We start from the raw sequence: 72,089 nt of genomic DNA on the forward strand, positions 1-72,089 counted from the left end.
AGCCCGGCCTACTCGGAAGGCGGCACACGAAAATATGGGAATCGGGCGGAATTCTAGTTTTTTGGCCAGAAAAAGCAAAACAACGAAGAATGGACATGGTGGGGCATTGGCTATGGTTCCTTAGGTTGTATTTGATGGTCCAAAAATTTTTAATTCTAGTCGGGTTCGGCCGACTCGTGCCCACTCAGAAGGCGTGGGCTAGAGCACACGAAAATATGAGAATCGGGCGGAATTCTAGTTTCTTGGCTGTAAAATGCAAAACAAACGAGGAACGGACATTGAGGGGCGGTGAATATGGTTCCTTATGTCGTATTTGATGGCCCAAAACTTAGAAAGCATGGGCTATAGCACACGAAAATATGGGAATCGGGCTGAATTCGTGTTTTTTGGCCATAAAAGGCAAAACAATGAGGAACGGTCATGGAAGGGCGGTGGCTATGATTCCTCAGGTCGTATTTGATGGCCCATAAAAATTTATGGCTATTCATGTCCGGGCGGCCCAGTCCCACTCAGAAGGCGTGGGATATAGCATACAAAAATATGGGAATCGGGTGGAATTCTAGTTTCTTGGCCGTAAAATGCAAAAATATGAGGAACGGTCATGGCAGAGCGGTAAACTATGGTTCCTTAGATCGTATTTCATGTCCCAAAAACTCTTTAGGCGATCGAGGTCCGGGGCCCCCCGCCCACTTGGAAGGCGTGGTCATAGCACACGAAAATATGGGAATCAGGCAGAATTCTAGTTTTTTGTTGGAAAACGCAAAAACATGAGAAACGATCATGGCGGGGGAGGTGACTATTGTTCATTAGGTCGTATTTGAAGGCCCAGAAAAATTATAGGCGATCCGGTTCTGGGGGACCTGTGCCCACTCGGAAGGCATGGGCTATAGACAACGAAAATATGAGAATCGGGCGAAATTCTAATTTTTTGGCCATAAAACGCAAATAAACGAGGAACGGTCATGGAGGGGCGGTGACTATGGTTCCTTAGGTCGTATTTGATGTCCTGGAAAAATTTAAGGTGATCCGGATCTGGAGGGTCCCGACCCACTAGGAAGGCGGCACACGAAAATATGGTAATCGGGCTGAATTCTAGTTTTTTGGCCGTAAAACGCAAAAACTTGAGGAACGGTCATGGTGGGGCGGTGACTATGGTTCTTTAGATCATATTTGATGGCCTGGAAAATTTTAGGCGGTAGGGGTCCGAGGGGCCCGGGCCCACTCGGATGGCGTGGGCTATATAGCACACGATAATATGGGAATCGGGCTGAATTCTAGTTTTTTGGCCGTAAAATGCAAAACAATGAGGAACGGTCATGGCATGGTGGTGACTTTTGTTCCTTGTATCGTATTTGATGGCCCAAAAATATTGTAAGAGATTCGGTTCTACGGGGCCTTTGCCCACTCGGAAGGCGTGGGCTATAACACACGAAAATACGGGAATAGGGCGGAATTCTAGTTTTTTGGCCGTAAAATGCAAAACAACGAGGAACGGTCATGGTGGGGTTGTGGCAATGGTTCCTTAGGTCATATTTGATTGTCCATAAAAATTTAAGGTTATTCGGGGCCGGGCGGCCCAGGCCCACTCAGAAGGCGTGGGATATAGCACACGAAAATATGGGAATTCGGTGGAATTCTTGTTTCTTTGCCGTAAAATGCAAAATAAATGAGGAACGGTCATGGCGGAGCGGTAAACTATGGTTCCTTAGCTCGAATTTCATGGCCCTGAAAAGTTTTAGTCGATCGGGATCCGGGGGCCCCCGCCCACTCGGAACGCGTGGGCATAGCACACGAAAATATGGGAATCGGGCAGAATTCTAGTTTTTTATCGGAAAATGCAAAAACATAAGGAAGGGTCATGGCGGGGCGGTGAATATGGTTCGTTAGGTCGTATTTGATGCCTGGAAAATTTTTAGGCTGTAGGGGTCCGTGGGGCCCAGACCCACTCGGAAGGCATGGGCTATAGCACACGAAAATATGAGAATCGGGTGGAATTCTAGTTTTTTGACCATAAAATGCCAAAAAACCAAGAACGGTCATGGCAGAGCGGTGATCATGGTTCCTTAGGTCATATTTGATGGCCTAGAAAAATTTAAGGCGATCCGGATCTGGAGGGGCCCGACCCACTCGGAAGGCGGCACAAGAAAATATGGTAATCGGGGCTGAATTCTAATGTTTTGGTCGTAAAACGCAAAAACATGAGGAACGATTCCATAGGTTGTATTTGATGCCTGGAAAAATTTTAGGCGGTAGGGGTCCGAGAGGCCTGGGCCCACTCGGAAGGCGTGGGCTATAGCACTCGAAAATATGGGAATCGGGCAGAATTCTAGTTTTTTGGCCGTAAAATGCAAAGAATTGAGGAATGGTCATGGCAAGGCGGTGACTATGGTTCTTTAGGTCATATTTGATGTTTCGAAAAATTTTTAGGCGATTCGAGTCCGGGCGGCCCGGACCCACTCGGAAGGCATGGGCTACGGCACACGAAAATATGAGAATCGGGCGGAATTCTAGTTTCTTGGCCGTAACAGGCAAAACAACGAGGAACGCTCATGGAGGGGCAGTGACTATGGTTCCTTAGATCGAATTTGATGGCCCGAAAATATTTTAGGCGATCAAGGGCCCGGGCCCACTCGGAAGGGGTGTTTTATAGCAAACGAAAATATGGGAATAAGGCGGAATTCTAGTTTTTTGGCTGTAAAATGCAAAAATAATGAGGAACGGTCATGGCAAGGAGGTGACTATGGTTCTTTAGGTCGTATTTGACTGCTCAAAAAAATTTTAGGCGATCCGAGTCCGGGGGGCCCAACCCACTAGGATGACGTGGGCTATAGCATACGAAAATATGGTAATCGGGCTGAATTCTAGTTATTTGGCCGTAAAACGCAAAAGCATGAGGAACAGTCATGGTGGGGCGGTGACTATAGTTCCATAGGTCGTATTTAATGCCTGGAAAAATTTTAGGCGGTAGGGGTCCGAGGGGCCCGGGCCCACTCGGAAGGCGTGGGCAATTGCACACGAAAATATGGGAATCGGGTAGTATTCTAGTTTTTTGGCCGTAAAACGCAAAAAAATGAGGAATGGTCATGGCAAGGCAGTGACTATGGTTCTTTAGGTCACATTTGATGGTCCAAAAAATTTTTAGGCGATCCGAGTCCGGGCGGCCCGGATGCACTCGGAAGGCATGGGCTATGGCACACGAAAATATGGGAATCCGATGGAATTCTAGTTTCTTAGTCGTAACACGCAAAACAACGAGGAATGCTCATGGCGGGGTGGTGACTATGGTTCCTTAGATCGAATTTGATGGCCCGAAAACATTTTAGGCGATCGGGGTCAGGCAGCCCGGGCCCACTCGGAAGGGGTGGGCTATAGCACACGAAAATATGGGAATAAGGCAGAATTCTAGTTTTTTGGCTGTAAAACGCAAAAACAATGAGGAAGGGTCATGGAGAGGTGGTGACTATGGTTCTTATGGTCGTATTTGACATCCCAAAAAAAATTTAGGCGATCTGAGTACGGGGCCCCAGCCCACTTGGAAGACGTGGCCTATAGAACACGAAAATATGGGAATCGGGCGGAATTCTAGTTTTTTGGCCGTAAAACGCAAAAAAAAATGAGGAACGATCATGGCGAGGCGGTGACTATGGTTCTTTAGGTCGTATTTGATGGCCGAAATGTTTTTTAGGAAATCAGAGTCCGGGGGGCCCTGACCCACTCGGAAGGCTTCGGCTATAACACACGAAAATATGCGAATCACGCGAAATTCTAGTCCCTTGGCCATAACATGCAAAACAACGAGAATCGGTTATGGCGGGGCGGTGACTATAGTTCCTTAGGTTGAATTTGATGGCCTGGAAAAAGTTTAGGCGATCGGGGTCAGGGGGCCCGGGCCCACTCGGAAGGCGTGGGCTATAGCACACGAAAATATGGGAATTAGGCGGAATTCTAGTTTTTTGGCCATAAAACGCAAAAATAATGAGGAACGGTCATGGAGAGGTGGTGACTATGGTTCTTTAGGTCGTATTTGACGGCCTGGAAAATTTTTAGGCGATCCGGGTCCGGGGGCCTTGCCCACTCGAAAGGCGTGGGCTATAGCATACAAACATATACAAATCGAGCGGAATTCTAGTATTTTGGCCGCAAAACGCAAAATAAATGAGGAATGTTGATGCCGAGGCAGTGACTATAGTTCTTTAGGTCGTATCTGATGGCTTGAAATTTTTTTAGGCGATCCGAGTCCGGGGCCCCAGCCCACTCGGAAGGCGTGGGCTATAGCACACGAAAATATGAGAATCGGGGGGGATTCTAGTTTTTTGGCTGTAAAGTGCAAAAAATGAGGAACGGTCATGTTGGGGCAGTGGCTATGGTTCCTTAGGTCGTATTTGATGGCTCGGAAAAATTTAAGGCGATCCGGGTCTGGAGAGGCCCAACCCACTCGGAAGGCGGCACACGAAAATATGGTAATCGGGCTAAATTTTAGTTTTTTGGCCGTAAAACGCAAAAAAATGAGGAACGGTGGCTATGGTTCCTTAGGTCGTATTTGAAGGCCTGGAAAAATGTTAGGCGAAAATATGGGAATCAAGTGGAATTCTAGTTTTTTGGCCATAAAACACAAAACAATGAGGAATGGTCATGGCAAGGAGGTGACTATGGTTCTTTAGGTCATATTTGATGGCCAAAAACATTTTTGACGATCGGAGTCAGTGGGCCCGGGACCACTCGGAAGGCGTTGGCTATATCACACGAAAATATGGGAATAAGGTGGAATTCTAGTTTTTTGGCCATAAAACGCAAAAACAATGAGGAACAGTCATGGCGAGGTGGTGACTATGGTTCTTTAGGTCATATTTGACGGCCCAAAAATATTTTAGGCGATCCGAGTCCGGGGCCCCAGCCCACTCGGAAGGCATGGGCTTTAGGACATGCAAATATGAGAATTGGGCGAAATTCTAGTTTTTTGGCTGTAAAATGCAAAAAATGAGGAACGGTCATGGCGAGGAGGTGACTATAGTTCCTTAGGTAGTATTTCATGGCCTGGAAAAATTTTAGGCTATCCGGGTCCGGGGGGCCCTGCCCACTCGAAAATTCTAATTTTTTGGCAGTAAAACGTAAAAAAAGATGAACGGCCATGGCGGGGCAGTGAATATTGTTCCTTAGGTCATATTTGATGGCCCGGGAAAATTGTAGGCGATCCGGTTCCGGGAAGCGTGGGCTAGCTCACCAAAATATGAGAATCGGGCGGAATTCTAGTTTTTTGGCAGTTAAACACAAAACAAACAAGGAACGGTCATGGCGAGGTGGTGACTATGGTGTTTTAGATCGTATTTGATGGCCCAAAAAAATTTTAGGCAATCCGAGTCCAGGGGGCCCGACCCACTCAAAAGGCGTGGGCTATATAGCACACGAAAATATGGGAATCGGGCGGAATTCTAGTTTTTTGGCCGTAAAACGCAAAACAACAAGGAACGGTCATTGGGAGGCGGTCACTATGGTTCTTTTGGTCGTATTTGATGGCCCAAATATTTTTTAGGCGATCAGAGTCCGGGGGGCCCTGACCCACTCGGAAGGCATGGGTTATAACACACGAAAATATGGGAATCAGGCGAAATTCTAGTTTCTTGGCCATAACATGCAAAACAACGAGGATCGGTCATGGTGTGGTGGTGACTATGGTTCCTTAGGTCGAATTTGATGGCCCGTAAAAGGTTTAGGCGATCGGGGTCACGGGGCCCGGGCCCACTCGGAAGGCATGGGCTGTAACACACGAAAATATGGGAATCAGGCAGAATTCTAGTTTTTTGGCCATAAAACGCAAAAATAATAGGGAACGGTCATGGCGAGGTGCTGACTATGGTTTTTTAGGTCGTATTTGACTGCCCGAAAAAATTTAGGCAATCCGAGTCCTGGTGCCCACCACACTCGAAAGACGTGGGCTATAGCACACGAAAATATGAGAATCGGGCGGAATTCTAGTTTTTTGTCTGTAAAACGCAAAAAATAAGGAACGGTCATGGCGGGGCAGTGGCTATGGTTCCTTAGATCGTATTTGATGGCCTAGAAAAATTAAAGGCAATCCGGGTCTGGAGGGGGCCAACCCACTCGGAAGGCGGCACACGAAAATATGGTAATCGGGCTAAATTCTAGTTTTTTGGCCGTAAAACGCAAAAAAAATGAAGAACGGTGACTATGGTTCCTTAGGTCGTATTTGAAAGCCTGGAAATATTTTAGGCGATATAGGTCCGAGGGGCCCGGGCCCACTCGAAAAGCGTGGGCTATAGCACACGAAAATATGGGAATCAAGCGGAATTCTAGTTTTTTGGCCGTAAAACACAAAACAAATGACGAATGTTCATGGCAAGGAGGTGACTATGGTTCTTTAGGTCATATTTGATGGCCCAAAAATATTTTAGGCGATCGGGGTCAGGGCGCCCTGGCCCACTCGGAAGGTGTGGGCTATAGCACACGAAAATATGGGAATAAGGCGGAATTCTAGATTTTTGACTTTAAAACGCAAAAACAATGAGGAACGGTCATGGAGAGGTGATTACTATGGTTATTTAGTTCGTATTTGATGGCCCGAAAAAACTTTAGGCGATTCGAGTCCGGGGGGCCCAGCCCACTTGGAAGGCATGGGCTATAGCACACAAAAATATGGGAATCGGGCGAAATTCTAGTTTTTTGGCTGTAAAACGCAAAAAGTGAGGAACGGTCATGGTGAGGCAGTGACTATATTTCCTTAGGTCGTATTTCATGGCTTGAAAATTTTTTAGGCGATCCGGGTCCAGGGGGCCCTGCCCACTCGGAAGGCGTGGGCTATAACACACGAACATATGGGAATCGGGCGGAATTCTAATTTTTTGGTTGTAAAACGCAAAATAAATGAGGAACTTTGATGGCGAGGCGGTGACTATAGTTCTTTAGGTCGTATCTGATGGCCCGAAAATGTTTTAGGCGATCCGAGTTTGGGGGCCCTGCCCACTTGAAAGGCGTGGGCTATACCACATAAAAATATGGAAATCGGGCGGAATTCTAATTATTTTTGCCGTAAAACGTAATAAAAGAGGAATGGTTATGGCGGGGCAGTGACTATTGTTCCTTAGGTCATATTTGTTGGCCGGAAAAAATTGTAGGCGATCCGGTTCCGGGGGGCCCGTGCCCACTCGGAAGGCGTGGGCTATAGCACACGAAAATATGGGAATCAGGCGAAATTCTAGCTTTTTGGCTGTAAAACACAAAAAATGAGGAACGGTCATGGCGAGGCGGTGACAATGGTTCCATAGGTCATATTTCGTGGTCTGGAAAACTTTTAGGCGATCCGGGTCCGGGGGGCCCTGCCCATTCGGAAGGCGTGGGCTATAGCACACGAAAATATGGGAATAAGGCGAAATTCTAGTTTTTTGGCCGTAAAATGCAAAATAAATAAGGAACGGTGATGGAGAGGCAGTGACTTATGGTTCTTTAGGTCGTATTTGATGGTCCGAAAACTTTTTAGGCGATCCGAGTCCGGGGGGCCCGGCAAACGCGAAAGGCGTGGGCTATAGCACACGAAAATATGGGAATCAGGCGAAATTCTTGTTTTCCCATATTTTCGTGTGCTATAGCCCACTCCTTCCGAGTGGGCCCGGGGCCCCCGGACCATGATCTCCTAAAAAATTTTCGGGCATTCAAATACGACATAATGAACCACAGTCAACGCCCCTCCATGACCGTTCCTCGTTGTTTTACGTTTTACGGCTAAAAAACTACGATTTCGCCCGATTCCCCTACTTTCGTGTGCTATAGCCCACGCCTTCTGAATGGGCACGCCCCCCCGGAACCGGAACACCTACAATTTTTTCGGGCCATCAAATACGACCTAAGGAACAATAGTAACCTCCCCGCCATGACCGTTCCTCGTTTTGTTTTGTGTTTTCCGGCAAAAAAATTAGAATTCCGCCCGATTCCCATGCCTTCTGAGTGGGCGCGGGCCCCCGGACCTTGATCGCCTAAAATTTATCGGGCCATGAAATATGATCTATGGAACCATAGTTACCGCTCCGCCATGATCGTTCCACATTCTTTGCGTTTTACGACCAAAAAACTTGAATTCCGCCTAATTCCAAGGTCAACCCCCCCGGACTCAGATCGCCTAAATTTTTTTCGGGAAATCAAATACGATCTAAAGAACCATAGTTACCGACTCTACATGACCCTTCCTGGTTTTTTGCGTTTCACGGCGAAAAAACTAGAATTCCGCGCTATTCCCATATTTTCGTGTGATATAGCCCACGCCTTCCCAGTGGGCAGGGCCCCTCGAACCCGGATCGCCTAAATATTTTACGGGCCATCCAATATGACCTAAGGAACCATAGTCACTTCCCCGCCACGACCTCTCCTCTTGTTTTGCGTTTTACGGCCAAAAAACTAGAATTTCGCCCAATTCCTATATTTTCATGTGCTATAGCTAAAACCATCCCAGTGGGCAGGGCCCCCCGAACCCGGATTGCCTAAAAATTTTCCGGGCCATCAAATATGACCTACGGAACCATAGTCACTGCCCCGCCATGAATTCTCCTCTTTTTTGCGTTTTACGGCCAAAAAACTAGAATTCCGCCCGATTCTCATATTTTCGTGTGTTATAGCCCACAACTTTTGAGTGGGTATGGACCCCCAGGAACCGAATCCCCTAAAATTTTTCCGCCCCATCAAATAATAACTAAGAAAACATAGTCACCTCCCCGCCATGATTGTTCCTAGTTCTTTTACTTTTTCCGGCCAAAAAACTTGAATTCGGCTTGATTCCCCTATTTTCCGAGTAGTTCAGGCCCCTCTGAACCCGGATTGCCTTAAATTTTTCAGGGCCATCAAATACGACCTAAGGAACCATAGTCACCATTCCACCATGACCTTTCCCCATTTTTTTGTGTTTTACGGCCAAGAAACTAGAATTCCGCCCGATTCCCATATTTTCGTGTGCTATAGCCCATGCCTTCCGAGTGGGTCCGGGCCGCCCGGACTCGGATCGCCTAATTTTTTCGGGGCATCAAATATGACCTAAAGAACCATAGTCAATGCCGTTCCATGACCGTTCCTCATTCTTTTGCGTTTTACGGCAAAACACATAGAATTCCGCCTGATTCCCATATTTTCATGTGCCATAGCCCACGCCTTCCGAGTGGGCCCGGGCCCCCGTACCCCGATCACCTAAAATGTTTCTAGGCCATCATATACTACCTAAGGAACCATGACCGTTCCTCATTGTTTTGCATTTTACGGCCAAAAAAATAGAATTCACCCCGATTACCATATTTTCATGTGCCGCCTTTTGAGTCGGCCGGGCCCGTCAAGATTCGGATTGCCTTAAATTTTTCCGGGCCATAAAACACAACCTAAAGAACCATAGTCACCGTCTTTCAATGACCGTTCCTCGTTTATTTGCATTTTACGGCCAAAAAACTAGAATTCCACTTGATTCCCATATTTTCATGTGATATAGCCCACACCTTCCCATTGGGCAGGGCCCCCCGAAACCGGATCGCCTAAAAATATTTTGGGCCATCAAATACGATCTAAAGAACCATAGTCACCGCCTCGCCATGACCATTTCTCGTTTTGTTTTGCGTTTTACGGACAAAAAACTTGAATTCCGCCTCATTCCCATATTTTCGTGTGATATAGCCAACGCCTTCCCACTGGGCAGGCCCCCCCGAACCCGGATAGCCTAAAAATTTTTCGGGCCATCAAATTTGACCTAAAGAATGATATTCACTGCACCGCCTTGAACTCTCCTCATTTTTTTGCATTTTACGGCCAAAAAACTAGAATTCCGCCCGATTCCCATATTTTCGTGTGCTATAGCCCACGCCTTCCGAGTGGGCCCGGGGCCCCCGGACCATGATCACCTAAAAAAATTTCGAGCCATCAAATATGACATAAGGAACCACAGTCACCGCCCTGCCATTAACGTTCCTCGTTGTTTTGCGTTTTACGGCAAAATAACTCCAATTCCTCCCGATTCCACTATTTTTGTGTGCTATAGCCCACGCCTTCTGAGTGGGCACGGCCCCCCTCGGAACCGGATCGCCTATAATTTTTCTGGGCTATCAAATACGACTTAAGGAACAATAGTAACCGCCCCGCCATGACCATTCCTCGTTTTGTTTTGCGTTTTCCGGCCAAAAAACTAGAATTTTGCCCGATTCACATATTTTCATGTTCTATGCCCACACCTTCTGAGTGGGCGCGTGCCCGGACCCAGATCGCCTAAAAATTTGCCGGGCCATGAAATACGATCTAAGGAACCATAGTTACTGCTCCGCCATGATCGTTCCTCATTCTTTGCGTTTTACAGCCAAAAAATTTGAATTCCGCCTGATTCCCATATTTTTGTGTGCTATAGCCCACGCCTTTCCGAGTGCCCCCCCCCCCGGACTCGGATCGCCTAAAATTTTTTTGGGAAATCAAATACGATCTAAATAACCATAGTCACTGCCTCTCCATGACCGTTCCTAGTTTTTTGCATTTTACGGCCAAAAAACTAGAATTCCACGCGATTCCCATATTTTCGTGTGATATAGCCCACGCCTTCCCAGTGGGCAAGGCCCCCCGAACCCAGATCGCCTAAAATTTTTCCGAGCCATCAAATATGACCTAAGGAACCAAAGTCACTGGCCCGCCATGACCTCTCCTTTACTTTTGGCATTTTACGGCAAAAAAAATAGAATTTCGCCAGATTCCTATATTTTCGTGTTCTATAGCCCACGCCTTCTGAGTGGTCCCGGGGCCCCCGGACCCCTATCGCCTAAATTTTTTCTGGGCTATCAAATACGACATAAGGAGCCGTAGTCACGGCCCCGCCATTACCGTACCTCGTTGGTTTCCGTTTTACGGCCAAAAAACTAGAATTCAGCCCGATTACCATATTTTCGTGTGCCGCGTTTCGAGTGGGTCGGCCCCCTCCAGACTTGGATTGCCTTAAAATTTTTGGTCCATCAAATACGACATAAGGAACCATAGTCACCGCCCCTCCATGACCGTTCCTTGTTTTGTTTGCTTTTTTCGGCCATAAAACTAGAATTATACCCGATTCCCATATTCTCGTGTGCCCACGCCTTCCGAGTGGGCACGGTCCCCCAGGAACCGGATCCCCTAGAAATTTCCGCACCATCAAATACGACCTAAGGAACAATAGTCACCTCCCTACCATGATCGTTCCTAGTTCTTTTGATTTTTCCGGCCAAAAAATTAGAATTATGCCCGATTCCCATATTTTCGTGTGCCGCCTTCCGAGTAGGCTGGGCCCCTCCGAACCCGGATCGCCTTAACTTTTTCCGGGCCATCAAATACGACCTAAGGAACCATAGTCACCATTCCACCATGACTTTTCCCCTTTTTTTTATGGTTTACGGCCAAGAAACTAGAATTCTGCCCGATTCCCATATTTTCGTGTGCTATAGTCCATGCCTTTCGAGTGGGTCCGGGCCGCCCGGACTCGGATCGCCTAAAATTTTTTCGGGCCATCAAATATGACCTAAAGAGCCATAATCACCGCCTTGCCATGACTGTTCCTCATTCTTTTGCGTTTTACGGCAAAACACATAGAATTTTGCTTGATTCCCATATTTTCATGTGCTATAGCCCACGCCTTCAGAGTGGGCCCGGGCCCCCAGGACCCCGATCGCCTAAAATGTTTCTAGGCCATCAAATACGACCTATGGAACCATGATTGTTCCTCATTTTTTGCGTTTTACAACCAAAGAACTAGAATTCAGCCCGATTACCATCTTTTCGTGTGCCGCCTTCTGAGTGGGCCGGTCCCCTCAAGAGCCGGATTGCCTTAAATTTTTTCGGGCCATAAAAGACAACCTAAAGAACCATAGTCACCGTCTTGCCATGACCGTTCCTCGTTCTTTTGCGTTTTACGGCCAAAAAACTAGAATTCCGCCTGATTCCCATATTTTCATGTGATATAGCCCATACCTTCCCAGTGGGTAGGGCCCCCCGAACCCGGATCGCCTAAAATTATTTCGGGCCATCAAATACGATCTAAATAACCATATTCACCACCTCGCCATGATTGTTTCTCGTTATTTTGCGTTTTACGGTCAAAAAACTGGAATTCCACCCGATTCCCATATTTTCGTGTGATATAGCCCACGCCTTCCCAGTTGGAATGGCCCCCCGAGCCCGGATAGCCTAAAATTTTTCTGGGCCGTCAAATATGACCTAAGGAACGATAGTCACTGCCCCGCCATGACCTCTCCTCGTTTCTTTATTTTTTACGGCCAAAAAACTAGAATTTCGCCCGATTCCCATATTTTCGTGTGCTATAGCCCATGCCTTCCGAGTGGGCCCGGGGCCCCCAGACCATGATCGCCTAAAACTTTTCCGGGCCATCAAATAGGACATAAGGAACCACAGTCACCACCCCGCCATGACCGTTCCTCGTTGTTTAGCATTTTACGGCAAAAAAACTACAGTTCCGCCCGATTCCACTATTTTCGTGTGTTATAACCCACGCCTTCTGAGTGGGCACGGACCCCCCAGAACCAGATATCCTACAATTTTTCCGGGCCATCAAATATGACCTAAGGAGCAATAGTAACCGCCTCGCCATGACCGTTCCTCATTTTGTTTTGCGTTTTCCGGCCAAAAAACTAGAATTCCGCCCGATTCCCATATTTTCGTGTGCTATGGCCACGCCTTCAGAGTGGGCGCGGGACCTTAGACCCCGATCGCCTAAAAATTGTCAAGCCATGAAATACGATCTAAGGAACCATAGTTACTACTCTGCCATGATCGTTCCTCATTCTTTGCGTTTTACGGGCAAAAAACTCGAATTCCGCCTGATTCCTATATTTTCGTGTGCTATAGCCCACGCCTTTCGAGTGGGCCCAGGGCCCCCTAACCCCGATCGCCTAAAATTTTTTCGGGCCATCAAATACGACATAAGGAACCTTAGTCACCGCCCCACCATGACCTTACCTCGTTGTTTTGCATTTTATGGCCAAAAAACTAGAATTCAGCCCGATTACCATATTTTCGTGTGCCGCGTTCCGAGTGGGTCGGGCCCCTCTAGACCAAGATCGCCTAAAAAATTTTCGGGCCATCAAATATGACATAAGGAACCATAGTCACCGCCCCTCCATGACCGTTCCTCGTTTTCTTTTGCTTTTTCCGACCAAAAAACTAGAATTGCACTTGATTCCCATATTTTCGTGTGCTATAGCCCACGCCTTCCGAGTGGGCACGGGCCCCCAGGAACCGGATCCCCTAAAATGTTTCTGCGCCATCAAATACAACCTAAGGAACCATAGACACCGCCCTGCCATGATCGTTCCTAGTTCTTTTGCATTTATGGCCAAAAAACTAGAATTTCGTTCGATTCCCATATTTCCGTGTGCCACCTTCCGAGTAGGCCTGGTCCCTCCGAACCCAGATCGCCTTAATTTTTTTGGGCCATCAAATACAACCTTAGGAACCATAGTCACTATTCAACCATGTCCTTTCCTTGTTGTTTTGCATTTTACGGCCAAGAAACTAAAATTCTGCCTGATTCCCATATTTTCGTGTGCTATAGCCCATGCCTTCTGAGTGGGTCTGGTCTGCCCGGACTGGGATCGCCTAAAAGATTTTCGGGCCATTAAATATGACCTAAAGAACCATAGTCACCGCCTTGCCATGACCGTTCCTCATTCTTCTGCGTTTTACGGCAAAACACATAGAATTCCGCCCGATTCCCACATTTTCGCGTGCTATAGCCCACGCCTTCCGAGTGGGCCCTGGGCCCCTGGACCCCGATCTCCTAAAATGTTTTTAGGCCATCAAATACAACCTAAGGAACCATGACCGTTCCTCAGTTTTTTGCGTTATACGGCCAAAAAGCTAGAATTCACCCCGATTACCATATTTTCGAGTGCCGCCTTCTGAGTGGGTCGGGCCCCTCAAGACCTGGATTGCCTTAAATTTTTTCGGGCTATAAAATAAAACCTAAAGAACCATAGTCACCATCTTTCCATGACCGTTCCTCGTATTTTTGCATTTTACGGCCAAAAAACTAGAATTGCGCCTGATTCCCATATTTTCATGTGATATAGCCCACGCCTTCCCAGTGGGCAGGGGCCCCTGAACTCGGATCACCTAAAAAATTTTTGGGCAATCATATACGATCTAAATAACCATAGTCACTACCTCGCCATGACCATTTCTCGTTTTGTTTCATTTTAAGGCCAAAAAACTAGAATTCCGCTCGATTCCCATATTTTCATGTGATATAGCCCATGCCTTCCCAGCGGGCAGGGCCCCCCGAACCCGGATCGCCTAAAAATATTTTGGGCTATCAAATATGATCTATGGAACGATAGTCACTGCCCCGCCATGACCTCTCCTCGTTGTTTTGCATTTTACGGCCAAAAAACTAGAATTCCGCCCTATTCCCATATTTTCGTGTGCTATGCCCACGCCTTACGAGTGGCCCAGGTCCCTCGGACAATAATCGCCTAAAAATTTTCCGGGCCATCAAATACGACATAAGGAACCATAGTCACCGCCCCGCCATGACCGTTAGTTGTTGTTTTGCGTTTTACGGCAAAAAAACTAGAATTCTGCCCGATTTCCATATTTTCGTGTGCTATACCACGCCTTCTGAGTGGGCACAGGGCCCCCGGTACCGGATTGCCTAAAAATTTTCCGGGCCATCAAATACGACCTAAGGAACAATAATAACCGTCGTGCCATGACCGTTCCTCATTTTGTTTTATGTTTTGCGGCCAAAAAATTGGAATTACGCCCGATTCCCATATTTTCGTGTGATATATCCACGTCTTTCGAGTGGGCGCGGCCCCCCTGACCCCGATCACCTAAATATTTTTCGGGGCATGAAATACGATCTAAGGAACCATAGTTTCCACTCCGCCATGATCGTTCCTCATTCTTTGCGTTTTACGGCAAAAATATTTGAATTCCGCCTGATTCCCAAATTTTCGTGTGATATAACCCATGCTTTTCGAGTGGGCCGGCCCCACCGGACTTGGATCGCCTAAAAAAATTTTCGGCAATCAAATACGATTGAAAGAACCATAGTCACCGCCTCGCCATGACTGTTACTAGTTTGTTTTGCTTTTTACGGCAAAAAAACTAGAATTCCGCGCGATTCCCATATTTTCGTGGGATATAGCCCACGCCATTCTAGTGGGTAGGGCCCCCCGAACCCGGATAGCCTAAAAATTTTCCAGGCCATCAAATATAACCTAAGGAACCATAGTCACTGCCACGCTACGAGCTCTCCTCTTTGTTTTTACGTTTTACGGCCAAAAAACTAGTATTCCGCCCGATTCTCATATTTTTGTATGCTATAGCCCACGCCTTCCAAGTGGGCCCGAGGCCCAGGACCCCGATCGCCTTAATTTTTTTTGGGCCATCAAATATGACATAAGGAGCCGTAGTCACCACCCCACCATGACCGTACCTCGTTGTTTTGCGTTTTACGACCAAAAAATAGAATTAAGCCCGATTACCATATTTTTGTGTGCCGCGTTCCGAATGGGTCGGGCCCCTCCAGACCTGGATCACCTAAAAAAATTTCGGTCCATCAAATACGACATAAGGAACCATAGTTACCGCCCCTCCGCCCGATTCCCATAGTTTTGTGAGCTATAGCCCACGCCTTCCGAGTGGGCCCGAGGCCCCCGGACCCCGATCGCCTAAAATTTTTCCCGTCCATCAAATACAACATAAGGAACCGTAGTCACCGTCCCACCATGACCGTACCTTTTTTGTGTTTTACGGCCAAAAAACTAGAATTTTGCCCGATTCCCATATTTTCGTGTGCTATAGCCCACTCCTTCCGAGTGGGCCCGAGGCCCCCGGACCATGATCTCCTAAAATTTTTTCGGGACATCAAATACGACATAATGAACCACAGTCAACGCCCCTCCATGACCGTTCCTCGTTGTTTTACGTTTTACGGCTAAAAAACTACGATTTCGCCCGATTCCACTATTTTCGTGTGCTATAGCCCACGCCTTCCGAGTGGTCACGGGCCCCCACGAACCGGATCCCCTAAAATTTTTCAGCGCGATCAAATACGACCTAAGGAACCATAGTCACTGCCCCGCCATGATCATTCCTAGTTCTTTTGCATTTTCCGGCCAAAAAACTAGAATTCCGCCTGATTCCCATATTTTTGTGTGTCGCCTTCCGAGTAGGCCGGGCCCCTCCGAACTCGGATCGCCTTAAATATTTTCGGGCCATCAAATACGACCTAAGGAACCATAGTCACCGTTCCACCATGACCTTTCCTCCTTTTTTTGCGTTGTACGGCCAAAAAACTAGAATTTCGCCCGATTCCCATATTTTCGTGTGCTATAGCCCAGGGCATCCGAGTGGGTCCGGGCCACCCGGATTTGGATCGCCTAAAATTTTTTTGGGACATCAAATATGACCTAAAGAACCATAGTCACCGCCTTGCCATGACCGTTCCTCATTCTTTTGCGTTTTACGGCAAAACACATAGAATTCCACCCGATTCCCTCATTTTCGTGTGCTATAGCCCACGCCTTCCGAGTGGGCCCGGGGCCCCCGGACCCCGATCGCCTAAAATACTTCTAGGCCATCAAATACGACCTAAGGAACCATGACTGTTCCTCATTGTTTTGCGTTTTACGACCAAAAAACTAGAATTCACCCTGATTACCTTATTTTCGTGTGCCGCCTTCTGAGTGGGTCAGGCCCCTCAAGACCCGGATTGCCTAAAACAATTTCCAGGCCATAAAATAAAACCTAAAGAACCATACTCACCGTCTTGCCATGACCGTTCTTCATATTTTAGCATTTTACGGCCAAAGAAACTAGAATACCGCCCCATTCTCATATTTTAATGTGCTATAGTCCATACCTTCCGAGTGGGTCCGGGCCGCCCGGACTTGAAGCACCTAAAAAATTTTCGGGCCATCAAATATGACCTAAAGAACCATAGTCACTGCCTTGCCATGACCATTCCTCATTTGTTTGTGTTTTACGGCCAAAAAACTAGAATTCCGCCCGATTCCCATATTTTGGTGTGCCTCCTAGTGGGCCCGGGCACCTCGGACCCTGATCGCCTAAAATTTTTTCGGAATTCTAGTTTTTTGGCCGAAAAATGCAAAAAATGCCCCACCATGACCTCTCCTCGTTTTATTGCGTTTTACGGCCAAAGAACTAGAATTCTGCCTGATTCCCATATTTTCGTGTGCTATAGCCCACGCCTTCCGAGTGAGCCTGGGGCTCCCGGACCATGATCGCCAAAATATTTTTCGGGCCATCAAATACGACATAAGGAACCACAGTCACTGCCCTGCCATGACCGTTCCTCGTTGTTTTGCATTTTACGGCCAAAAAATTGGAAGTTCGTGCGATTCCCATATTTTCGTGTGCTATGCTCATGTCTTCCGAGTGGGCGCGGGCACCCGGACCCTGATCGCCTAAAAATTTTTCGGGCCATGAAATACGATCTAAGGAACCATAGTTACCACTCCGCCATGATCGTTCCTCATTCTTTGCGTTTTACGGCCAAAAAACTTGAATTCTGCCTGATTCCCATATTTTCGTGTGCTATAACTGACGCCTTTCGAGTGGGCCGGCCCCCCGGACTCGGATCGCCTAAAATATTTTTGGGCAATCAAATACTATCTAAAGAAGCATAGTCACCGCCTCACCATGACCGTTCCTGGTTGTTTTGCGTTTTACGGCAAAAAAACTAGAATTATGTGCGATTCCTATATTTTCATGTGATATAGCCCACGCCTTCCCAGTGGGCAGGTCCCCCCGAACCCGGATCGCCTAAAATTTTTCCGGGCCATCAAATATGACCTAAGGAACCATAGTCACAGTCCCTCCACGACCTCTCCTCTTTTTTTGCGTTTTACGGCCAAAAAATTGGAATTCCGCCCGATTCCCATATTTTTGTGTAATATAGCCCACGCCTTCCGAGTGGGCCCGAGGCCCCCGGACCCCGATCGCCTAAAATATTTCCAGGCCATCAAATACGACATAAGAAACCGTAGTCACAGCCCAGCCATGACCGTACCTCATTGGTTTGCGTTTTACGGCCAAAAAACTAGAATTCAACCCGATTACCATATTTTCGTGTGCCGCGCCCACGCGTTCCGAGTGGGCTCGGGCCCCCGGACCCCTTTTGCCTAAAATATTTTCGAGCCATTAAATACGACCTAAGGTACAATAGTCACCGCTCCGCCATGACCGTTCCTCGTTTTTTGTGTTTTACGGCCAAAAAACTAGAATTCCGCCCGATTCCCATATTTTCGTGTGCTATAGCCCACGCCTTCCGAGTGGGCTCGGGCCCCTTGGACCCATATCGCCTAAAAGTTTTCCGGACCATCAAATATGACCTATGGAACCATAGTCACCGCCCAGCCATGCCCATTACTCGTTGTTTTGCATTTTACGGCCAAAAAACTAGAATTTCTCCTGATTCCCATTTTTCCGTGTGCTATAACCCACGCCTTCCAAGTGGTCCCGGGCCCCCTAGAACCCTATCGCCCAAAATTTTTCTGGGCCATCCAATACGATCTCAGGAACCATAGTCACTGCCCTGCCATGACAGTTCCTCAATATTTTGTGTTTTACGGCAAAAAACAAGAATTCCGCCCGATTCCCATATTTTCATGTGTTATAACCCACGCCTTCCAAGTGGTCCCGGGAACCTCGGACCCCGATCGCCTAAAATTTTTCCGGGCCATCAAATACGACCCAAGGAACCATAATAACCGCCCCGCCATGATCATTCCCCATTTTTGCATTTTTTGGCTAAAAAACTAGAATTCCGCGTGATTCCCATATTTTCGTGTGCTAAATAGCCCACGTCTTCCGAGTGGGCCGGGCCTTCCGGACTCGGATCGCCTAAAAATTTTTCGGGCTGTCAAATACGACCTAAGGAACCATAGTCACCGCCCCACAATGATCGTTCCTCATTTTTGCATTTTTCGGCCAAAAAAACTAGAATTCCGCCCGATTCCCATATTTTCGTGTGCTATAGTCCAAGTCTTCCGAGTGGGCCCGGGCCCTCCGGACCCGGATCACCTAAAATTTTTCTGGGCCATCAAATAGGACCTAAGGAACTACAGTCACCGCCCCGCCATGACTGTTCCTCGTTTTCTTGCGTTTTACGGCCAAAAAACTAGAATTCCGCCTGATTCCCATATTTTCGTGTGCTATAGTCCAAGCCTTCCGAGTAGGTCGGGCCCCTCCGGACCTGTATCACTTTAAATTTTTCCGGGCCATCAAATATGACCTAAAGAATCATATTCACTGCCCCTCCATGACCGTTATTCATTTGTTTGCGTTTTACGGCCAAAAAACTAGAATTCCGCCCGATTCCCTTATTTTCGTGTGCTATAGCCCACGCCTTCCTAGTGGACCCTGGCCCCTCCGGACCCGGATTGCCTAAAACTTTTTCGGGCCATCAAATAGGACCTAAGGAACCATAGTCACCGCCCTGCCATGACCGTTCCACATTGTTTGCGTATTACGGCCAAAAAACTAAACTTTCGCACGATTCACATATTTTTGAGTGCTATAGCCCACGCCTTCTGAGTGGGTCTGGCCCCCTAGACCACGACCGCCTAAAAAATTTCCGAGCAATGAAATACGACCTAAGGAACCATAGTTATCACCATGCCTTGACCATTCCTCGTTTATTTTCGTTTTACGGCCAAAAACTATAATTCCGCCCAATTCCCATATTTTCGTGTGCTATATAGCCCACGCCTTCCGAGTGGTCCCGGGCCCCCGAACCCGGATCGCCTAAAATATTATAGGACAATAGAATACAACCTAAGGAACCATAGTGACCGCCCCATCATGACAGTTCCTCATTGTTTTGCGTTTTACGGCAAAAAAACTTAAATTCCGCCCGATTACCATATTTTCATGTGCTATAGCCCACGCCTTCCGAGTGAGCCCGGCCCCCCAAACCCGGATCGCCTAAAAAACTTTTGGGCCATCAAATACGACCTAATGAACCGTAGTCATCGCCCCGCCATGATTGTTCCTCGTTTTGTTTTGTTTTACAGCCAAAAAACTATAATTCTGCCCGATTAGCATATTTTCGTGTGCCTCATTCTGAGTGGGCCCGGCCCCTCCAGACCCGGATCGCCTTAAATTTTTTTGGGCTATCAAATACTACCTAAGGAAACATAGTCACCACCCCGACATGACCGTTCCTCGCTTGTTTGCGATTTACGGCAAAAAAACTAGAATTCCGCCCGATTCCCTTATTTTCGTGTGCTATAGCCCACGCCTTCCTAGTGGACAGAGCCCCCTGTACCCCGATCGCCTGAAAATTTTCCAGGGCCACCAAATACAACCTAAGAAACCATAGTCACTGCCTCGCCATGAACATTCCTTGTTTATTTGCGTTTACGGCCAAAAAACTCGAATTCCGCCCGATTCCCATATTTTTGTGTGCTACAGCCCACGCCTTCCTTGTGGGCTGGGCCCCCCGGACTCGGATCGCCTAAAATTTTTTTGGGCCATAAAATACAACCTAAAGAACCATAGTCACCACCTCGCCATGACCGTTCCTCATTTTTTGCATTTTACAGCCAAAAACTAGAATTTCGCCCGAATCTCATATTTTTGTATGCTATAGCCCATGCCTTCCGAGTGGGCTAGGCCCCCTGGACTCGGATAGCCTAAATTTTTTTCGAGCCGTCAAATACAACCTAAATAACTATAGTCACCACCTAGCCATGATCGTTCCTCATTTTGTTGCGTTTTACGGCCAAAAAACTAGAATTCAGCCCGATTACCATATTTTCGTGTGCCACCTTCCGAGTGGGTCGGGCCCCTCTAGACCCGAATCGCATTAAATTTTTTCTGGCCATCAAATATGATCTAAGGAACCATAGTCACCACCCCTCTATGACCTTTCCTTGACTTTTTGCATTTTACGACCAAGAAACTAGAATTTTGCCAGATTCCCTTATTTTCGTGTGCTATATCCCACACCTTCTGAGTGGGCCCGGACCGCCCGGACCCGAATATCCTTAAATTTTTATGGGCCATCAAATACGACCTAAGGAACCATATTTATCACCCTGCCATGACCGTTCCTTGTTGTTTAGCCTTTTACGGCCAAAAAACTAGAATTCCGCCCGATTCCCATATTTTCATGTGCTATAGCCCACGCCTTCTGAGTGGACACGGACCCCCCGGAACCGGATCGCCTACAATTTTTCCGGGACATCAAATACAACCTAAGGAACAATTTTCACCGCCCTGCCATGACCGTTCCTCTTGTTTTGCATATTACGGCCAAAAAACTAGAATTTCGCTCGATTCCCATATTTTCGGGTGCAATAGCCCACGCCTTTCGAGTGGGCCGGCCCCCCGGACTCGTATCGCCTAAAACATTTTTGGGCCATCAAATAAAACCTAAAAACCATAGTTACTGCCTCACCATGACCGTTCCTCGTTTGTTTTGCATTTTACGGCCAAAAAACTAGAATTTCGTCCGATTCTCATATTTTCGTGTGCTATAGCCCACGCCTTGCGAGTGGGCAGGGCCCCCAGGACCCGGATCGCCTAAAATTTTTCCAGGCCACGAAATACGACTTAAGGAACCATAGACACCGCCTCGCCATGACCGTTCCTCATTTTTGCGTTTTACAGCCAAAAAACTAGAATTCCGCCCTATTCCCATATTTTCGTGTGCTACCCATGCCTTCCGAGTGGGCTGGGCAACCCGGACTCGGATCACCTAAAATTTTTTTGGGCCGTCAAATACGACCTAAAGAACCATAGTCACCACCTAACCATGACCGTTCCTCATTGTTTTTGCGTTTTACAGCCAAAAAACTAGAATTCTGCCTTATTCCCATATTTTCGTATGCTATAGCCCACCCCTTCCGAGTGGGCCCGGGCCCCTTGACCCTGATCGCCTAAAATGTTTTTGGGCCATCAAATTCAATCTAAGGAACCAGAGTCATCGCCCCGCCATGAGCGTTCCTAATTGTTTTGTGTGTTACGGCCAAGAAACTAGAATTCCGCCCGATTCCCATATTTTCGTGTTCTATAGCCCACGTCTTTCGAGTGGGCCCATGCCCCTCGGACCCCTACCGCCTAAAATTTTTCCAGGCCATCAAATACGACCTAAGGAACCATAGTCACTACACCACCATGACCGTCCCTCATATTTTTGCATTTTACGACCAAAAAACTAGAATTCAGTCCGATTACCATATTTTCGTGTGCCGCCTTCCAATTGGATCGGGCCCCTCCAGACCCGGATCGCTTTTAATTTTTCCAAGCTATCAAATACGAGATAAAGAACCATGGTCACCGCCCCGTCATGACCGTTTCTCGTTTTTTTGCGTTTTATAGCCAAAAAACTAGAATTCCGCCCGATTCTCATATTTTTCGTGTGCTATAGCCCACGCCTTCCGAGTGGGCACGGGCCCCCCGGAACCGGATTGCCTATAATTTTTCCAGTCCATCAAATTCAACCTAAGGAACAATTGTCACCGCCCCGCCATGATCGTTCCTCATGTTTTTGCATTTTCCGACAAAAAACTAAAATTCCGCCTGATTCCCATATTTTCATGTGCTATAGCCCACGCCTTCCGAGTTGGGTGGGCCCCCGGACTCGGATCGCCTAAAAATTTTTCGGGCAGTCAAATACGACCTAATGAACCATAGTCACCACCTCACCATGACCGTTCCTCATTGTTTTTGCGTTTTACAGCCAAAAAACTAAAATTCCGGCTTATTACCATATTTTCGAGTGCTCCCCTTCCGAATGGGCCCGGGCCCCATGACCCCGATCGCCTAAAAAGTTTTCGGGCCATGAAATTAAATCTAAGGAACCATAGTCACCTCCCCGCCATGACCTTTCCTCGTTGTTTTGCATGTTACAGCCAAGAAACTAGAATTTCTCCCGATTCCCATATTTTCGTGTGCTATATCCCACGCCTTCTGAGTGGGCCTGGGCTGCCCGGACCCGAATAGCCTTAAATTTTTATGGGCCGTCAAATACGACCTAAGGAACCATAGCCACCTCCCCGCCATGACCGTTCCTCGTTGTTTTGCCGTTTACGGCCAAAAAACCAGAATTCCGCCCGATTCCCATATTTTCGTGTGCTATAGCCCACGCCTTCCCTGTGGGCTGGATCGCCTAAAAAAGTTTCGGGCCCTCAAATACGACTTAAAGAACCATAGTCACCACTTCGCCATGACCGTTCCTCATTTTTTGCATTTTACACCCAAAAACATAGAATTTCACCCGATTTTCATATTTTTGTATGCTATAGCCCATGCCTTCCGAGTGGGCTAGGCCCCCCGGACTCGGATAGCCTAAATTTTTTTCGAGCCGTCAAATACAACCTAAAGAACTATAGTCACCACCTAGCCATGATCGTTCCTCATTTTGTTGCATTTTACGGCCAAAAAACTAGAATTCAGCCCGATTACCATATTTTCGTGTGCCACCTTCCGAGTGGGTCGGGCCCCTCCAGACCCAGATCGCCTTAAATTTTTTTTCGGGCCATCATATATGATCTAAGGAACCGTAGTCACCACCCCTCCATGACCTTTCCTCGTCGTTTTGCATTTTACGACCAAGAAACTAGAATTCCGCCAAATTCCCTTATTTTCGTGTGCTATATCCCACACCTTCTGAGTGGGCCCGGACCGCCTGGACCCGAATCGCCTACAATTGTTCCGGGCCATCAAATACAACCTAAGGAACAATAGTCACCACCCCGCCATGACCGTTCCTCTTGTTTTGTGTATTACGGTCAAAAACTAGAATTTCGCCCCATTCCCATATTTTCGTGTGCTATAGCCCACGCCTTTCGAGTGGGCTGAGCCCCCAGACTCGGATCACCTAAAAATAATTCGGGCCATCAAATGCAACCTAAAGAGCCATAGTTACTGCCTCACCATGACCGTTCCTCGTTTGTTTTGCGTTTTATAGTAAAAAAACAAAAATTCTGCCCTTTTCCCATATGTTCGTGTGCTATAGCCCATGTCTTTCGAGTGGGTAGCCCCCCCCCCCCACCGGACCCGGATCGCCTAAAAATTTTAAAGTCCATGAAATATGATCTAAGGAACCATAGTCACTGCCTCACCATGGCCGTTCCTCATTTTTTGCATTTTACAGCCAAAAAACTAGAATTCCGCCCGATTCCCATATTTTCGTGTGCTATAGCCCACGCCTCCGAGTGGGCTGGGCCCCCGGACTCGGATCACCTAAAAAAATTTTGGTCCATCAAATACGACCTAAAGAACCATAGTCACCACCTCGCCATGACCGTTCCTCATTGTTTTTGCATTTTACAGCCAAAAAACTAGAATTCCGGCTTATTCCCATATTTTCGTGTGCTACATCCCACGCCTTCCAAGTGGGCACGGCCCCTGACCCCGATCGCCTAAACTTTTTCCGGGCCATCAAATTCGACCTAAGAAACCATAGTCACTGCCCCGCCATGACCGTTCCTCATTTTTTTGCATGTTACGGCCAAGAAACTAGAATTCCGCCGGATTCCCATATTTCGTGTGTTATAGCCCATGCCTTCCGAGTGGATCATGGCCGACCAGACTCTGATCGCCTAAAATTTTTTTGGTCTATCAAATACGACCTAAAGAACCGTAGTCACGGCCTTGCAATGACCGTTCCTCTTTTTTTGCGTTTTATGGCCAAAAAACTAGAATTCCGCCCGATTCCCATATTTTTGTGTGCTAGCCCACGCCTTTCGAGTGGGCCGGGCCCCCCGGACTCGGATACGACCTAAAGAACCATAGTCACCGCCTCGCCATGACCGTTCCTAATTTGTTTTGCATTTTACGGCCAAAAAACTAGAATTCCGTCTGATTCTCATATTTTCGTGTGCTATAGCCCACCCCTTCCGAGTGGGCCCGGGCAGCCTGATCCCGATCGCCTAAAATGTTTTCGGGACATCAAATTCAATCTAAGGAACCATAGTCACTGCTCCGCCATGAGAGTTCCTCGTTGTTTTGTGTGTTACGGCCAAGAAACTAGAATTCCGCCCGATTCCCATATTTTCGTGTGCTATAGCCCACGCCTTCCGAGTGGGCCCGTGCCCCTCCGACCCGTACCGCCTAAAATTTTTCCAGGCCATCAAATACGACCTAAGGAACCATAGTAACTGCCCCACAATGACCTTTCCTCATGTTTTTTGCGTTTTATGACCAAAAAACTAGAATTCAGCCCGATTACCATATTTTGGTGTGCCGCCTTCCGATTGGGTCGTGCCCCTCCAGACCCGGATTGCCTTTAATTATTCCAGGCCATCAAATATGACCTAAAGAACCATGGTCACCGCCCCATCATGATCGTTTCTCATTTTTTTTGCGTTTTTAGCGAAAAAACTAGAATTCCGCACGTTTCTCATATTTTCGTGTGCTATAGCCCACGCCTTCCGAGTGGGCACGGGCCCCCCGGAACCGGATCGCCTATTATTTTTCGGACCATCAAATACGACCTAAGGAACAATAGTCACAGCCCCTCCATGATCGTTCCTCATGTTTTTGCATTTTCCAACAAAAAACTAGAATTCCGCACAATTCCCATATTTTCATGTGCTATAGCCCACGCCTTCCGAGTGGGGTGGGCCCCCGGACTCGGATCGCCTAAAAAATTTTCGGGCATTCAAATACGACCTAAAGAACCATAGTCACCACCTCACCATGATTGTTCCTCATTGTTTTTGCGTTTTTGTCACGCCCCGAACCTAGGAGCGAGACAAGCACCCGGTGCCTCACCTAACCTGGCGTACCAAATTGTGACTAAGGGACTCTGAACACATAATGTCATACTTTGGCCATGGGGCCACCTTGCAAGACAATTTGCGAAGCAAAATATAAAACTGAATGGAAACTAGCGCTAACTAAACATCAATATAAAGCTAGGCTGAAAAGGCCGTCATAGCTACTACAGCTGACAAACCACCAAATTATACATACCAGGCCTACAAACCCAACATACTGCACTAACCAACAGGATATGTCTACGAGCCTCTACTGATAGATGTACTATGATCGGAACAGGGCCCCGACCTACCCATAACATATATACAGATATACATAAGATGTACACAACACTCTAGACCTTGCAACTCCGAAAGACGTGGAGCTTACCGATCAGGCTGAACTCGGGAAACACCTAATGAGGAGATCTACTCGTCTGTCTATCTGAACCTGCATGCATGAAATGCAGCGTCCCCGGAAAAGGGACGTCAGTACGAAATAATGTACCGAGTATGTAAGGCAATAACATAACTGAAAATCGAAACTGAACTGATAATATAATAACTGGAAGTAACTGGGAGTCAAAGATGATCTGGAGATATACTTACCTGCTGATACTGACTCAACTCCTTCAATATAGTAAGTAAAATAATTGTACGGCCTTATAAGTCTCGGTATATATAACTGCTCTGCCATAGTAGGCTCGCTCATAGGCGCTCGGCCATACTAGGCTATGTATCTCGACCATGCTGGGCTCGCTCATAGGCGCTCGGCCGCAGTAGGCTCGGTATATAACTTTCCATCTGATCAGAGGTTGCCCAATAGGGGCCTGCCCATCGATTATAGCTCGATGGTAATGAAAATACTGTAATACTGTATATATAGGCTTGCTGCTCTCTTGACTGGAAGAAGACAATACTAAAATTGAATATAGAGTCTCGATAAGGAATAATATTGTAACTTATGAGACTAGAATAGTGTGAATAAATTCATGAATATGAACTTCTCTTTTTGTCTCATTACTAACACATGTAGCTACGAGATCATGCCAAAATGAAGGAAGGCTTAGCCTTAACATACCTTATCACAATCTTTCCAATCACCAAGTTGAACTCACCTCTTTGCACCTTAATCTACAAGAACGATAATAATACTATCGTTAAGTTACGAAAGGTACAACTATCGCACAACGAACGACAAACTTATTTTGTATTAAAACGGGCAGCATCTCCCCTATAATCCTTACTTCCTCCAAATTCAAGATAACACCAACAATACAAGAACAGAACAATAACAACATATATACATCATTTTCTAGCCCTATATACACTATCAAATACTACAAAATAGCCCAACACACCCCAATCTCTTCGTACACAAAACGACCACCGTAGTAGTGTCAAATGACCCGAAAATGTTATGACGAATGACCAGCCAACCACCCTACATTTATATGGTGTTTATAAACCCCCTTCCTCCTCCAAAACTCCACAAAATAGTAGTAAAACACGCAGCCCAACAGCAACACAAAATAGTCCACAAAACAGTCCGCTACAAGTGAATAACTCGAACTCACGGCTTCCGATCACCATCCCGTGAGTTCTTACAAGTATAGAATGACTTACCATGATTTTACAGAAGAAAAATTGGATGAAAGAGAGCAGTAAACTCACCTTATTTGTTGGATAACTCAGCTCTTATCTTGGTTCTTCAAACTCTAGGTTTTACCTCCAATTAGAACTTGAAAGGGAGAGAAAATCAATTAGGGTTTGTGGGAAATTTTTGGGAGGATTCTTTGCAGAGCTTATGTATGGTTATTATGCTCTATTTTAAGTATAATATATGAAGAAAATAGGCCCTTAAAAGGCCTCTTTGGACGACCCGAAATGGCCCATTTTTGGGCTTTCATTTAAGCAAGTAGGTGACACACCTACTTGTCACCTAGCAGCTTGCGCAGTATCGCACAAATGCCCATATCTTTCTACTCCAATGTCGTATTGACAAACAGTTTAATACGTTAGAAAATAGACTCATAGATATTTAATTTGATGGGTGGAACACCCCATAACTCTAAGTATATTGGGAGAAAATCGCAGTTATATTTGACCCAAAGTTTCAGTAAAACTTATGAATGTAACTTGTGATGACTTTCATCGACTTTTGTTCCACAACTCTCTTGACTTCAAAACATAACACATGGATGTCATACAACTAATATAAATCATAACATAATCTCCTTATCATGTTAAGCACCCTAGTCTCACCCCAAAGGTATATGTTATAACATTCCCAACTTGTCGACTTTCGCCGAAACATTATTTTCTTCAATTGCTTTATCTTCTGAACCGTCCAACCCTCTTTGTACTTGTTGTTCATGATCTTCAATATTTGTAACCTCAGAGGTAACATGATTAAATTAATTTATATACTTTTAAATATTATCTCATTTTTGGTCCTACATTAGTTTGCTTACGATGCATTTTTATGTACGAAAATATAGGGTGTAACATCATTCCCCCCTTGGAAACATTCGTCCTCGAATGTTTACTCTTAGAGACTTTGGAAACTTTTGCCAGAGTATCCTTCGTACACTAGGTTAAAACCAACTTGTACGTAGCCAGAAAACATACTATGCATGCCACACATGGCCAATGTTTATAAATAGCAACACTTTGCCTCACCAACCGTAAATCATAAATACTAAAAGTGAAAAATAAAAGCTTACCTGCTGACCTGCTAGCCTGAATAGGGCTGTGTTGTAGCATCCCATCTCGAGCCATATCTTCAGTTTGAAATAGGTGGGGTTATTTAGACTTCATTTCTTCCTCCGATTCCCACGTCATCTCTTCTACATTCTTGCTCCTCCATAAAACCTTTACGGAAGCTACCTCCTTATTTCGTAGATTGCGGATTTGTCGGTCTAGGATGGCAACTGGAATTTCCTCGTATGACAAGTCCTCTGTAATCTGTACATCATCCGTGGGCACCACTCGGGTAGGATCGCCAATGCACTTCCGTAGCATAGATACGTGAAAAAACGGATGGACAGACTCCAATTCTGAGGGCAACTCTAACTCATAAGCTACTTGGCCCACTCTCCGAATGATCCTATAAGGCCCAATATACCGTGGGCTAAGCTTGCCTTTCTTGACAAACCTCATCACGCCCTTCATAGGTGATACCTTTAAGAATACCCAGTCATTAATCCTGAACTCTAAGTCTCGTCGCCGCACGTCAGAATATGACTTCTGACGACTCTGAGCTGTCAACAGTCGCTCCCGGATAAGCTTTACTTTCTCTATGGCCTGCTGAACCAGGTCTGGCCCATGTAACCCAGATTCTCCAACATCAAACCACCCTATAGGAGATCTGCACTTACGCCCATACAAAGCCTCGTACGGAGACATCTGAATACTGGAGTAGTAACTGTTATTATATGCAAACTCGATAAGAGGTAGATGTTCATCCCAACTTCTTTTAAAATCCAACACACATACTCGTAACATATCCTCGAGCGTCTGAATTATGCGCTCGGCTTGTCCATCAGTCTGTGGATGAAAAGTTGTGCTGAGATTCACCTGAGTCCCTAGACCTCTCTGAAATGACCTCCAAAAATGTGCTGTAAACTGAGCCCCACGGTCAGATATAATAGAAACTGGTACTCGGTGTAGCCGCACTATCTCCTTAATATATAACTTTGCATAATCTTCTGCTATATATATAGATCTGACCGGTAGGAAGTGAGCTGATTTCGTGAGCCTATCGACTATCACCCATATGGAATCGAACTTACGATTAGAACGAGGTAAACCCGTGATAAAGTCCATGTTTATCGCCTCCTATTTCCATGTCGGGATCTCTATAGTCTGCATTATCCCTCCAGGCTTCTGGTGCTCTACCTTCACTTGCTGGCAACTAGTACACTGGGCGACAAACTCAGCAATGTTCTTCTTCATATCGTTCCGCCAGTACACATCCTTAATGTCATGATACATCTTCGTCGACCCACGATGGATGGAATACCATGAATAATGTGCCTCTGACATAATCCTGTCTCGTAGCCCTGATACATCTGGAACACACAAACGACCCCTATATCTGAGAACCCCATCTCCCTTTAGCTCTAACAGTGGCTTCTTCTGCTACGGAACTCGCTCTCTCAGCTCGACCAACTCTGGGTCCTCGTACTGCCTTTCCTTGACTTCCGCTATGAGGGATGATTTTGTAGTGTTTTGGAGTACAACTCCACCATCCTCAGAATCTACTAACCGAACCCCCAACGAAGATAATTGATGAATCTCTCTAGCTAATTGTCTTTTCTTGGGCTCTACATGTGCTAAGCTACCCATAGATCGGCGACTTAAGGCATCTGCTACAACATTAGCTTTCCCTGGATGGTAGAGAATGTTAACATCGTAATATTTCAATAACTCAAGCCATCGCCTCTGTCGCAAATTCAACTCTTTCTGCTTGAAGATATATTGTAGGCTTTTATGATCAGTAAATACATCAACATGAACACCATATAAATAATGCCGCCATATCTTAAGTGCATGGACAACCGCAGCTAACTCGAGGTCGTGGGTCGGATAATTCCTCTCGTGCTTCCTCAACTGCCTTGAAGCATACGCAATTACCTTCCCATGTTGCATCAGGACATATCCTAACCCGACACCTGATGCATCACAATACACGGCATAACCCTCTAGACCCTCTAGAAGTGTTAGAACTGGAGCTGAGGTCAACCTGTTCTTAAGCTCTTGGAAACTACGCTCGCAAGCCTCTGTCCATTGAAACTTAGTTTCTTTCTGTGTCAACTTCGTCAATGGTGCCGAAAGGGAAGAAAAACCCTCTACGAACCTCCGATAGTATCCTGCTAAGCCTAGAAAGCTACGAACCTCTGTCGGAGTGGTAGGTCTAGGCCAAGATTTCACGGCCTCAATCTTCTGAGTGTCCACCTTTATCCCTTCATCTGATACAATATGCCCCAAGAATGCTACAGACTTCAACCAGAACTCACATTTAGAAAACTTAGCATACAACTTACGATCACGGAGGGTTTGGAGTACTTCTCGTAGGTGGTCCGCATGCTCATCCTCTGAACGGGAATAAACCAGAATATCATCAATAAATACTATCATGAACAGATCTAAAAATGGCCGGAATAGGCTATTCATCAAGTCCATAAATACAGCGGGTGCATTAGTCAACCTGAAGGACATGACAAGGAACTCGAAGTGGCCATATCGGGTCCTGAAGGCTGTCTTCGGAATAACTTTTTCCCGAACTCTGACCTGGTGGTACCCCGACCTCAAATCTATCTTTGAAAAGCATCTAGCCCCCTGCAACTGATCAAACAAGTCATCGATCCTTGGAAGTGGATACTTATTCTTAATAGTTACCTTGTTCAGCTGCCTATAATCGATACACATCCTCAGCGAGCCGTCTTTCTTCCGCACAAATAGTACTGGTGCACCCCAAGGTGAGGTACTGGGCCTGATGTAACCTTTCTGCAGCAAATCTTTTAATTGCTCCTTCAACTCCTTCAATTCGCCAGGTACCATTCTATACGGAGGGACGGATATTGGTTGAGTTCCTGGAAGCAAATCAATGCTAAAATCAATCTCTCACTCTGGAGGAATACCTGGAAGCTCATCTGGAAACACATCTGCATACTCTTTGACTACGGGAATAGACTGAAGTGTAGGTATCTCAGCATCTGCATCTCTAACTAGCACAATATGATAAATGCACCCTTTTGCGATCATTTTCCTCGCCTTCAGATAGGAAATAAACCTACCTCTGGGTGTTGGTGTATTACCTACCCATTCAAGGACTGGCTCACCCGGAAAATGAAATCTGGCTGCCTTTGCTCGGCAATCAACTGTGGCATAGCAAGCTGCCGACCAGTCCATGCCCATGATAGCATCAAAATCCATCATCTCTAGCTCAACTAGGTCAGCTGAGGTCTGACGACTACAAATTGTCACCGTACAACCTCGGTAAACCCGTCTAGCAATAATCGATTCTCCGACCGGTGTAGATACCGCAAAAGGATCACTTAGTATTTCAGGCACTATACCAAACTTCCTTGCGACAAATGGGGTAATATACAATAAAGTAGATCCTGGGTCTATCAAAGCATAAGCATCGTGAGAGCAAATGGTTAATATACCTGTCACAACGTCTGGTGAAGACTCCTGGTCCTGTCGACCCGCTAAAGCATAGATACGGTTCTGATTACCACTTGAACTGGAACCTCTACCTCTGCCCTGACCTCTACCAGCCGAAGACTGAGACTCGCGCCCTGAAGGATGCACGGACATAGATGATCCTGTTGCTGAACTCGCTAGTTGTGCCATTCCCCCCGAATCTCTATTTGGGCAATCTCGCATCATATGCCCTGGACGCCCACATGTATAACAAGCATCAGAACCTACTCGGCATTGGCCCAAGTGTCCTCTACCACATATGTCACACCGTGGAGGAAATGACCATGTCTGCGTAGATCCTCGTTGTCGCTGCAAACCCGATGCCCGTGAGCTCTCACCTGGTCCCGACTGATTATAGCGGTCATACCTGTAATCCTGTAACTGAGGTGGCGGAGGCCTAGGTGGCCGTCCGAAGTACTGGGTCCTATAACTACCCTGATATTGCTCCTGAGACCTGGGAAATCTCATCCTCTTACGTTGCCCTTGCTCAGCCCTCTCTGTACCCTGCTGCCGACGCCTACCCCTTTCTATATTCTGGGCGAATGCCTGAATCCGGGAGATATCCATACTATCTTGCAATGCAGCGGTGGCACATGCCTCGGTTAACTCTGGGGCTAACCCTGCTATAAACCTATGAATCCTGTCCCGCATAGTAGCAACTATGGATGGTGCATATCTGGCCAATGAGTCAAAACGGAGACTATACTCTCGAACACTCATATTACCCTGCTTGAGGGCTAGAAACTGATCGACTCGAGCCTGTCGGATCTCCCGTGGTAAGTACTGGTCAAGGAAGGCATCTAAAAAATTCTCCCAAATAGCTGGAGGTGCATCACGTCCCCTGGACCTCTCCCATCCCTCATACTAAAGGATGGCTATATCTCAGAGTCAAAAAGCTGCTAGCTCAACTGCCTCTTTCTCCGTGGCATGCATAACACGAAAGATCCTGTGAAGCTGATCTATGAAATCCTGCGGGTCCTCCCTCTGATCTATCCCCGTGAACTCTGGGGGACTCAAAGCAATAAACTCTCGGACCCTTGAACTCCCAGACCCCTCAGAAGTTCCTGCACTAGCTGATGCCCTAGCCTGTTGCTGGGTAGCTACCAACTGTGTCAACAAATGCACCGCACTCCTTAAGTCCTGATCTGATGGAAGTGGAGGGAGAACTGGATGTGCGGTTTCCCTAGGAATTTCCGTAGTTGGTGGAGGAGCCGGTAATGGCTGAGTAGGGGTCTCACCTTGAGCCTCAGACTAGGCCCCATCTACTGGGGGTACCCTGCTGGTCCCCTCACCTACTGCTGTATCTCTCCTCTGGCTAGCCGTAGTCTTCCTAGTCACCGTCATCTGTGCATGCAAACACCAACACATAAGTTTAATTCAAATTTCCTATAACTCAGTTATGTAGCACGATTTAGATTTCAAAGAAGGGTAACCAACTCCTAAATGCCCTGTAGTGCCCTGCTTATATAATGTGGTGCACAACACATCTATAAACAAGACTCTACTAGACACGGCTTGTAGACTCCCTAGGATAGAACTGCTCTGATACCAAGTTTGTCACGCCCCGAACCTAGGAGCGAGACAAGCACCCGGTGCCTCACCTAACCTGGCGTACCAAATTGTGACTAAGGGACTTTGAACACATAATGTCATACTTTGGCCATGGGGCCACCTTGCAAGACAATTTGCGAAGCAAAATATAAAACTGAATGGAAACTAGCGCTAACTAAACATCAATATAAAGCTAGGCTGAAAAGGCCGTCATAGCTACTACAGCTGACAAACCACCAAATTATACATACCAGGCCTACAAACCCAACATACTGCACTAACCAACAGGATATGTCTACGAGCCTCTACTGATAGATGTACTATGATCGGAACAGGGCCCTGACCTACCCATAACATATATACAGATATACATAAGATGTACACAATACTCTAGACCTGGCAACTCCGAAAGACGTGGAGCTTACCGATCAGGCTGAACTCGAAAAACACCTAATGAGGAGATCTACTCGTCTGTCTATCTGAACCTGCATGCATGAAATGCAGCGTCCCCGGAAAAGGGACGTCAGTACGAAATAATGTACCGAGTATGTAAGGCAATAACATAACTGAAAATCGAAACTGAACTGATAATATAATAACTGGAAGTAACTGGGAGTCAAAGATGATCTGGAGATATACTTACCTGCTGATACTGACTCAACTCCTTCAATATAGTAAGTAAAATAATTGTACGGCCTTATAAGGCTCGGTATATATAACTGCTCTGCCATAGTAGGCTCGCTCATAGGCGCTCGGCCATACTAGGCTATGTATCTCCACCATGCTGGGCTCGCTCATAGGCGCTCGGCAGCAGTAGGCTCGGTATATAACTTTCCATCTGATCAGAGGTTTCCCAATAGGGGCCTGCCCATCGATTATAGCTCGATGGTAATGAAAATACTGTAATACTGTATATATAGGCTTGCTGCTCTCTTGACTGGAAGAAGACAATACTAAAATTGAATATAGAGTCTCGATAAGGAATAATATTGTAACTTATGAGACTAGAATAGTGTGAATAAATTCATGAATATGAACTTCTCTTTTTGTCTCATTATTAACACATGTAGCTACGAGATCATGCCAAAATGAAGGAAGGCTTAGCCTTAACATACCTTATCACAATCTTTCCAATCACCAAGTTGAACTCACCTCTTTGCACCTTAATCTACAAGAACGATAATAATACTATCGTTAAGTTACGAAAGGTACAACTATCGCACAACGAACGACAAACTTATTTTGTATTAAAACGGGCAGCATCTCCCCTATAATCCTTACTTCCTCCAAATTCAAGATAACACCAAAAATACAAGAACAGAACAATAACAACATATATACATCATTTTCCAGCCCTATATACACTATCAAATACTACAAAACAGCCCAACACACCCCAATCTCTTCGTACACAAAACGACCACCGTAGTAGTGTCAAATGACCCGAAAATGTTATGACGAATGACCAGCCAACCACCCTACATTTATATGGTGTTTATAAACCCCCTTCCTCCTCCAAAACTCCACAAAATAGTAGTAAAACACGCAGCCCAACAGCAACACAAAATAGTCCACAAAACAGTCCGCTACAAGTGAATAACTCGAACTCACGGCTTCCGATCACCGTCCCGTGAGTTCTTACAAGTATAGAATGACTTACCATGATTTTACAGAAGAAAAATTGGTTGAAAGAGAGCAGTAAACTCACCTTATTTGTTGGATAACTCAGCTCTTATCTTGGTTCTTCAAACTCTAGGTTTTACCTCCAATTAGAACTTGAAAGGGAGAGAAAATCAATTAGGGTTTGTGGGAAATTTTTGGGAGGATTCTTTGCAGAGCTTATGTATGGTTATTATGCTCTATTTTAAGTATAATATATGAAGAAAATAGGCCCTTAAAAGGCCTCTTTGGACGACCCGAAATGGCCCATTTTTGGGCTTTCATTTAAGCAAGTAGGTGACACACCTACTTGTCACCTAGCAGCTTGCGCAGTATCGCACAAATGCCCATATCTTTCTACTCCAATGTCGTATTGACAAACAGTTTAATACGTTAGAAAATAGACTCATAGATATTTAATTTGATGGGTGGAACACCCCATAACTCTAAGTATATTGGGAGAAAATCACAGTTACATTTGACCCAAAGTTTCAGTAAAACTTATGAATGTAACTTGTGATGACTTTCATCGACTTTTGGTCCACAACTCTCTTGACTTCAAAACATAACACATGGATGTCATACAACTAATATAAATCATAACATAATCTCCTTATCATGTTAAGCACCCTAGTCTCACCCCAAAGGTATATGTTATAACATTCCCAACTTGTCGACTTTCGCCTAAACATTATTTTCTTCAATTGCTTTATCTTCTGAACCGTCCAACCCTCTTTGTACTTGTTGTTCATGATCTTCAATATTTGTAACCTCAGAGGTAACATGATTAAATTAATTTATATACTTTTAAATATTATCTCATTTTTGGTCCTACATTAGTTTGCTTACGATGCATTTTTATGTACGAAAATATAGGGTGTAACAGTTTTACAGCCAAAAAACTAGAATTCCGGCTTATTCCCATATTTTCGTGTGCTATAGCCCACCCCTTCCGAGTGGGCCCGGGCCCCCTGACCCTGATCGCCTAAAATGTTTTCGGGCCATCAAATTCAATCTAAGGAACCATAGTCACCGCCCCACCATGAGTGTTCCTCGTTGTTTTGCATGTTACAGCCAAGAAACTAGAATTCCTCCCGATTCCCATATTTTCGTGTGCTATATCCCACGCCTTCTGAGTGGGCCTGGGCCGCCCGGACCCGAATAACCTTAAATTTTTATGGGCCGTCAAATATGACCTAAGGAACCATAGACACCACCCCGCCATGACCGTTCCTAGTTGTTTTGCCTTTTACGGACAAAAAACCCGAATTCCGCCCGATTCCCATATTTTCGTGTGCTATAGCCCACGCCTTCCCTATAGGCTGGGCCCCCCGGACTCGGATCGCCTAAAATTTTTTCGGGCCGTCAAATATGACCTAAAGAACCATAGTCACCACCTAGCCATGATCTTTCCTCATTTTGTTGCATTTTACGGCCAAAAAACTAGAATTCAGCCTGATTACCATATTTTCGTGTGCCACCTTCCGAGTGGGTCGGGCCCCTCCAGGCCTGGATCGCCTTAAATTTTTTCGGGCCATCAAATATGATCTAAGGAACCATAGTCACCACCCCTCCATGAACGTTCCTCGTCATTTTGCATTTTACGACCAAGAAACTAGAATTCCGCCAGATTCCCTTATTTTCGTATGCTATATCCCACACCTTTTGAGTGGGCCCAGACCGCCCGGACCCGAATATCCTTAAATTTTTATGGGCCATAAAATACGACCTAAGGAACCATAGTCATCGCCCCGCCATGACCGTTCCTCGTTGTTTTGCCTTTTACGGCAAAAAACTAGAATTCCACCCGATTTCCATAATTTCGTGTGCTATAGCCCACGCCTTCCGAGTGGGCACGGGCCCCCCGGAAACGGATCTCCTATAATTTTTTCGGGCCATCAAATACGACCTAAGGAACAATAGTCACCACCCCACCATGATCGTTCCTCATGTTTTTGCATTTTCCGACCAAAAACTAGAATTCCGCCCGATTCCCATATTTTTGTGTGCTATAGCCCAAACCTTCCGAGTGGGGTGGGCCCCCGGACTCGGATCGCCTAAAACTTTTTCGGGCCATCAAATACAACCTAAAGAACCATAGTTACTGCCTCGCCATGACCGTTCCTCATTTGTTTTGCGTTTTACGGCAAAAAAACTAAATTCCGCCCTTTTCCCATATGTTCGTGTGCTATAGCCCACGTCTTTCGAGTGGGCAGGGCCCCCCGGACCCGGATCGCCTAAAAATTTTCAAGTCCATGAAATACGACTTAAGGAACCATAGTCACTGCCTCGCCATGACCGTTCCTCATTTTTTGCGTTTTACAGCCAAAAAACTAGAATTCCGCCCGATTCTCAAATTTTCGTGTGCTATAGCTCACGCCTTCCGAGTGGGCTGGGCCCCCGGACTAGGATCGCCTAAAAAATTTTCGGGCCATCAAATACGACCTAAAGAACCATAGTTACCACCTTGCCATGACCGTTCCTCATTGATTTTGCGTTTTACGACCAAAAAACTAGAATTCTGCCTTATTCCCATATTTTCGTGTGCTATAGCCCACACCTTCCGAATGGGCCCGTCCCCCCTGACCCCGATCGCCTAAACTTTTTCCGGGCCATCAAATTCGACCTAAGAAACCATAGTCACCTCCCCGCCATGACCGTTCCTCGTTGTTTTGCATCTTACGGCCAAGAAACTAGAATTTCGCCCGATTCTCATATTTTCGTGTGTTATATAGTCCATGCCTTCCGAGTGGATCCGGGCCGCCCGGACTCTGATCGCCTAAAATTTTTTGGGCTATCAAATATAACCTAATGAACCATAGTCACCGCCTCGCCATGACCGTTCCTTGTTGTTTTGCATTTTACGGCAAAAAAACTAGAATTCCGCCCGATTCCCATATTTTCGTGTGCTATCCCACACCTTTCGAGTGGGCCGGAACCCCCAGACTCAGATCGCCTAAATTTTTTTCGGGCCATAAAATACGACCTAAACAACCATAGTCATCGCCTCGCTATGACCGTTCCTCGTTTCTTTTGCATTTGACGGCCAAAAAACTAGAATTCCGTCCGATTCTCATATTTTCGTGTGCTATAGCCCACGCCTTCCGAGTAGGCAGGGCCCCCAGGACCCGGATCGCTTAAATTTTTCCAGGCTACAAAATACGACCTAAGGAAGCATAGTCACCGCCTCGCCATGACCGTTCCTCATTTTTTACGTTTTATAGCCAAAAAACTAGAATTCCGCCCTATTCCCATATTTTCGTGTGCTACCCACGCCTTCCGAGTGGGCAAGGCCCCCCGGACTCGGATCGCCTAAAATTGTTTTGGGCCGTCAATTACGCCCTAAAGAAGCATAGTCACCACCTTACCATGACCGTTCCTCATTTTGTTTGCGTTTTACAGCCAAAAAACTAGAATTCCGCCTTATTCCCATATTTTCGTTTGCTATAGCCCACCCCTTCCAAGTAGGCCCGGGCCCCCTGACCCAGATCGCCTAAAATGTTTTCGGGACATCAAATTCAATCTAAGGAACCATAGACACCGCCCCGCCATGAGCGTTCCTCGTTGTTTTTTGTGTTACGGATAAGAAACTAGAATTCCGCCCGATTCCCATATTTTCGTGTGCTATACCCCATGCCTTCCGAGTGGGCCTGTGCCCCTCGGACCCCTACCGCCTAAAAATTTTCCAGGCCATCAAATACGACCTAAGGAACCATAGTCACTGCCCCACCATGACCGTTCCTCATGTTTTTGCGTTTTACGACCAAACAACTAGAATTCAGCCCGATTACCATATTTTTGTGTGCCGCCTTCCGATTGGGTCGGGCCCCTCCAGACCCGGATCGCCTTTAATTTTTCCGGGCCATCAAATACGACCTAAGGAACCATGGTCACCGCCCCGTCATGACTGTTTCTAGTTATTTTGCATTTTATATCCAAAAAACTAGAATTCCGCCCGATTCTCATATTTTCGTGTGCTATAGCCCACGCCTTCCGAGTGGGCACCGGCCCCCCGGAACCGGATCGCCTATAATTTTTTCGGGCCGTCAAATATGACCTAAAGAACCATAGTCACCGCCTCGCCATCACCATTCCTCATTTTTTGCATTTTACAACCAAAAACATAGAATTTCGCCTGATTCTCATATTTTTGTATGCAATACCCCATGCCTACCGAGTGGGCTAGGCCCCCGGACTCGGATAGCCTAAAATATTTTCGGGCCATCAAATACAACCTAAAGAACTATAGTCACCACCTAGCCATGATCGTTCCTCATTTTGTTGCATTTTACGGCCAAAAAACTAGAATTCAGCCTGATTACCATATTTTCGTGTGCCACCTTCCGAGTGGGTCGGGCCCCTCCAGGCCTGGATCGCCTTAAATTTTTTCGGGCCATCAAATATGATCTAAGGAACCATAGTCACCACCCCTCCATGAACGTTCCTCGTCATTTTGCATTTTACGACCAAGAAACTAGAATTCCGCCAGATTCCCTTATTTTCGTATGCTATATCCCAGACCTTTTGAGTGGGCCCAGACCGCCCGGACCCGAATATCCTTAAATTTTTATGGGCCATAAAATACGAACTAAGGAACCATAGCCACCACTCCGCCATGACCGTTACTCATGTTTTTGCGTTTTACGGCCAAAAAACTACAATTTCGCCCGATTACCATATTTTCGTGTGTCGCCTTCCGATTTGGTCGGGCCCCTCCAGACCCGGATCGCCTTTAATTTTACAGGCCATCCAATACGACCTAAGGAACCATGGTCACTACCCCGTCATGACCGTTTCTCATTTTTTTGCGTTTTATAGCTAAAACACTAGAATTCCGCCCGATTCTCATATTTTCGTGTGCTATAGCCCACGCCTTACGAGTGGGCACGGGACCCCAGGAACCGGGTCGCCTATAATTTTTCCGGGCCATGATTTATGGCCTAAAGAACAATAGTCATCGCCCCGCCATGATCGTTCCTCATGTTTTTGCGTTTTCCGACAAAAAACTAGAATTCCGCTCGATTCCCATATTTTCGTGTGCTAGCCCACGCCTTCCGAGTGGGGTGGGCCCCCGGACTCGGATCACCTAAAAAATTTTCGGGCAATCAAATACAACATAAAGAACCATAGTCACCACCTCGCCATGACCGTTCCTCATTGTTTTTGCGTTTTACAGCTAAAAAACTAGAATTCCAACTTATTCCTGTATTTTCGTGTGTTATACCACCCCTTCCGAGTGGGCCCGGCCCCCTGACCCCGATCGCCTAAAATGTTTTCGGGCTATCAAATTCAATCTAAGGAACCATATTCACTGCCCTGCCATGAGCGTTCGTCGTTGTTTTGCGTGTTACGGCCAAGAAACTAGAATTCCGCTCGATTCCTATATTTTCGTGTGCTATAGCCCACGCCTTCCGAGTGGGCACGTGCCCCTCGGACCCCTACCGCCTAAAATTTTTCCAGGCCATCAAATACGAACTAAGGAACCATAGTCACTGCCCCACCATGACCGTTCCTCATGTTTTTGCGTTTTACGACCAAAAAACTAGAATTCAGCCCGATTACCATATTTTCGTGTGCCGCCTTCCGATTGGGTTGGGCCCCTCCAGACCCAGATCGCCTTTAATTTTTCCAGGCCATCAAATACGACCTAAGGAACCATGGTCACCTCCCCATCATGACCATTTCTCGTTTTTGTGCGTTTTATAGCCAAAAAACTAGAATTTTGCCTGATTCTCATATTTTCGTGTGCTATAGCCCACGCCTTCCGAGTGGGCACGGGCCCCCCGGAAACGGATCTCCTATAATTTTTTCGGGCCATCAAATACGACCTAAGGAACAATAGTCACCGCCCCACCATGATCGTTCCTCATGTTTTTGCATTTTCCGACCAAAAACTAGAATTCCGCCCGATTCCCATATTTTCGTGTGCTATAGCCCAAACCTTCCGAGTGGGGTGGGCCCCCGGACTCGGATCGCCTAAAATTTTTTCGGGTAGTCAAATACAACCTAAAGAACCATAGTCACCACCTTACCATGACCGTTCCTCATTTTGTTTGCGTTTTACAGCCAAAAAACTAGAATTCCGCCTTATTCCCATATTTTCGTTTGCTATAGCCCACCCCTTCCAAGTAGGCCCGGGCCCCCTGACCCAGATCGCCTAAAATGTTTTCGGGCCATCAAATTCAATCTAAGGAACCATAGTCACCGCCCCGCCATGAGCGTTCCTCGTTGTTTTTTGTGTTACGGCTAAGAAACTAGAATTCCGCTAGATTCTTATATTTTCGTGTGCTATAGCCCACGCCTTCCGAGTGGGCCCGTGCCCCTCGGACCCCTACCGCCTAAAAATTTTTCAGGCCATCAAATACGACATAAGGAACCATATTCACTGCCCCACCATGACCGTTCCTCATGTTTTTGCGTTTTACGACCAAACAACTAGAATTCAGCCCGATTACCATATTTTCGTGTGCCGCCTTCCGATTGGGTCGGGCCCCTCCAGACCCGGATCGCCTTTAATTTTTCCAGGCCATCCAATACGACCTAAGGAACCATGGTCACTACCCCGTCATGACCGTTTCTCATTTTTTTGCGTTTTATAGCTAAAACACTAGAATTCCGCCCGATTCTCATATTTTCGTGTGCTATAGCCCACGCCTTACGAGTGGGCACGGGCCCCCCGGAACCGGATCGCCTATAATTTTTCCGGGCCATGATTTATGGCCTAAAGAACAATAGTCATCGCCCCGCCATGATCGTTCCTCATGTTTTTGCATTTTCCGACAAAAAACTAGAATTCCGCTCGATTCCCATATTTTCGTGTGCTAGCCCACGCCTTCCGAGTGGGGTGGGCCCCCGGACTCGGATCGCCTAAAAATTTTTCAGGCAATCAAATACAACCTAAAGAACCATAGTCACCACCTCACCATGACCGGACCTCATTGTTTTTGTGTTTTACAGCCAAAAAACTAGAATTCCAACTTATTCCTGTATTTTCGTGTGTTATACCACCCCTTCCGAGTGGGCCCGGCCCCCTGACCCCGATCGCCTAAAATGTTTTCGGGCTATCAAATTCAATCTAAGGAACCATATTCACTGCCCTGCCATGAGCATTCCTCGTTGTTTTGCGTGTTACGGCCAAGAAACTAGAATTCCGCTCGATTCCTATATTTTCGTGTGCTATAGCCCACGCCTTCCGAGTGGGCCCGTGCCCCTCGGACCATCAAATACGACCTAAGGAACCATATTCACTGCCCCACCATGACCGTTCCTCATGTTTTTGCATTTTACGGCCAAAAAACTAGAATTCAGCCCGATTGCCATATTTTCGTGTGCCGCCTTCCGATTGGGTCGGGCCCCTCTAGACGCGGATCGCCTTTAATTTTTACAGGCCATCAAATACGACCTAAGGAACCATGGTCACCGCCCTGTCATGACCGTATCTCGTTTTTTTGTGTTTTATAGCCAAAAAACTAGAATTCTGTCCGATTCTCATATTTTCGTGTGCTAACCCACGCCTTCCGAGTGGGGTGGGCCCCCGGACTCGGATCGCCTAAAAACTTTTCCGGCAGTCAAATACGACCTAAAGAACCATAGTCACCACCTCACCATGACCGTTCCTCATTGTTTTTATGTTTTACAGCCAAAAAACTAGAATGCCTGCTTATTCCCATATTTTCGTGTGCTATAGCCCACCCTTTCTGAGTGACTCGGGCCCCCTGACCCCGATCGCCTAAAATATTTTCGGGCCATCAAATTCAATATAAGGAACCATAGTCACTGCCCCGCCATGAGCGTTCCTTGTTGTTTTGCGTGTTACAGCCAAGAAACTAGAATTCCGCCTGATTTCCATATTTTTGTGTGCTATATAGCCCACGCCTTCCGAGTGGGCCCGTGCCCCTCGGACCCCTCGTGCCCCTTTCGTGTGCCGCCTTCCAATTGGGTCGGTCCACTCCAGACCCGGATTGCCTTTAATTTTTCCAGGCCATCAAATACGACCTAAGGAACCATGGCCATCGCCCTGTCATGACCGTTTCTCGCTTTTTTGCATTTTATAGCCAAAGAACTAGAATTCCGCCCGATTCTCATATTTTCATGTGCTATAGCCAACGCCTTCCGAGTGGGGCACGGGCCCCCTGGAACTGGATCGCCTATAATTTTTGCAGGCCATCAAATACGACCTAAGTAACAATAGTCACCGCCCCGCCATGATCGTTTCTCATGTTTTTGCGTTTTCCGACAAAAAACTAGAATTCCGCCCGATTCCCATATTTTCATGTGCTATAGACCACGCCTTCCGAGTGGGGTGGGCCCCCGGACTCGGATCGCCTAAAAATTTTTCGGGCAGTCAAATACGACCTAAAGAACCATAGTCACCACTTTACCATGACCGTTCCTCATTGTTTTTGCGTTTTACAGTCAAAAAACTAGAATTCCGGCTTATTCCCATATTTTCGTGTGCTATAGCCCACCCCTTCCGAGTGGGCCCGGGCCCCCTGACCCCGATCGCCTAAAATATTTTCAGGCCATCAAATTCAATCTAAGGAACCATAGTCACCGCCCCGCCATGAGCGTTCCTCGTTGTTTTGCGTGTTACTGCCAAGAAACTAGAATTCCGCCTGATTCCCATATTTTCGTGTGCTGTAGCCCACGCCTTCCGAGTGGGCCTGTGTCCCTCGGACCCCTACCGCCTAAAAATTTTCCAGGCCATCAAATACGACCTATGTAACCATAGTCACTGCCCCACCATGACCGTTCCTCATGTTTTTGCGCTTTACGGCCAAAAAACTAGAATTCAACCCGATTACCATATTTTCGTGTGCCGCCTTCCGATTGGGTCGGGGCCCTCCAGACCCGGATCGCATTTAATTTTACAGGCCATCAAATACGATCTAAGGAACCATGGTCACCGCCGCGTCATGACCGTTTCTCCTTTTTTTGCATTTTATAGCCAAAGAACTAGAATTCCGCCCGATTCTCATATTTTCGTGTGCTATAGCCAGCGCCTTCCGAGTGGGCACGGTCCCCCGGAACCGGATCACCTATAATTTTTCCGGGCCATCAAATACGACCTAAGGAACAATAGTCACCACCCCGCCATGACCGTTCCTCATGTTTTTGCGTTTTCCGACAAAAAACTAGAATTCCGCCCGATTCCCATATTTTCGTGTGCTATGCCAACGCCTTCCGAGTGCGCCAAGGCCCCCGGACCCCGATCCCCTAAAACTTTTCAGGGCAATGAAATACGATCTAAGGATCCATAGTTTACCGCTCCGCCATTACCGTTCTTCATATTTTTGCGTTTTACGGCCGAGAAACTAGAATTCCACCCGATTCCCATATTTTCGTGTGCTATATTGCACGCCATCTGAGTGGGCCTGGGCCGCCTGGACCCGAATAGCCTTAAATTGTTATGGGCCATCAACTACGACCAAAGGAACCATAGCCACTGCCCCTCCATGACTCTTCCTCGTTGTTTTGCCATTTACGACCAAAAAACTAGAATTCCGCCTGATTCCCATATTTTCGTGTCCTATAGCCCACGCCTTCCGAATGGGCAAGGGCCCCCCGAAACCGGATCACCTACAATTTTTTCGGGCCATCAAATATGACATAAGGAACAATAGTCACCGCCTTGCCATGGGCGTTCCTCATTTTTCTAGTTTTACGGCCGAAAAACTAGAATTCCGCCCGATTCCCATATTTTCGTGTGCTATGGCTTACGCCTTTCGAGTGGGCTGGGCCCCCGAACTCGGATCGCCTAAAAAAATTTCGGGCCATCAAATACGACCTAAAGAACCATAGTCACCGCCTCGCCATCACCGTTCCTCATTTATTTTGCGTTTTACGGCCAAAAAACTAGAATTCTGCCCGTTTCCCATATTTTCGTGTGCTATAGCCCACAACTTTCAAGTGGGCCCGGCCCCCCGGACTCGGATCACCAAAATTATTTTTGGCCATCAAATACGACCTAAAGAACTATAGTCACCGGATCTCCATCACCATTTCTCATTTATATTGCGTTTTACGGCAAAAAAACCAGAAGTCCGCCCAATTCCCATATGTTCGTGTGCTATAGCCCACGCCTTCCGAGTGGGCAGGGCCCCCGGACCCGGATCGCCTAAAATTTTTCCAGGCCATGAAATACGACCTATGGAACTATAGTCACCACCTTGCCATGACCGTTCCTCATTTTTTGTGTTTTACAGCCAAAAAACTAGAATTCCGCCTGATTCCCATATTTTCGTGTGCTATAGCCCACGCCTTCCTAGTGGGCTGGGCCCCCCAGACTCGGATCGCCTAAAAAATTTTCGGGCCGTCAAATACGACCTAAAAAACCATAGTCACCACCTCGCCATGATAGTTCCTCATTTTTTGCGTTTTACAGCCAAAAAACTAGAATTCCGCCCGATTCCCATATTTTCGTGTGCTATAGCCCACACCTACCGAGTGGGTTGGGCCCCCCGGACTCGGATCGCCTAAAAATTTTTCGGGCCGACAAATATGACCTAAAGAACCATAGTCACCACCTCGACATGACCGTTCCTAATTATTTTGCGTTTTACGGCCAAAAAACTAGAATTCAGCCCGATTACCATATTTTCGTGTGCCACCTTCTGAGTGGGTCGGGCACTCGGATCGCCTTAAATTTTTTCAGGCCATCAAATATGAACTAAGGAACCATAGTCACCATCCCACCATGATCGTTCCTTGTTTTTTTGCATTTTACGACCAAGAAACTAAAATTCTGCCTGATTCCCATATTTTCGTGTGCTACATCCCACACCTTCTGAGTGGGCCCGGGCCGCCCGGACCCGAATAGCCTTAAATTTTTATGGGCCATAAAATACGACCTAAGGAACCATAGAGACCGCCCCCGCCATGACCGTTCCTCATTGTTTTGCATTTTACGGCCAAAAACTAGAATTCTGCCCGATTCCCATATTTTCACGTGCTATAAGCCCACGCCTTCCCAGTGGGCCAGGGCCTCTCGGACCCCTACCGCCTAAAAATTTTCCAGGCCATCAAATATGACCTAAGGAACCATAGTCACCGTCCCACCGTGACCGTTCCTCATGTTTTTTCGTTTTACGGCCAAAAAACTAGAATTCAACCCGATTACCATATTTGCGTGTGCCGCCTTCCGAGTGGGTCGGGCCCCTCCAGACCCGGATCGCCTTAAATTGTTATGGGCCATCAACTACGACCTGGGCCTGTGCCCCTCGGACCCCTACCACCTAAAAATTTTCCAGGCCATCAAATACGACCTAAGGAACCATAGTCACTGCCCCACCATGACCGTTCCTCATGTTTTTGCGTTTTACGACCAAACAACTAGAATTCAGCCCGATTACCATATTTTTGTGTGCCGCCTTCCCGAGTGGGTCGGGCCCCTCCGGACCCCTACCGCCTAAAAATTTTCCAGGCCATCAAATACGATCTAAGGAACCATAGTCACTGCCCCTCTATGACCGTTCCTCGTTGTTTTGCATTTTATGGCCAAAAAACTAGAATTCCGCCCGATTCTCATATTTTCGTGTGCTATGGCCCACGCCTTCCGAGTGGGCACGGGCCCCCCGGAACTGGATCGCCTATAATTTGTCCGGGACATCAAATACAACCTAAGAAATAATAGTCACTTCCCCGCCATGATCGTTCCTCATATTTTTGCGTTTTCCGACAAAAAACTAGAATTTCGCCCGATTCTCATATTTTCGTGTGTTATGCCCACGCCTTCCGAGTAGGCGGGGCCCCCCGGATCCCGATCGCCTAAAAAAATTTTGGGCCATGAAATACGATCTAAGGAACCATATTTTACCACTCTGCCATGATTGTTCCTCATTTTCTTGCGTTTTACGCCCAAGAAACTAGAATTCCACCCGATTCCCATATTTGCGTGTGCTATATCCCATGCCTTCTGAGTGGGCCTGGGCCGCCCGGACCCGAATAGCCTTAAATTTTTATGGGCCATCAAATACAACCTAAGGAATCATATCCACCGCCCCGCCATGACCGTTCCTCGTTGTTTTTCCTTTTACGGCGAAAAAACTAGAATTCCGCCTGATTCCCATATTTTCATGTGCTATAGCCCACGCCATCTGAGTGGGCAAGGGCCCCCCAGAACCGGATCGCCTACAATTTTTTCGGGCCATCAAATACGACGTAAGGAACAATAGTCACCACCATGGCATGACCGTTCCTCAATTTTGCGTTTTACGGCCTAAAAACTAGAATTCGCCCAATTCCCATATTTTCGTGTGCTATAGCCCACGCCTTTCGAGTGGGCCGGGCCCCCGGACTCGGATCGCCTAAAAACTTTTCGGGCCATTAAATACAACCTAAAGAACCATAGTCACCGCCTCGCCATTACCATTCCTCGTTTGTTTTGCGTTTTACGGCCAAAAAACTAGAATTCCGTCCGATTCTCATATGTTCATGTGCTATAGCCCAAGCCTTCCGAGTGGGCAGGGCCCCCCAGACCCGGATCGCCTAAAATTTTTCCAGGCCATGAAATACGACCTAAGGATCTATAGTCACCGCCTTGCCATGGGCATTCCTCATTTTTTGCGTTTTACAACCAAAAAACTAGAATTTCGCCCGATTCTTATATTTTCGTGTGCTATAGCCCACGCCTTCCGAGTGGGCTGGTGCCCCCGGACTCGGATCGCCTAAATTTTTTCGGGCCGTCAAATACGACCTAAAGAACCATAGTCACCGCCCTGCCATGGCTGTTCCTCATTGTTTTGCGTTTTACAGCCAAAAAACTAGAATTCCGCCTGATTCCCATATTTTCGTGTGCTACACGCCTTCCGAGTGTACCCGGGCCGCCCGGAACCGGAATGCCTAAAATTTTTTTTGGCCATCAAATATGACCTAAAGAACCATAGTCACCACCTAGCCATGACCGTTCCTTATTATTTTGCGTTTTACGGCCAAAAAACTAGAATTCAGCCCGATTACCATATTTTCGTGTGCCACCTTCCGAGTGGGTCGGGCCCCTCCAGACCCGCATCGCCTTAAAATATTTTTGGGCAATCAAATACTAACTAAGGAACCATAGTCACCACCCCGCCATGACCGTTCCTCATTGTTTTGCATTTTACGGCCAAAAAACTAGAATTCTGCCCGATTCCCATATTTTTGTGTGCTATATAGCCCACTCCTTCCGAGTGGGCCCAGGCCCCCCGGACCCCGATAGCCTAAAAAATTTTCGGGACATGAAATATGACCTAAGGAACCATAGTTATCACCCCGCCATGACGGTTCCTCATTTTATTTGCGTTTTACGGCCAAAAACTAGAATTCTGCCCGATTCCCATATTTTCGTGTGCTATAGCCCACGCCTTCTGAGTGGGCCCGGGCCCCCAGGACCCCGATCGCCTAAAAATTTTTGGGCCATGAAATACGACCTAAGGAACCATAGTTACCACCCTGCCATGACCGTTCCAAGTTGTTTTGCATTTTACGGCCAAAAAACTAGAATTCGGCCAAAAAACTAGAATTTCGCTCGATTCCGAGTGGACATGCCCCCCCGGAACCGGATCGCCTACAATTTTTCCGGGACATCAAATACGACCTAAAGAACAATAGTTACCACTCCTCCATGACCGTTCCTCATTTTTTTGTGTTTTACGGCCAAGAAACTAGAATTCCGCCCGATTCCCATATTTTCGTGTGCTATATCCCATGCCTTCTGAGTGGGCCCGGGCCGCCCGGACCCGTATAGCCTTAAATTTTTATGAGCCATCCACTACGACCTAAGGAACCATAGCCACTGCCCCACCATGAGCGTTCCTCGTTGTTTTGCGTTTTTCGGCCAAAAAACTAGAATTCCGCCTGATTCCCATATTTTCGTGTGCTATAGCCCACGCCTTCCGAGTGGGCACGGGCCCCCCGGAACCGGATCGCCTACAATTTTTCGGGCCATCAAATACGACCTAAGGAACAATAGTCACCGCCCCGCAATGACCGTTCCTCATTTTTTTGCGTTTTCCCGCCAAAAAACTAGAATTCCGCCCGATTCCCATATTTTCGTGTGTTATGCCCACGCCTTCCGAGTGGGCGTGGGCCCCGGACCCCGATCGCCTAAATATTTTCCAGGCCATGAAATACGATCTAAGGAACCATAGTCACCCCCTCGCCATGACCGTTCCTCATTTTTTGCGTTTTACAGCCAAAAAACTAGAATTCCGCCCGATTCCCATATTTTCGTGTGCTACAGCCCACGCCTTCAGAGTGGGCCCGGGCTGCCCAAACCCGGATAGTCTAAAATATTTATGGGGCATCAAATACGACCTAAGTAACCATAGTCACCGCCCCGCCATGATTGTTCCTCATTTGTTTGCGTTTTGCGGCCAAAAAACTAGAATTCCGCACAATTCCCATATTTTCGTGTGTTAAAGCCCACGCCGTCCGGTGGGCAAGGTCCCCGGACTCGAATTGCCTAAAATATTTTCGGGCCATCAAATACGACCTAAAGAACCATAGTCACCGCCTCGCCATGACCGTTCCTTCTTTGTTTTGCGTTTTAAGGCAAAAAACATAGAATTCCACCCTATTCCCATATGTTCGTGTGCTATAACCCACGCCTACCGAGTGGGCATGGCCCCTTGGACCCGGATCGCCAAACATTTCTCCAGGCCATGAAATACGACCTAAGGAACCATAGTCACCACCTCGTCATGACTGTTCCTCATTTTTTGCGTTTTACAACAAAAACACTAGAATTCCACCTGATTCCCATATATTCATGTGCTATAGCCCATACCTTCCGAGCGGGCCGACCTCTCGGGACTCGGATGGCCTAAATTTTTTTTGGGCCGTCAAATACGACCTGAAGAACCATAGTCACCGCCTCGCCATGACCGTTCCTCATTGTTTTTGCGTTTTACGGCCAAAAAACTAGAATTCTACCTGTTTCCCATATGTTCGTGTGTTATAGCCCATGCCTTCCCAGTGGGCAGTGCCCCTGGACCCGGATCACCTAAAAAAATTTCGGGCCATCAAATACGACCTAAAGAACCATAGTCACTACCTCGCCATGACCGTTCCTTGTTTGTTTTGCGTTTTACGGCCAAAAACCTAGAATTCCGCCCGATTCCCATATGTTCGTGTGCTATAGCCCATGCCTTCCTAGTGGGCAGTGCCCCCGGACCGGGATCACCTAAAATTGTTCCAGGCTATCAAATACGACCTATGGAACCATAATCACCGCCCCGCCATGACCGTTCCTCATTTTTTGCGTTTTACAGCCAAAAAACTAGAATTCCGCCCGATTCCCATTTATTCGTGTGCGCACACGCCATTCGAGTGGGCCCTAGCCCCCGGACCCCGATCGCCTAAAATTTTTCGAGCCATCCAATACGACCTAAGGAACCATAGTCACCGCCCCGCCATGACCGTTCCTCGTTTATTTGCGTTTTACGGCCAAACAACTAGAATTTAGCCCGATTACCATATTTGCTTGTGCCGCCTTCCGAGTGGGCCGGGACCCTCCGGACCCGGATCGCCTTAAATTTTTTCGGGTCGTCAAATACGACCTTAGGAACCAAAGTAACTACCCCGCCATGACCATTCCTCATTTGTTTTTGCGTTTTCGTGTGCTATAGCCCACGCCTTCCAAGTGGGCCTAGGCCCCCGGAACTGGATCGCCTAAAATATTTCCGGGCCATCAAATATGACATAAGGAACCATAATCACCTCCTCTCCATGACCGTTCCTAGTTTTTTGAATTTTACAGCCAAATATCTAGACTTCCTCCTGATTCCCATATTTTCGTGTGCTATAGCCCACGCCTTTCGAGTGGGCCGGGCCCCCGGACTCGCTTCGCCTAAAAAAATTTTGGGCCATCAAATTCGGCCCAAGGAACCATAGTCACCACCTTGCCATGACTGTTCCTAAATTTTATGTTTTACGGCCGAAAAACTAGAATTCAACCCGATTCCCATAATTTCGTGTGCTATAGCCCACGCCTTCCGAGTTGGCCGGACCCCCCAAACTCGAATCGCCTAAAAATATTTCGGGTCGTCAAATACGACCTGAAGATCCATATTCACCACCTCGCCATGACAGTTCCTAGCCTTTTTGCGTTTTACGGCCAAAAAACTAGAATTCTGCCTCATTCCCATATTTTCGTGTGTTATAGACAACGCCTTCCGAGTGGGCCCGGGCCCCCCGAAACTGGATTACGTAAAACATTTTTGGGCAATCAAATACGACCTAAGGAACCATAGTCACCTCCCCGCCCTGACCGTTTCTCATTATTTTAGTTTTACGGCCAAAAAACTAGAATTCTGCACGATTCCCATATTTTCGTGTGCTATTGCTCACGCCTTCCGAGTGGGCCCGGGCTCCCCGAAACTTGATAGCGTAAAATTTTCTAGGAAATCAAATATGACCTAAAGAATCATAGTCACCGCCCCGCCATGACAGTTTCTCATTTTTTTTGTTTTACGGCCAAAAAGCTAGAATTCCGCCCGATTCCAATATTTTCGTGTGCTACGCATTCCGAGTGGGCCGGGCCCCTGGACTCGGATCGCCTAAATTTTTTTCGGGAGATCAAATACAACCTAAAGAACCATAGTCACTACCTCCCCAAGACCGTTCCTAGTTTCTTTTGCGTTTTACGGCCAAAAACCTAGAATTCCGCCCGTTTCCCATATGTTCGTGTGCTAAAGCCCATGTTTTCCTAGTGGACAGTTCCCCCGGACCGGGATCACCTAAAATTTTTCCAGGCCATCAAATACGACCTATGGAACCATAATCACCGCCCCGCCATGACCGTTCTTCGTTTTTTGCGTTTTACGGCCAAAAAACTAGAATTCCGCCCGATTCCTATTTTTTCGTGTGCTATAGCACACGCCTTTCGAGTGGGCCCTAGCCACCCGACCCCGATCGCCTAAAATTTTCAGGGCCATCAAATATGACCTAAGGAACCATAGTCACCGCCCCGCCATGACCGTTCCTCATTTATTTTTGTTTTACGGCCAAAAACCTAGAATTTAGCCCGATTACCATATTTGCTTGTGTCGCCTTCCGAGTGGGCCGGGCCCCTCCGGACCCGGATCACATTAAATTTTTTCGGGTCCGTCAAATACGACCTTAGGAACCAAAGTCACCAACCCTCCATGACCATTCCCCGTTTTTATTTTTGCGTTTTTGTGTGCTATAGCCCACGCCTTCCAAGTGGGCCTAGGCCCCCGGAACTGGATCGCCTAAAATATTTCCGGGCCATCAAATACGACATAAGGAACCATAATCACCGCCTTACCATGACCGTTCCTTGGCTTTTTGCATTTTACGGCAAAATAACTAGAATTCCTCCCGATTCTAATATTTTCGGGTGCTATAGCCCACGCTTTCCAAGTGGGCCCGAGCCCCCTAGAACCGGGTCGCCTAAAATATTTTCGGGCCATCATATACGACCTGAGGAACCATAGTCACCGGCCCGCCATGATCGTTCCTCATGTTTAGCGTTTTTCGGCCAAAAAACTAGAATTCCGCGCGATTCCCATATTTTCGTGTGTTATAGCCCACGCCTTCCAAGTGGGCCTGGGTCCCCCGAATCGGATCGCCTAAAATTTTTCCATTCCATAAAATACGACCTAAGGAACCATAGTAACCGCCTCTCCATGACCGTTCCTCGTTTTGTTTAGTTTTACGGCCAAACAACTTGAATTCTGCCTGATTCCAATATTTTCATGTGCTAAAGCCCACGCCTTACGAGTGGGGCTGGCCCCCCGGACTCGCATAGCCTAAAGATTTTTCGGGAAATCAAATACGACCTAAAGAACCGTATTCATCGCCTCGCCATGACCGTTCCTCGCTTTTTTGCATTTTACGGCCAAAAAACTAGATTTCTGCCAGATTCCCATATTTTCGTGTGCTATAGCCCACGCTTTCCGAGTGGGCCCGGGCCCCCCGAAACTAAAATGCGTAAAACTTAACCGGGCAATCAAATACGACCTAAGGAACCATAGTCACCTCCCTACCATGATTGTATCTCATTATTTTAGTTTTACGGATAATAAACTAGAATTCCTCCCGATCCTCATATTTTCGTGTGCTATAGCCCACGCCTACAAAGTGGGTCCATGCCCCCCAGACTCGGATCGCCTAAAAATTTTTCGGGCCATCAAATACGACCTGATGAACCATAGTCACTGCCTTGCCATGACTGTTCCTCATTTGTTTTGTGTTTTATAGCCGAAAAACTAGAATTCCGCCTGATTCCCATATTTTCGTGTGCTATAGCCACGTCTTCCAAGTGGGCCTGGGTCCCCAGAACCGGATCGCCTAAAATTTGTCCGGTCCATCAAATACGACCTAAGGAACCATAGTCACCATGTCGCCATGACCGTTCATCATTGTTTTTTGTTTTACGGCCAAACAACTTGAATTTTGCCCTATTCCAATATTTTCGTGTGCTATAGCCCACGCCTTTCCGAGTGGACCTGGCCCCCCGGACTCGGAACGCCTAACCTTTTTCGGGCCATCAAATACGACCTAAAGAACCATAGTCACCACCTCGCCACGACCGTTCCTCGCTTTTTTATGTTTTACGGCCAAAAAACTAGAATTTTGCCCGATTCCCATATTTTCGTGTGCTATATAGCCCACGCCTTCCGAGTGAGCCCGGGCCCCCCGAAAGTGGATTGCGTAAATTTTTTTCGGGCAATCAAATACGACCTAAGGAACCATAGCCACAGCCCCTCCATGACCGTTCCTCATTTTCTTTGCGTTTTACGGCAAAAAACACTATAATTCAGCCCGATTACCATAATTTCGTGTACTATAGCCCACGCCTTCTGAGTGGGCCAGGCCACCAGGACTCGGATCGCCTAAAAAGTTTTTGGGTCGTCAAATACGACCTGAAGAACCATAGTCACTGCCTCGCCATGACCGTTCCTCATTATTTTTGCGTTTTACGGCCAAAAAACTAGAATTTTGCCCGATTCCCATATGTTCGTGTGCTATAGACCACGCCTTCCCAGTGGGCATTGCCCCCGGACCTGAATCGCCTAAAAATTTTTCAGGCCATCAAATACAACCTATGGAACCTTAGTCAAAGCCCTTCCATGACTGTTCCTCGTTTTTTGTGTTTTACGGCCAAAACACTAGAATTCTGCACGATTCCCATATTTTTGTGTGTTATAGCACATGCCTCCCGAGTGGGCCCAGGCCCCCGGACCCCGATCGCCTAAAATTTTCCGATCCATCAAATACGACATAAGGAACCATCGTCACCACCCCGCCATGACCGTTCCTCATTTCCTTTGCATTTTACGGCCAAAACACTAGAATTCAGCTCGATTACCATATTTGCTTGTGCCGCTTTCCGAGTGGGCCGGGCCCCTCCGGACCCGGATCTCCTTAATTTTTTTCGGGCCATCAAATACGACCTTAGGAACCTTAGTCACCACCCTGCCATGACCATTCCTCATTTTGTTTGCATTTTACGTCCAAGAAACTAGAATTTCGCCTGATTCCCATATTTTCGTGTGCTATAGCCCACGCCTTCCAAGTGGGCCCACAAAACCGGATCGCCTAAAATTTTTCCAAGCCATCAAATATGACATAAGGAACCATAGTCACCGCGTTCAGAGTGGGCCCGCCCCCCCAAAACTGGATTGCGTAAAACTTTTTTGGGCAATCAAATACGACCTAAGGAACCATAGTCACTGCCCCACCATGAACGTTTCTCATTATTTTTGTTTTACGGCCAAAAAACTAGAATTTCGCCCGATTCCCATATTTTCGTGTGCTATAGCCCACGCCTTCCGAGTGGGCCCGGGCCGTCCGTAACCGAATAGCCTTCAATTTTTACGGGCCATCAAATATGACCTAAGGAACCCTAGCCACCACCCTGCCATGACCGTTCCTCATTGTTTTGCCTTTTACGGCCAAAAAAAATTCGGCTCGATTCCCATATTTTCTTGTGCTATAGTCCACGACTTCCGAGTGGCCATGGGCCCCCCAGAACAGGATCGCCTACAATTTTTTCGGGCCATCAAATACGACCTAAGGAATAATAGTCACTGCCACGCCATGAACGTTTCTCATTTTTTTGCATTTTCCTACCAAAAAACTAGAATTCCGCCCGATTCCCATATTTTTTGGTGCTATGCCCACGCTTTCCGAATGGGCACGGGCCCCCGGAACCTGATCGCCTAAAAATTTTCCGGGCTATGAAGTATGATATAAGGAACCATAGTTACAGCTCCGCCATGATCGTTCCTCGCTTTTTTGCGTTTTTCGGCCAAGAAACTAGAATTTCGCGAGATTCCCATATTTTCGTGTGCTATATCCCACGCCTTCTAAGTGGTCCCGGGCCGCCGGACCGGAGTAGTCTTAAAATTTTATGGGCCATCAAATACGACCTAAGGAACCATAGCCACTGACCCTCCATGACCATTCCTCGTTTGTTTTACGTTTTACGGCCAAAAACCTAGAATTCTGCCCGATTCCCATATTTTCGTGTGCTATAGCCCACGACTTCCGAGTGGGCCTGGGCCCCTCGGACTCCGATCGCCTAAAATTATTCCGGGCCATCAAATACGACCTAAGGAACCATAGTAACCGCCCCACCATGACCGTTCCTAATTTTTTGTGTTTTACGGCCAAGAAACTAGAATTTCGCCCGATTTCCAAATTTTCGTGTGCAATATCCCACGCCTTCTTAGTGGGCCCGAGCTTCCCGAACCCGAATAGCCTTAAATATTTATGGGCCATCAAATACGACCTATGGAACCATAGTCACTGCCCCGCCATGACCGTTCCTCGGTCTTTTGCGTTTTACGGCCAAAAAGCTAGAATTCCGCCCGATTCCCATATTTTCGTGTGCTATAGCCTACGCCTTCCGAGTGGGCATGGGCCCCCCGGAACCGGATCGCCTAAGATATTTTTCGGCCATCAAATATGACCTAAGGAACAATAGTCACCGCCCCTCCATGAACGTTTCTCATTTTTTTGCATTTTCCTGCCAAAAAACTAGAATTCCGCCCGATTCCCATATTTTCGTATGCTATGCCCACGCCTTTCGACTAGGCGTGGGCCCCCAGACTCCGATTGCCTAAAATATTTTCGGGCCGTCAAATACAACCTGAAGAACCATAGTCACCGCCCCGCCATGATTGTTCCTCGTGTTTTGTGTTTTACGACCAAAAAACTAGAATTTCGCCCGATTCTCATATTTTCGTGTTCTATAGCACACGCCTTGTGAGTGGGCCCGGGCCCCCGGATCCCGATCGCCTAAGATTTTTTTACGCTTTCAAATACGACTTGAAGAACCATATTCACCGCCCCACCATGACTGTTCCTCGCTTTTTGTGTTTTACGACAAAAAAACTAGAATTTCGCCTGATTCCCATATTTTTCGTGTTCTATAGCACACGCCTTTTGAGTGGGCCCGGGCCCCCGGACTCTGATCGCCTAAAATTTTTCGAGCCATCAAATACGACCTAAGGAACCATAGTCACCGCCCTTCAATGACCGTTCCTCATTTTTTTGCGTTTTACGGCCAAAAAACTAGAATTCAACCCGATTACCATATTTGCTTGTGCCGCCTTCCAAGTGGGCCGGGTCCTTCCGGACCCAGATCGCCTTAAATTTTTCCGGGCAATCAAATACGACCTTAGGAACCATAGTCACCACTCCACCATGACCATTCCTCATTTGTTTTGCGTTTTACGGCCAAGAAACTTGAATTCTGCCTGATTCCCATATTTTTGTGTGACCACACCTTCCAAGTGGGCACGGGTCCCCGGAACTGGATCGCCTAAAATTTTTCAGGGACATCAAATACGACCTAAGGAACCATAGTTACTGCCTCGCCATGACCGTTCCTTGTTTTTTGCGTTTTACGGCCAAAAATATAGAATTCCGCCTGATTCCCATATGTTCGTGTGTTATAGCCCATGCCTTCCCAGTGGGCAGTGCCCCCGGACCCGGATCGCCTAAAATTTTTCCGGGCCATCAAATACGACCTAAAGAACCATAGTCACCACCTCGCCATGACCGTTCCTCGCTTTTTTGTGTTTTACAGCCAAAAAACTAGAATTCTGCCCGATTCCTATATTTTCATGTGCTATCCCACGCCTTCCGAGGGAGATCGGGCCCCTCGAAAGTGGATTGCGTAATATTTTTTCGGGCAATCAAATATGACCTAAGGAACCATATTCAACTCCCCGCCATGATCGTTCCTCATTTTCTTTGCGTTTTACAGCCAAAACTCTAGAATTCAGCCCGATTCACATAATTTCGTGTGCTATATAGCCCACGTCTTCTGAGTGTGCCGTGCCCCCGGACTCGGATCGCCTAAAAAATTTTCGGGTCATCAAATACGACCTGAAGAACCATATTCACCGCCTCGCCATGACCGTTCCTCGCTTTTTTGCGTTTTACGGCCAAAAAACTAGAATTCTGCCACATTCCCATATTTTCGTGTGTTGTAGCCCACGCCTTCCGAGTGGGCCCGGGCCCCCCGAAACTGGATTGCGTAAAAAGATTTCGGCCAATCAAATACGACCTAAGGAACCATAGTCACCGCCCCGCCATGACCATTTCTCATTATTTTAGTTTTACGGCCAAAAAACTAGAATTCCGCCCGATTCCCATATTTTCATGTGTTATAGCCCACGCCTTCCGAGTGGGCCGGGCCCCCGGACTCGAATGGCCTAAAACAATTTCGGGCCATCAAATACGATCTGAAGAACCATAGTCACAGCCTCGCCATGACCGTTCCTCATTTGTTTTGCGTTTTACGGCCAAAAAACTAGAATTCTGCCCCATTCCCATATTTTCGAGTGCTATAGCCCACGCCTTCCAAGTGGGCCTGGGTCCCCGGAACCGGATCGCCTAAAATTTTTCCGGGCCATCAAATACGACCTAAAGAACCATAGTCAATGCCTCACCATGACCGTTCCATGACCGTTCCTCACTTTTTTGTGTTTTACAGCCAAAACTCTAGAATTCCGCACGATTCCCATATTTTTGTGTGTTATAGCACACGCCTTCCGAGTGGGCCCAGGCCCTCGGACCTCGATAGCCTAAAATTTTCCGAGCCATCAAATACGACATAAGTAACCATAGTCACCACCCTGCCATGACCGTTCCTCATTTTTTTTGCATTTTATGGCCAAGACACTAGAATTCAGCCCGATTACCATATTTGCTTGTGCCGCCTTCCGAGTGGGCCGGGCCCCTCCAGTCCCGGATCGCCTTAAATTTTTCCGGGACATCAAATACGACCTTAGGAACCTTAGTCACCACCCCGCCATGACCATTCCTTATTTTGTTTGAATTTTACATCCAGGAAACTAGAATTCCGCCTGATTCCTATATTTTCGTGTGCTATAGCCCACGCCTTCCAAGTGGGCCCGGGTCCCCAGAACCGGATCGTCTAAAATTTTTCCTAGCCATCAAGTACGACATAAGGAACCATAGTCACCGCGTTTCGAGTGCCCCCCCCCCCCAAAAAAAAACTAGATTGCGTAAAAACATTTCGGGCAATCAAATACGACCTAAGGAACCATAGTCACCGCCCCACCATGAACGTTTCTCATTTTTTTCGTTTTACGGCCAAAAAACTAGAATTCCGCCCGATTCCCAAATTTTCGTATGCTATAGCCCACACCTTCCGAGTGGGCCCGGGCCGTCCGGAACCAAATTGCCTTAAATTTTTATGGGCCATCAAATACGACCTAAGGAACCATATCCACCGCACCGCCATGACCGTTCCTCGTAGGTTTGCGTTTTACGGCCAAAAAACTAGAATTACGCTCGATTCCCATATTTTCGTGTGCTATAGCCCACGCATTCCGAGTGGGCATGGGCCCCCCGGAACAGGATCGCCTACAATTTTTCCGGGACATCAAATACGACCTAAGGAACAATAGTCACTGTCACACCATGAACGTTTCTCATTTTTTTGCGTTTTCCTCCAAAAAAACTAGAATTCCTACCGATTCCCATATTTTTTGGTGCTATGCCAACGCCTTCCGAGTGGGCGCGGGCCCCCGAAACCTGATCGCCTAAAAATTTTCCGGGCCATGAAATACGATCTAAGGAACCATAATTACTACTCCTCCATGACCGCTCCTCGTTGTTTTGCCTTTTACGGCCAAGAAACTAGAATTCCGTGAGATTCCCATATTTTCGTGTGCTATATCCCACACCTTCTAAGTGGGCCCAGGCCGCCCAGACCCGAGTAGTATTAAATTTTTATGGGCCATCAAATACGACCTAAGGAACCATAGCCACCGCCCCTCCATGAACATTCCTCGTTTGTTTTACGTTTTACGGCCAAAAAACTAGAATTCTGCTCAATTCCCATATTTTCGTGTGCTATAGCCCACGCCTTCCGAGTGGGCCTGGGCCCCTCGGACCCCGATCGCCAAAAATTATTCTGGGCCATCAAATACGACCTAAGGAACCATAGCCACTGCCCACCATGACCGTTCCTCATTGTTTTGCATTTTACAGCCAAAAAACTTGAATTCAGCACGATTACCATATTTTCGTGTGCCGCCTTCCGAGTGGGTCGGGCCCCTCCAGACCCGGATCGCTTTAAATTTTTCTGGTCCAACAAATACGACCTAAGTAACCATAGTCAATACCCCGCCATGACCATTCCTCATTTTTTGCGTTTTACGGCCAAGAAACTAGAATTCCGCCCGATTTCCATATTTTCGTGTGCAATATATCCCATGCCTTCTGAGTGGGTCCGGGCCGCCCGGACCCGAATAGCCTTAAATTTTTTGGGCCATCAAATACGACCTAAGGAACCATAGTCACTGCCCCGCCATGACCGTTCCTCAGTCTTTTACGTTTTACGGCCCACGCCTTCCGAGTGGGCATGGGCCCCCCGGAACCGGATCGCCTACAATTTTTCTGGTCCATCAAATACGACCTATGGAACAATAGTCACCACCCCGCCATGAACGTTTCTCTTTTTTTTGCATTTTCCCGCCAAAAAATTAGAATTCCGCCCGATTCCCAAATATTCGTATGCTATGCCCACGCCTTCCGAGTGGGCGCGGGGGCACCTAAAATATATTCGGGCCGTCAAATACGACCTGAAGAACCATAGTCACTGCCCCGCCATGATTGTTCCTCGTTTTTTGTGTTTTACGACCAAAAAACTAGAATTTCGCCCGATTCCCATATTTTTGTATTCTATAGCACACGCCTTGCTAGTGGGCCCGGGTCCCCGGACCGCTATCGCCTAAAATTTTTTGGGCCGTCAAATACGACTTGAAGAACCATATTCACCACCCCACCATGACTGTTCCTCATTATTTGTGTTTTACGACCAAAAAACTAGAATTTCGCCTTATTCCCATATTTTCGTGTTCTATAGCACACGCCTTCCGAGTGGGCCCAGGCCCCCGGATCGCCTAAAATTTTCTAAGCCATCAAATACGACCTAAGAAACCATAGTCACCGCCCTTTCATGACCGTTCCTCGTTTTTTTGCCTTTTACGGCCAAAACACTAGAATTCAGCCCGATTACCATATTTGCTTGTGCCGCCTTCCGAGTGGGCCGTGCCCCTCCGGATCCGGATCGCCTTAAATTTTTTCGGGCAATCAAATACGACCTTAGTAACCATATTCACCACCCCTCCATGACCATTCCTCATTTGTTTTGCATTTTACGGCCAAGAAACTTGAAATTCGACTAATTCTCATATTTTTGTGTTATATAGCCCACACCTTCCAAGTGAGCCCGGGCCCCCATAACTGGATCGCCTAAAAATTTTATGGGACATCAAATACAACCTAAGGAACCATAGTCACCGCCTCGCCATGACCGTTCCTTGTTCTTTGCGTTTTACGGCCGAAAAAATAGAATTCCGCTTGATTCCCATATTTTCGAGTGCTATAGCCCACGCCTTCCAAGTGGGCCTGGGTCCCCAGAACCGGATTGCCTAAAATTTTTCCGGGACATCAAATACGACCTAAGTAACCATAGTCACTGCCTCGCCATGACCGTTCCTTGTTTTTTTTCATTTTACGGCCAAAAAACTTGAATTCTGCCAGATTCTAATATTTTCGTGTGCTATAGCCCACGCCTTCCGAGTGTGCCTGGCCCCCGGACTCGGATAGCCTAAAATTTTTCCGGGCCATCAAATACGACCTAAAGAACCGTAGTCACCGCCTCGCCATGACCGTTCCTCGCTTTTTTGTGTTTTACGGCCAAAAAACTAGAATTCTGCCCCATTCCCATATTTTCGTGTACTATAGACCACGCCTTTCGAGTGAGCCCCCCCCCCCCCCAAAAGTGGATTGCGTAAATTTTTTCCGGGCAATCATATATGACCTAAGGAATAATAGTCACCGCCTCGCCATGAACGTTCTTCCTTTTTTGTATTTTATGGCCAAAAAACTAGAATTCCTCCTGATTCCCATATTTTCGGGTGTTATAGCCCACGCCTTCCAAGTGGGCCCGGGCCCCCGAAACCGGATCACCTAAATATTTTTTGAGACATCCAATACGACCTATGGAACCATAGTCACCGCCTCGCTATAAACGTTTCTTGATTTTTTGCGTTTTAAGGCCGAAACACTAGAATTCCGCCTGATTCCCATATAGCCCACCCCTTCCAAGTGGGCCTGGGTCCCAGGAGCCGGATCGCCAAAAAAATTTCAGGGCCATCAAATACGACCTAAGGAACCATAGTCACCGCCTCGCCATGACCGTTCCTTGTTTTTTTCGTTTTACGGCAAAAAAACTTGAATTTCGCCCGATTCCAATATTTTCGTGTGCTATATAGCCCACGCCTTCCGAGTGGGCCTAGCCCCAGGACTCGGATTGCCTAAAAATTTTCCGGGTAATTAAGTACGACCTAAGTAACCATAGTCACCGCCTCGCCATAACCGTTCCTCATTTTTTTTGTTTTACGGCAAAAAAACATGAATTCCGCCATATTCCAATATTTTCATGTGCTATAGCCCACGCCGTCCGAGTGGGCCTGGCCCCCCGGACTCGGATCGCCTAAAAAATTTTTGGGCCATCAAATACGACCTAAAGAACCATAGTCACCACCTCGCCATGACCGGTCATCGCTTTTTTGTGTTTTACGTCCAAAAAACTAAAATTCTACCTGATTCCCATATTTTCGTGTGTTATAGTCCAGGCGTTCCGAGTGCCCCCCCCCCCTTCAAACTGGATTGCGTGCAACTTTCCGGGCAATCAAATACGAACTAAGGAACAATAGTCACCGCCCCACCATGACCGTGTCTCATTTTTATGGGCCATCAAATACGACCTAAGGAACCATAGTCACCGCCCCGCCATGACCGTTCCTCGTTGTTTTGCATTTTACGGCCAAAAAACTAGAATTTCGCTCGATTCCGAGTGGACATGCCCCCCCCCCCCCCCGTAACCGGATCGCCTACAATTTTTCCGGGACATCAAATACGACCTAAAGAACAATAGTTACCACTCCTCCATGACCGTTCCTCATTTTTTTGCGTTTTACGGCCAAGAAACTACAATTCCGCCCGATTCCCATATTTTCGTGTGCTATATCCCACGTCTTCTAAAAGGGCTCGGGTCGCCCGGACCCAAGTAGTCTTAAATTTTTATGGGCCATCAAATACGACCTAAGGAACCATAGCCACCGCCCCGCCATGACCATTCCTCATTTGTTTTACGTTTTACGGCCAAAAAACTAGAATTCTGCATGATTCCCATATTTTTGTGTGCTATAGCCCACGCCTTCCGAGTGGGCCCGGGCCCCTCGAACCCCGATTGCCTATAATTATTCCGGGCCATCAAATACGACCTAAGGAACCATAGTCACCGCCCCACCATGACCGTTCCTCATTGTTTTGCGTTTTACAGCCAAAAAATTAGAATTCAGCACGATTACCATATTTTCGTGTGCCTCCTTACGAGTGGGTCGGGAACCTCCAGACTCGGATCGCCTACATTTATTCTGGGCCATCAAATATGACCTAAGGAACCATAGTCACAACCCCTCCATGACCGTTCCTTATTTTTTTGCGTTTTACGGCCAAGAAACAAGAATTGCGCCCGATTTCCATATTTTCATATTCTATGCCCACGCCTTCCGAGTGGGAGCGGGCCCCCGACTCCGATCGCCTAAAAGTTTTTCGGGCCATCAAATACGACCTGAAGAACCATAGTCACCGCCCCGCCATGACTGTTCCTCGTGTTTTGTGTTATACGACCAAAAAACTAGAATTCCGCCAGATTCCCATATTTTCGTGTTCTATAGCACACGCCTTCCGGGTGGGCCCGGGCCCCTGGACCCCGATCGCCTAAAAAATTTTCTGGCCGTCAAATACGACATGAAGAACCATAGTCACCGCCCCACAATGGTTGTTTCTTATTTTTTGTGTTTTACGACCAAAAAACTAGAATTCCGCTTGATTCCCATATTTTTGTGTTCTATAGCACATGCCTTCCGGGTGGGCCCGGGCCCCCGGACTCCGATCGCCATGACCAGTCCTTTTTTGTTTTTTGCATTTTACAGATAAAAAACTAGAATTCTGCCTGATTCCTATAGCCCATGCCTTCCCAGTGGGCCCCCCGAACCCGGATAGCCTAAACATTTTCCGGGGCATCAAATACGACCTAAGGAACCATAGTCAACGCTCTTCCATGACCGTTCCTCATTTTTTTTGTATTTTACGGCCAAAAAACTAGAATTCTTCCCGATTCCCATATTTTCGGGTGCTATAGCCAACGCCTTCCCTGTGGGCAAGACCACCGGACCCGGATCGCCTAAAAGTTTTCCAGGCCATCAAATAAGACCTATGGAACCATAGTCACCGCCCCGCCATGACCGTTCCTCATTTTTTGCATTTTACGGCCAGAAAATTAGAATTCTGCCCGATTCTCATATTTTCGTGTGCTATAGCCCACACCTTCCGAGTGGGCCCGGGCCTCCCGGACCCGAATAGCCTTAAATTTTTATGGGCCAACAAATACGACCTAAGGAACCATAGCCACCGCCCCGCCATGACAATTCCTCGTTGTTTTGCGTTTTACGGAAAAATAAAAACTAGAATTCCACTCGATTTCCATATATTTCGTGTGCTAGCCCACGCTTTCCGAGTGGGTAAGGGTCCCCCGGAACCGGATCGCCTACAATTTTTTTGGGCCATCAAATACGACCTAAGGAACAATAGTCATTGCCCCGCCATGAACGTTTCTCGTTTTTTTGTGTTTTCCCGCCAAAAAACTAGAATTCCGCCCGATTCCCATATTTTCGTGTGCTATGCCCACGCCTTCCGAGTGGGCGCGGGCCCCCGGACCCCGATCGCCCAAAATATTTTCGGGCCATCAAATACGACCTGAAGAACCATAGTCACCGCCCCGCCATGACTGTTCCTCATTTTTTGTGTTTTACGGCTAAAAAACTAGAATTCCGCCCGATTCTCATATTTTCATGTGCTATAGCACACGCATTCCGAGTGGGCCCGGACCCCCGGACTCCGATCGCCTAAAATTTTCCGGTCCATTAAATACGACCTAAGGAACCATAGTCACCACCCAGCCATGACCGTTCCTCATTTATTTGCATTTTACAGCAAAAAACTAGAATTCAACCCGATTACCATATTTGCTTGTGCCGCCTTCCGAGTGGGCCGGGCCCCTCCGGACCCGAATCACCTTAAATTTTTTCGGGCGATCAAATACGACATTATGAACCATAGTCATGACCCCGACATGACCATTCCTCGTATGTTTTGCGTTTTACGGCCAAGAAACTTGAATTCCGCCCCATTCCCATATTTTCGTGTGATAGCCCACGCCTTCCAAGTGGGTCGTGCCCCCAAAACCGGATAGGCTAAAATTTTTTAGGGATATCAAATACGACCTAAGGAACCATAGTCACCGCCTCTCCATGACCGTTCCTTCTTTTTTTGCGTTTTACGGCCGAAAAATTAGAATTCCGCCCGATTCCCATATTTTTGTGTGTTGTAGCCCACGCCTTCCAAGTGGGCCTGGGTCCTAGGAACCGGATCGCCTAAAAATTTTTCGGGACATCAAATATGACCTAAAGAACAATAGTCACCACCTGGCCATGACCGTTCCTCGTTTATTTTAGTTTTACGGCCAAAATACTTGAATTCCGCCCGATTCCAATAATTTCGTGTGCTATAGCCCACGCCTTCCGAGTGGGCCTGGTCCCTCGGACTCGGATCGCCTAAAAATTTTTCGGGCCATCAAATACGACCTAAAGAACCATAGTCACCGCTTCGCCATGACCGTTACTCGCTTTTTTGCGTTTTACGGCCTAAAATAGAATTCTGCCTGATTCCCATATTTTCCGGTGATGTAGCCCACGCCTTCTGAGTGGGCCCGGGGCCCCCCAAAACTGGATTGCGTAAAAAAATTCCGGGCCATCAAATACGACCTAAGGAACCATAGTCACCGCCCCGCCATGACCGTAACTCGTTTATTTGCATTTTACGGCCACAAAACTAGAATTCAGCCCGATTACCATATTTGCTTGTGCCGCCTTCCGAGTGGGCCGGACCCGGATCGCCTTAAATTTTTCCGGGATATCAAATATGACCTTAGGAACCATAGTCACCACCTCGCCATGACCGTTCCTCGTTTTTTTCATTTTACGGCCAAAAACCTCGACATGACCGTTCCTCATTTTTTCGTGTGCTATAGCAACAACACCTTCCGAGTGGGCCTGGCCCCCCGGACTCGGATCGCCTAAAATTTTTTAGGGCCATGAAATACGACCTAAAGAACCATAGCCACCACCTTGCCATGACCGTTCCTCGCTTTTTTGCGTTTAACGGCCAAAAAACTAGAATTCTGCCTGATTTCCATATTTTCGTGTGCTATATAGCCCACGCCTTCCGAATGGGCCCGGGCCCCCCAAAACTGGATTGCGTAAAATTTTTCCGGGTAATCAAATACGACCTAAGTAACCATAGTCACCACCCCGCCATAAACATTTCTCATTTTTTTCGTTTTACGGCCAAAAAACTAGAATTTCGCTTGATTCACATATTTTCGTTTGCAATAGCCCACGCCTTCCGAATGGTCGAGGGCCCCCGGACCCCGATCGCCTAACAAATTCTCGGACCATGAAATACGACCTAAGGAACCATAGTTACCTCCCCGCCATGATCATTCCTCATTTTTTGCGTTTTACGGCCAAAAAACCAGAATTCCGCCTGATTCCCATATTTTCGTATGCTAGCCCACGCCTTCCCAGTGGGCAGGGCCCCCGGATCGCCTAACATTTTTTCGGGACATCAAATACGACCTAAGGAACCTTAGTCACCGCCCCGCCATGACCGTTCCTCATTTTTTGCGTTTTAACGGCCAAAAAACTAGAATTCCGCCCGATTCCCATATTTTTGTGTGCTATAACCCACGCCTTTCGAGTGGGCCCGGGCCCCCGGTACCGGATTGCCTAACATTTTTTCAGGCAATCAAATACAACCTAAGGAACCATAGTCACTGCACCGCCATGATCGTTTCTCATTTTTTTGCGTTTTACAGCTAAAAAACTAGAATTCAGCCTGATTACCATATTTTCGCGTGTCGCCTTCCGAGTGGGCCGGGCCCCTCCGGACCCGGATCGCGTTAAATTTTTCTGGGGCATCATATACGACCTAAGGAACCATAGTCACTGCCCTGTCATGACCATTCCTCCTTTTTTGCGTTTTACGCCAAGAAACTAGAATTCCGCCCGATTCCCATATTTTCGGGTGCTATAGACCACGCCTTCCGAATGGGCGCGGGCCCCCGGACCCCGATCGCCTAAAAATTTTCTAGGCCATGAAATACAACCTATGGAACCATAGTCACCCCCCGCCATGACCTTTCCTCTTTTCTTGCGTTTATGGCCAAAAATTAGAATTCCGCCCGATTCCCATATTTTCGTGTGCTATATAGCCCACGCCTTCCCAGTGGGCCCGGGCTCCCCGGACCTCAATCGCCTAAAATTTTTCCGACCCATCAAATATGACCTTAGGAACCATAGTCATCGTCTCTCCATGACCGTTCCCCCTTTATTTGCGTTTTACGTCTAAAAAATTAGAATTCAGCCCGATTACCATATTTTCGTGTGTCGCCATTTAGGTGGGACGGGCCCCTCCAGACCCGGATCGCCTTAAAATTTTTCGGGCCATCATATACGACCTAAGGAACCATAGTCACTACCCCTCCATGACTGTTCCTCATTTTTTTTTGCGTTTTACGATCAAGAAACTAGAATTCCGTCCGATTCTCATATTTTAGTGTGCTATAGGCCACGCCTTCCGAGTGGGCCCGGGCCAGCCGGATAGCCTAAAATTTTTTTGGGCAATCAAATACAAGTTAAGGAACCATAGTCACTGCCCCGCCATGATCGTTCCTCATTCTTCTGCGTTTTACGGCCAAAAAACTAGAATTTAACCCGATTACCATATTTTCATGTGTCGCCTTACGAGTGGGCCGGACCCCTCCGGACCCGGATCGCCTTAAATTTTTCCGGGTCATCATATACGACCTAAGGAACCATAGTCATTTGTTTGCGTTTTACGGCCAAGAAACTAGAATTCGCCTGATTCTCATATTTTCGTGTGCTATAGCCCATGCCTTCTGAGTGGGCACGAGCCGGCCGGACCCGGATAGTCTAAAAAAATTTTGGGCCATCAAGTACAACCTAAGGAATCATAGTCACCGCCCCTCCATGACTGTTCCTCGTTATTATGCGTTTTACAGTAAAGAAACTAGAATTCCGTCGGATTCCCATATTTTCGTGTGCTATAAGCTCACGCATTCTTAGTGGACCCGGGGCCCCCGGACCCCGATCGCCTAAAATTTTCCGGGCCATCAAATATGACCTAAGGAACCATAGTCACTGCCCCTCCATGATCGTTCCTCATTCGTTTGAGTTTTACTGCCAAAAAACTAGAATTCAACTCGATTACCATATTTTCGTGTGCCGCCTTCCGAGCGGTCCCGGGACCGCCGGACCCCGGTCGCCAAAAGTTTTTTCGGGCCATCAAATACGACCTAAGGAACCATAGTCACCGCCTTGCCATGATCTTTCCTCATGTTTTGCCTTTTTTGGCCAAAAAACTAGAATTACGCCCGATTCTCATATTTTCGTGTGCTATAACCCACCCCTTTCGAGTGGGCCCGGGCTACCTGGATTCGGATAGCCTAAAATTTTTCCGGGCAATCCAATATGACCTAAGAAACCATAGCCACTGCCCAACCATGACCGTTCCTATTATTTTTGCATTTTACGGCCAAAAAACTAGAATTCCGCCCGATTCTCATATTTTTGTTTGCTATAAGCCCACGCCTTCCGAGTGAGCCGGGCCCCCTGGACTCGGATCGCCTAAAATTTTTTAGGGCCATCAAATACGACCTAAATAACCATATTCACTGCCTCGCTATGACCCTTCTTCACTTTTTTGCGTTTTACGGCCAAAAAACTAGAATTCTGCCCGATTCCCATATTTTCGTGTGCTATAACCCACCCTTCCGAGTGTCCCCAGGCCCCCCAGAACCGGATCACCTAAAAAATTTTCGGGCCATCTAATACGACCTATGGAACCATAGTCACCGCCCCGCCATGACCATTCCTCGACTTTTTGCATTTTACGGCCAAAAAACTAGAATTCCGCCCGATTCCCATATTTTCGTGTGCTATAGCCCACGCATTCCCAGTGTGCCCGGGGCCCCCGGACTGCGATCGCCTAAAATGTTTCCCGTCCATCAAATATGACCTAAGGAACCATAGTCACTGCCCCGCCCTGACCGTTTCTCATTTATTTGTGTTTTACGACCAAAAAACTAGAATTCAGCTCGATTACCATATTTTCGTGTGCCGCCTTCCGAGTGGGTCGGGCCCCTCCGGAATATGATTCGCATATTTGCGTGTGCCAACGCCTTCCGAGTGGGCCCGTGCCGCCCAGACCGTTCCTCATTTTTTTGCGTTTTACGGCCAAGAAACTAGAATTCCGCCTGATTCGCATATTTGCGTGTGCCAACGCCTTCCGAGTGGGCCCGTGCCGCCCGGACCCGGATAGGCTAAAAAAAATTTGGGCCATCAAATACGACCTAAGGAACCATAGTCACCGCCCCGCCATGACCATTCCTCGTGTTTTTGCATTTTACGGCCAAGTAACTAGAATTCCACCGGATTCCCATATTTTTGTGTGCTATAGCCCACGCCTTCCGAGTGAGCTCGGGCCCCCCGGAACCGGATCGCCTAAAATTTTTCCAGGCCATCAAATACGATCTAAGGAACCATAGTCAATGCCCCGCCAGACCGTTCCTCCATTTTTTGTGTTGTGCGGCCAAAAACTAGAATTCCAACCGATTCCCATATTTTCGGGTGTTATAGCCCACTCCTTCCGAGTGGGCAGTGGCCCCCGTACCCCGATCGCCTCAAAATTTCCGATCCATGAAATACGACCTAAGGAACCGAAGTTACCGCTCTGCCATCATCGTTCCTCAATTCTTTCATTTTACGGCCCAAAAACTAGAATTTTGCCCGATTCCCATATTTTCGTGAGCTATTGCCCACACCTTCCGAGTGGGCCGGGCACCCCGGACTCATATTGCCTAATATATTTTCGGGAGATCAAATACGACCTAAAGAACCACAGTCACCGCCTCTCCATGACCGTTCTTCGCTTCTTTGCGTTTTATAGCCAAAAAACTAGGATTCCGCCCGATTCTCATATTTTTGTGTGCTATAACTCACGCCTTCCGAGTGGGCCTGGTCCCCCCGGAATCGGATGGCCTAAAGTTTTTCCAGGCCATCCAATATGACCTATGGAACCATAGTCACCTCCCCGCCATGACCGTTCCTCAATTTTTTTGCGTTTTACAGCCAAAAAACTAGAATTCCGCATGATTCCCATATTTGCGTGTGCTATAGCCCACGCCTACGAAGTGGTCCCGGGACCCCCAGACCCTGATCGCCTAAAGATTTTTTGGGGCATCAAATATGACCTAAGGAACCATAGTCAACGCCCCGCCATGATCGTTCCTCATTTTTTGCGTTTTACGGCCAAAAAACCAGAATTCCGCCTGATTCCCATATTTTCGTATGCTAGCCCACGCCTTCCCAGTGGGCAGGGCCCCCGGATCGCCTAACATTTTTTCGGGACATCAAATACGACCTAAGGAACCTTAGTCACCGCCCCGCCATGACCGTTCCTCATTTTATTGCGTTTTAACGGCCAAAAAACTAGAATTCCGCCCGATTCCCATATTTTCGTGTGCTATAACTTACGCCTTCCGAGTGGGCCCGGGCCCCCAGTACCGGATTGCCTAACATTTTTTCAGGCAATCAAATACAACCTAAGGAACCATAGTCACTGCACCGCCATGAGCGTTTCTCATTTTTTTGCGTTTTACAGCTAAAAACTAGAATTCAGCCTGATTACCATATTTTCGCGTGTCGCCTTCCGAGTGGGCCGGGCCCCTCCGGACCCGGATCGCCTTAAATTTTTCTGGGGCATCATATACGACCTAAGGAACCATAGTCACTGCCCTGTCATGACCGTTCCTCCTTTTTTGCGTTTTACGCCAAGAAACTAGAATTTCGCCCGATTCCCATATTTTCGGGTGCTATAGACCATGCCTTCCGAATGGGCGCGGGCCCCCGGACCCCGATCGCCTAAAAATTTTCTAGGCCATGAAATACAACCTACGGAACCATAGTCACCCCTCGCCATGACCTTTCCTCTTTTCTTGCGTTTATGGCCCAAAAACTAGAATTCCGCCCGATTCCCATATTTTCGTGTGCTATATAGCCCACGCCTTCCCAGTGGGCCCGGGCCCCCCGGACCTCGATCGCCTAAAATTTTCCTGACCCATCAAATATGACCTTAGGAACCATAGTAATCGTCTCTCCATGACCGTTCCCCTATTTTTTGCGTTTTACGTCTAAAAAATTAGAATTCAGCCCGATTACCATATTTTTGTGTGTCGCCATCTAGGTGGGACGGGCCCCTCCGGACCCGGATCGCCTTAAATTTTTTCGGGCCATCATATACGACCTAAGGAACCATAGTCACTACTCCTCCATGACCGTTCCTCATTTTGTTTTGCGTTTTACGATCAAGAAACTAGAATTCCGTCCGATTCTCATATTTTAGTGTGCTATAGCCCACGCCTTCCGAGTGGGCCCGGGCCACCCGGATAGCCTAAAATTTTTTTGGGCCATCAAATACGAGCTAAGGAACCATAGTCACTGCCCCGCCATGATCGTTCCTCATTCTTCTGCGTTTTACGGCCAAAAAACTAGAATTTAACCCGATTACCATATTTTCATGTGTCGCCTTACGAGTGGGCCGGACCCCTCCGGACCCGGATCGCCTTAAATTTTTCCGGGTCATCATATACGACCTAAGGAACCATAGTCATTTGTTTGCGTTTTACGGCCAAGAAACTAGAATTCGCCTGATTCTCATATTTTCGTGTGCTATAGCCCATGCCTTCTGAGTAGGCACGAGCCGGCCGGACCCGGATAGTCTAAAAAATTTTTGGGCCATCAAATACAACCTAAGGAATCATAGTCACCGCCCCTCCATGACTATTCCTCATTATTCTGCGTTTTACAGTAAAGAAACTAGAATTCCGCCGGATTCCCATATTTTCGTGTGCTATAAGCTCACGCATTCTTAGTGGACCCGGGGTCCCCGGACCCCGATCGAATAAAAATTTTCCGGGCCATCAAATATAACCTAAGGAACCATAGTCACCTCCCCTCCCTGATCGTTCCGCAGTCGTTTGAGTTTTACTGCCAAAAAACTAGAATTCAACTCGATTACCATATTTTCGTGTGCCGCCTTCCGAGCGGTCCCGGGACCGCCGGACCCCGGTCGCCAAAAGTTTTTTCGGGCCATCAAATACGACCTAAGGAACCATAGTCACCGCCTTGCCATGATCTTTCCTCATGTTTTGCCTTTTTTGGC

The sequence above is a fragment of the Nicotiana tabacum genome, unplaced genomic scaffold (genome assembly GCF_000715075.1).
Source record: "Nicotiana tabacum cultivar K326 unplaced genomic scaffold, ASM71507v2 Un00001, whole genome shotgun sequence".
NCBI lineage: Eukaryota > Viridiplantae > Streptophyta > Magnoliopsida > Solanales > Solanaceae > Nicotiana > Nicotiana tabacum.